Source organism: Rutidosis leptorrhynchoides, chromosome 4, assembly GCF_046630445.1.
Source record: "Rutidosis leptorrhynchoides isolate AG116_Rl617_1_P2 chromosome 4, CSIRO_AGI_Rlap_v1, whole genome shotgun sequence".
Classification (NCBI taxonomy): Eukaryota; Viridiplantae; Streptophyta; class Magnoliopsida; order Asterales; family Asteraceae; genus Rutidosis; species Rutidosis leptorrhynchoides.
The window spans coordinates 241,302,227-241,374,315 of NC_092336.1; the positions used below are offsets into that span (position 1 = coordinate 241,302,227).

General features: G+C 35.2%; 2 protein-coding genes across 3 annotated transcripts; one reads left to right on the forward strand and one right to left on the reverse strand.

Moving 5' to 3' along the window:
- The first annotated feature begins 32,331 nt into the window (after nucleotides 1–32,331).
- Nucleotides 32,332–38,616, forward strand: LOC139843412 (pre-mRNA-processing factor 19-like). The gene is made up of 18 exons (XM_071833480.1): nucleotides 32,332–32,462; nucleotides 32,618–32,703; nucleotides 32,983–33,054; nucleotides 33,152–33,214; nucleotides 33,343–33,429; nucleotides 33,889–34,036; nucleotides 34,132–34,253; nucleotides 34,383–34,499; nucleotides 35,085–35,180; nucleotides 35,270–35,329; nucleotides 35,619–35,693; nucleotides 36,126–36,230; nucleotides 36,320–36,436; nucleotides 36,800–36,877; nucleotides 36,960–37,056; nucleotides 37,477–37,528; nucleotides 38,148–38,218; nucleotides 38,311–38,616. The coding sequence occupies exons 1-18, from the start codon at nucleotides 32,450–32,452 to the stop codon at nucleotides 38,424–38,426; spliced, it is 1,575 nt and encodes a 524-aa protein (XP_071689581.1). The 5' UTR covers nucleotides 32,332–32,449; the 3' UTR covers nucleotides 38,427–38,616.
- Nucleotides 38,617–42,882: 4,266 nt separating this feature from the next.
- Nucleotides 42,883–46,006, reverse strand: LOC139844058 (uncharacterized). 2 transcript variants are annotated; one of them, XM_071834269.1, is made up of 8 exons: nucleotides 45,842–46,006; nucleotides 44,337–44,797; nucleotides 44,162–44,234; nucleotides 43,950–44,030; nucleotides 43,787–43,850; nucleotides 43,607–43,694; nucleotides 43,407–43,491; nucleotides 42,883–43,210 (listed from the first exon to the last, which is right to left on the reverse strand). In XM_071834269.1, the coding sequence occupies exons 1-8, from the start codon at nucleotides 45,938–45,940 to the stop codon at nucleotides 43,175–43,177; spliced, it is 987 nt and encodes a 328-aa protein (XP_071690370.1). In that variant the 5' UTR covers nucleotides 45,941–46,006; the 3' UTR covers nucleotides 42,883–43,174. The 2 variants fall into 2 exon arrangements, with proteins under 2 accessions (XP_071690370.1, XP_071690371.1); XM_071834270.1 differs by having other exon boundaries at nucleotides 44,337–44,792; nucleotides 45,842–45,923.
- Nucleotides 46,007–72,089: the final 26,083 nt, after the last annotated feature.

Below are 72,089 nucleotides of genomic sequence, written 5' to 3' on the forward strand. Positions count from 1 at the left end.
CATTATCACAAATTCAACAACACACTTAGATTGGATCTACAAACCAACCCAATTCGACACTTAGTGCAATTTCGACCCAAATGCACTTCCAATTATAAACCGCGCCCAAACTAACCAATAATCACTAACATAAGTGAAAATGGTCCTAATATGCTAATTAAACCCGAACACAAGTGTTAAACACTTATCGTTCTCAAAATCGCCCATAAACCCTAATTTTGACCCATAAGGTCAAAATCTCACCATTTACAAGTTTTGACACCAAAACATGTTTAACTCGGTTTCATACTTCAACTTAATCCATTTTAAGTTTACAAACCTCATTAAATCAACAATCGGGTCATAATCCTCAACAAACCCTAATTTTGACTCTAGTCAAAATTAGTCAACCACTAAAACCCTAAAAGTCTCCAAAACACCAATAATCACTAATGCTAGTGATTGTACACCATTTACAAGTCTTAAACATGGTTAAATCATTAACCAACCCAAAACCCGCCTTTAACAACAATAAACCCGAATATTGGTGTTAATCTCCAATTAACAACTAAATGGGTTTCACCTATGAATCATACAATCAAAAGCCCCAAATTTGAATGATGAACACGAAAATGAAATTCGGAGTTAGAGCTTACCACTAGTATCACCTTGTAGCCAAGAACGAGGAGAATAAACTAGTCAACTATGCCAAAGATCAAAACCCGCTTCTTCCTTTCCAAAATCCCACTTGAATCACTTGGGGTATTTGAGTTTCTTGGGAGAAAATGAAAGAAAAAGGAAAAGAAAATAAGAAATGAAATGAATGGATGAGGTTAAATCCTCAAATCTGGCTCAAACGCGAAAAGACTAAATTGCCCTTAAACTTCATTTAAAATTACAAGAATCTGGTGCCAGTTCGTGCAGTTTGCCGCGTCGCGACATTTGACTTAGTCTAGTGCCTTCTTTACCACACTTTCTGATCTGAATTCTAGTTGATTGCCGCGCCGCGGCCTCATTTGTCGCGCCACGACACACGGCGTGATCTGAGTCATTTTCTTGCATACAAGACCTCAACACCCGAACATGTCCCGAACCCTTCATACGCCTATCGTACATACACAATACACCTATAAATAATATACGGGGAAAACAGGGTGTTACAACTCTCCCCCACTTAGATTCGATCACGTCCTCGTGATCCTCGTCACTTAACCAAACGGACCACACTTCACGGTCCTCAAACATAAGTCCCAACCGACTTTCCTAAGCAATTCTTCCCACTGAAATGCCTTTAACAACTAAATCGTCACCCGCGATTTATCAAATCCACAATCCGAGCACTAAAACCATGCTCATTCCCTAACATCGGGAAAACTCAACCAATCTCGTACCGAGATATCAACCCCTTAGCGTACCCTTACCGAGTACAACGCTAAAAGCAACCAAGTCTCAACCTAAGGTCAACAATCCGAAAAGATGAAGACCGAACCAAACGAATCCTGACGGATAACACCAATCACTAAACATCCCTTGTAGTGCGCAATACGACCAATACGCAACTACCGTAACATCATAATCCAACGGCTAAAACCGATAGCGCCCAAAACAACTATGGAAACGCAAATCTCAAGGTATACAAAATCAACTATTGTCACACCTGTAACAACACGTGAGCGAAGCACGGCTATCGCATCACTAATCATACAACATGGTCCTCACGACCCCACCATCGGCGTATAAAACAACCGATAGTTCCCACAACATGGTCCTTACGACCCCACCATTGGTGTATCAAACAACCAATAGATCACACGACATGATCCTTACGACCCCACCATCGGTGTATAAAACAACCGACAGATCACACAACCCGAAGGCTGGCCGAAAACACACGCGCCTTAGTGAATCCGAACTACACGCGACTCACTACCTTCACCACAATAACAATCGGGATTGGCCGAACTACACGCGCCTTAGTGAATCCGAACTACACGAGAGTCACTATCCCGGAGGAATGACCGAACTACACGAGTCATTTGTGAATCTGAACTACACGAGACTCACTCCTCAATACAATGACTGAAACCACACGATTCATTTGTGAATCCGAACTACACGAGACTCACTCCTCAATAAGATGACCGAAACCACACGCGTCATCGTGAATCCGAAACCACACGCGATCCACTACCATGATGAAGTCAGCGGACCCGAAGATCATGCTTCACCAATCTCAAAACTGGATGAAGTCAGCGGACCCCGTCAATGGTCATGCTTCACCGATATAACACCTCGCTCATGTTGAAGTCAGCGGACCCCGAAGGTCATGCTCCACCAATCTCATACTCCCATGATGAAGTCAGCGGACTCCGAAAGTCATGCTTCATCTATCAACGCCCTTTTGGCCTCGAACGACGAGTAGCGTAACATCGCGCTCTGCTACGCCATAGTGAATCCTAACGGATACCACTAACCATTCACACACTCGAGCAAGAACCACCTATATCAAACATAGGCACAAAACAATAATTCTCTAGAGGAGAATCTGACACACACCTCCCTTAACCGAAGGATTTCACCTTGCTCACCAAACACGTCCATTATCTCTCAACGAGATTTACCGCATTACCACCTCGGTGATAATTCAAATCCAAACCATAAGTACAATTTATCCGAAATTGTAATCTACCACAAATCGACCAAAACCAGGTCTCGACAACATTTTCCTGATCTACCAAAAGCATCATCCGAAATCTCACACTAAAACTTCCTCGTGCGGGAGTGTAACTCCCCCACTTGGAACTACGTCCCATATCCACAACTCGTATAACCGTACAATGCTACCAAAGGTAGACTTTACAAACGATTAGGCTCACACGACCCATCACCATATCTTGCTCCAGCCTTAAGCACACGAAGGATTTCAATCAATCCTTAAACACTTCGAACAAAAGTGTACCACGATTACAAAACCACACCCTTGCAATCATCCAATTGCTTTAGTTTGTCAACTTCCACCTAGTCACTCATGTACCTAAGGGTTTCACTTCGGTACCCTAAGTACAATGTAACCATAACACAATCGGAGTCGAACACTAAGCTAGTAGGTATAAAAGAGGCACCTAATGTCGCGTCTTATATACTCCATTACCAACATACATCGAGATCCAAAACACTCGATCTCAAGGTTTTCAGCCCACCCGTCGAACCTCACGGTTCATCGACCTCCACACAAAAGTGAACACGCGCTTAACAACCGAACACCAAAATCCATTTCCATGGTTTGGTAGAAACATTTCCCAATACTAAGGAATGCTTGGTGGCACCAAGTCTTACGCCCTTCGCCCGACAATCAACGTCACCATTGGGTACTTCCATTAGGAAGGTCACCCATAACAACATGCACAACACAATGCATTTAATAAACTCAAACTCAACGGCGCATAATAAATAATCAAAGGGCATATTTATTAAAACGAAACGTACCTTAACGTCTCCTTGCCGCACCCGTCCCCGCTAACTTGGGACATTCCGACTTACGATGTCCTTCTTCTTGGCAATTGAAACACACCATACCATCACCCTTTGGTACCGAACATTCCCAAGACTTGTGACCCCTCATGCCACAATTGTAACATCTAGATGCACTAGAATCCGGTATACCCGTCCACGTACCACCCGTGCTCACACTCGGACCCTTAGTCCTCTTACTCGGAGCACCATACTAAACAACCCTTCTCTCACTTGAAGGTTCACCAATCTTTGATCGCGTATACGACTCGAAACCTCTAGCCAATGCGAATAATTCCGCAAACAATTTCGCGTGACCCCGGCTAATCTTATTCTTCAAGTCATCATTCAAGGTTCGATAGAAATCTTGCATCAACAAATTATCATTCCCCAAATACTCCGGGCAAAAACGAGCCTTCGCCATAAAGGTCGTCTTGAGAGTATTCAAATCCATAGAACCCTGTTGCAAATTTCGCAACTCATTACGCATTTTCGACAAATCGGCTGAAGTCCGGAACTCCTCGAAGAATTCCTTCTTAAACCCGTCCCACGATAACGCCATAAACGGTTCACCACCGACAAGATCAATCTTACCATCCAACCAATCCTTTGCCCTACCCCGCAACAAACTAGTAGCGAGTCTCGTCTTCTTCTCAGGAGGGCATTCAATAGTACGAAAACACCCTTCGACATCCGAGATCCAAGTTGTGCTTACCAAAGGATCCGGTTTCCCGTCATACATCGGGGGTTTAGTCCTCATGAAGCTCTTAAGACAACGCTCCATTTCACTACTACCCCCAAATTCAGAATACTTCCTATCCATTTCTTCTCGAAACGCACTCATTTGCTCCGCAACGGCGGCCGTAACTCTATAGTTAAACTCAGCATTGTTCGTCTCGATCCCACTTCCCGTCGCCATTCTAAGGAATGCAAAGCGATTAGATCACGAACGTATAAAGCACACACACAACACCGCCCCATCTTGCTAAACACTCGTCGTGCATCACTTGATAGACACGATTTGCACCCGTAATAAGGTTTGCAAGTCCTTATTACGCACACACGTCGTCTCAACTCGTTAGTACAATGACCGCCTCGCTCGATGATATAACCAACACAACGACGATTCCACGCGATATAAACACACGCAAGGGAATAGCATCACAACACAAGCCAAACATCCTAGTTAGTCCACCTACAAACAAGGCACTAACTATAACCCGTTCCGACCCGTTCACCTACAAGTCCCGCAATAAATAAGCACACACAAAAGTCTAAGTCTAGGCACATATCTCAAGTCACCTAAATCCCTTAGACCATGCTCTGATACCACTTGTAACAACCCAACCCGTATTAAAGCCGGCCCATAAAAAATTTTCCTTTTAATGCGCGTTAAATAATACTTTAGCTCCCAATTATGTTTCCATAAACATCTTTAATACAATAATAAGTTTAATAACTTTAAAACATTTAATACATTGATTAATTGTCCAAACGGACATACACGACCCGACTAGTTTAGTTTCCAACCAAAACCGAGCATGGTGATTTGGGACTACGCTACCCAAATCCTAATCGAATACAAAAGCAAGATCTTCTTAGCAACCTAGCCAAGATCTCTAATCCCCATGTTTACCCGAGCCGCCAAGCATGCGATCCTATAAAAATAGCAACAACGAGAGGGTAAGCTAACGCTTAGTGAATGATAATATACTACATACATATATATATATAAAATGGACACGCCACACAAATATCAAATACCGCATACCGAAGCATCTATTTATAAGGCAACTACACTAAGCATATCGTACGATCTCTAAGCAACAAGCTAAAGATATCAACAAAGTGTATGTTCACCACGACGATGTGAACAACGCCAATAAGCTACACCCGGAGGGTTAGCTACAACACAACATTACATTAATATACATATATAACAATATATAAAATGAATAAGGTTAACCCCTTAACCCATTACCGAATACCAAACGCCACAATGAAGATTGGCCGAACTACACGAGCCTTAGTAATCCGAACCCACACGAGATTACTATCTTCACAATATCGAGGTTGGCCGAACTACACGAGCCTTAGTAATCCGAAACCACACGAGATTACTACCTCAATAAGATGTCCCAACTACACGAGTCACCATGAATCCGAACTACACGAGATTCATTTCCAATAAGATGACCGAACTACACACGTCATCGTGAATCTGAACTACACGAGATCCACTTTTCCAATTCAAAACCCACGGTCACGGGATTATAAAATCCACCACATCGGGGTTATCCACATCCCGACAAATCAACCCTTCGCCATTGGGGTTATAACATCCAAATCACAACCACGTGTGATAACGTACACACAAACGTGTACCTCGCCAAAGGTGGTCAACCAAAACGCACAACCGTGCCAATTGGACTCATACCAAAGTCCATCAAATCCACCTATATGTGAAGTGAGCTCTAATAGTCGAGAATCACTTCACCCGACCCACACCCATCCTACACATACATATGCATATAGGATATTAACACTCACATTGTCGCCTTGAAGAACGCTTCCGAATAATCCGCAACTCGCAGAAGGAATGTACCTATTCCATTATCACAAATTCAACAACACACTTAGATTGGATCTACAAACCAACCCAATTCGACACTTAGTGCAATTTCGACCCAAATGCACTTCCAAGTACAAACCGCGCCCAAACTAACCAATAATCACTAACACAAGTGAAAATGGTCCTAATATGCCAATTAAACCCGAACACAAGTGTTAAACACTTATCGTTCTCAAAATCTCCCATAAACCCTAATTTTGACCCATAAGGTCAAAATCTCACCATTTACAAGTTTTGACACCAAAACATGTTTAACTAGGTTTCATACTTCAACTTAATCCATTTTAAGTTTACAAACCTCATTAAATCAACAATCGGGTCATAATCCTCAACAAACCCTAATTTTGACTCTAGTCAAAATTAGTCAACCACGAAAACCCTAAAAGTTTCCAAAACACCAATAATCACTAATGCTAGTGATTCTACACCATTTACAAGTCTTAAACATGGTTAAATCATTAACCAACCCAAAACCCGCCTTTAACAACAATAAACCCGAATATTGGTGTTAATCTCCAATTAACAACTAAATGGGTTTCACCTATGAATCATATAATCAAAAGCCCCAAATTTGAATGATGAACACGAAAATGAAATTCGGAGTTAGAGCTTACCACTAGTATCACCGTGTAGCCAAGAACGAGGAGAACAAACTAGTCAACTACGCCAAAGATCAAAACCCGCTTCTTCCTTTCCAAAATCCCACTTGAATCACTTGGGGTATTTGAGTTTCTTGGGAGAAAATGAAAGAGAAAGGAAAAGAAAATAAGAAATGAAATGAATGGATGAGGTTAAATCCTCAAATCTGGCTCAAACGCGAAAAGACTAAATTACCCTTGAACTTCATTTAAAATTACAAGAATCTGGTGCCAGTTCGTGCAGTTTGCCGCGCCGCGGCCTTAAATGTCGCGCCGCGACATTTGACTAAGTCTGGTGCCTTCTTTACCACACTTTCTGATCTGAATTCTAGTTGATTGCTGCGCCGCGGCCTCATTTTTCGCGCCGCGGCACACGGCGTGATCTGAGTCATTTTCTTGCATACAAGACCTCAACACCCGAACATGTCCCGAACCCTTCATACGCCTATCGTACATACACAATACACCTATAAATCATATACGGGGAAAACGGGGTGTTACAAAATAGGATGGTGTCGGCTTGATGGTGCTGGTTGTTTAATGAAGATGATTTACGATTAACCGTAGTAAAAAATAAAATTAATAATCGAATATAGTTATGGTGTTTGGGTCGATCAAAACTAGAAGTACATGTTCTATGTTACTAACTTGGTGGTGGTTCTTGGCTGCCATACAATTCGGACAGCAGTAGTTAGTAATCATAGCATCAGGAGCAAAGTTTGAAGGTTTCGGTTATGGTTCGATCACAATTGAAAACAGAAATATATTATAGCGGCTGCAGCACTTTAGTTCATAACTAGCAATAGCAGGTGTTCACAATGATGATGTCAGGTAGATGAACGAGATAATATCCATATCAGATGTATAGTATAAGCATTAATAGTAGCGAAATATAATTGGTTTTTGGTTGTTGTTAAAACAGGAGAGTAATCGAATACATGGTTGATGTGGTGGTGGTAGTGAAGTGATGAAGGATGGTGGTCTCAGCTTCAATTAAGAGAGAGAACGAGAGATATGATGAGATGAAGGTGTCGGTTTACATGAGTTCAAGGTAATGGTGACTTTGGTGGTGTAGTCGTGGTGAGGGTGATGATGAAGAGGTGGCGTAGGATGGTTCTCAAAGTTTGGATGAAAGTGGTGTTGGATGTTAAGTATCATGTAGTACATGTATATATAAATATCTATATAATCTGTATGAGTGTGATTGAGATGAAGGAAAAGCAAAACAGTGACACTTGTTGTTTAATCAATTCATGCTTTTGGTAAATAAAAGATACTTTATAAATAGTATAACAGTCATTAAATTAGAATTATGTGCCGACACTTTCAAAATACTGTATTAATTCGAACACAGTTGATAATTAGTGGCGGATAAAAGTCTTCGGAAAAATCCTAACTTTTTAGATTAACTATAATTATTTATTTTGGTCATTATGTTATAAAATTCAATCACAAATTATTAAATAAAAATTACATTAATTATTCACTCCCATCCCCCAAGTAAAATATAAAAAGTTTTAAAATTTGACAAACAACTTCTAAATATATTATTAATAAGTCTAAAATTTATAAAACTCATTTTCGGATCACCGTTTATTTTAAATTATATAAGTTTGAATCTAACTTACTTAATATTAATCGACTGACGAACGAGTGCTTTTATCGTTTACTACATAAATTCGAAACCATATAAATATACATTCAACATACCTTACATATATATCTAGATTTATTTTAATATCATATATTATTTTATTTGCATACTTAATTAACTCATATAATATTTTAATTTATAATAATTAATGTATATATATATATATATATATATATATATTTATTTATATATTTATTTACACATAATGGTTCGTGAATCATCGGGAATAGTCGAAGGTCAAATGGATATATGAAATAGTTCAGAATTTTTGAGACTCAACAGTACAGACTTTGCTTATCGTGTCGGGAACATATAAAGATTAAGTTTAAATTTGGTCGAAAATTTTCGGGTCGTCACAGTACCTACCCGTTAAAGAAATTTCGTCCCGAAATTTGATCGAGGTTGTCATGGCTAACAATAAAAAATATTTTCATATGAGTTGTAAAATAGAGTTTTATCATCATTGATTAAGACAATTCGATTACTCGAAAAGTACGAATGAAGCTATCACTAAATAGTGAAATGAGAAAGACAAGTTTCATCATAACTTTTGACTAGTCATGGTTGAATTCCGGAATTCAAGGGATTTAAAGAAAATTTTTGAATCTATAAAAGATCTGATTCTTTGGTAATTCAGGAAATTAGGATTCTCTTTAATTTAATGTGATCATCTGCCTCGATCGCTACGTTTGATATTTCACTATAAATCCACCCTCTTTGTTTCCTTTATATTTTGGAGTTCCATCCCTTTTAGTTTTCTCTTCCTGACTTTAAATCAAGCGAAAAATGGTCCAGAATTCATAGGTATGAAGTTTGAAATGAACATAACTAATGTTCTGAGAAAGAGATTGCAATAGCACGATCTTGATTGGTCAAATTACCAGAATTCAAGAGAAAAGATTATACTATCAAGAAAATCTGTTCTTGATATGTTTGGAGATTAGATAGAATATAAGAGTCGTGTAACATGGTACATGATGATGTTATGATTCTGTGAATCATCACATCCATTAAAAACTCAGCATGACTTACTGTAATATAATCACGTTGATCAAGTGTCATTATATTATACTAACTCATGCTTCAGTTCCCAGCACTACTCCAGAATTCATTCATAGTTTATACTTAGATTTTACATAAACTTCCAATATAATGTATTACAGATAGCACGGAGAGGTATATAATTTTGGATGAGAATATTTATGAAAATATCTTCAAAAGTATCAAAGATATTTATGATGATATTTTGGAATTTCTAAGTTCGAAAGTTGATAAGGAAAATTTTTCCACAAGATTTTAACATGACTTCGGAGCAAGATATTCTCTAAAGATTTCAACGGATCCAGAATTTCCTGGATTCTTTGAATATAGGGTATGGTCCTTGTATTTGTCCTTGGTCTCCTTCGTGGTTAGCTCAATCCGTTTTCCAGTTCCAATTTTTCTGAGCTTTTCCAACATACTATTCTTTATCATCAAACTTCCGACGATTAAGGTCGTTTATGGTTGTCTACGGTTTTTGCTGCTTCATTCAGCTTTTTCAACATTCAGAGTATTGATTTGTAGACTAAGTGCTTTTCAGAATTTCAGAATGGAAGATCATAATTCTAAGAGATAAATGTTATATGTATACATATAACTGTTGATGTAGACATACTGTGAGTTTTCAAAGTACTGATTGTTGATTCCCGGTATTTGGTATGGTAATTCTCGTTACAAGATGCGGATGAGTATATGATAGGGTTTCAATAGATAAATATAGTGATTTATCAGAGAGATTTAAGCCACAGAGCGACGAGGTTACTGATACGTCTGTGGTTATAAAGGTGGAATATAAAAGGTTCCCCGGTAACAATAAAAGAGTACGCATATATATCAAGGTTATGATATGGTTGTTTCGAACGAAAAGTAGAAGTTGACTTGCTGGAGCTGTGACAAAATTGGCTACCTTGAAAAGGGATTGTAAAGTTATTTTGGGTAATAATGCTAAAGGATCTAGCACAGATACATGTTAAAAGTTTACTCAGGTTCTGAGAGTTTTCCAGATGCATGCCTATATGCATCAATCTTTTCTTCCGTAGGTGCGGTTGGTTGATCCTCTCGTTTGAAGTGTTTTCAAGAATCATGAAAGGTTTGAACGCAGATTGTAATCGTCAAGATACAAATGAGGTTTAAGATGAAATCAAGTGGCAAACTTGAAGAATTGTTTAGTTTCATATGTTATAATCAATATTTTAATTCATTTTAATTGTCCAATCTTGGTAGTCCACAGTTAACAGTCCACAGTTACTAATTCAAAAATTCATATATAGTTCATAATATTCGAATTAATTAATACGTATCGTGACCCGTGTACATGTCTCAGACTCGATCACAACTTAAAGTATATATATTATTATAGAATCAACCTCATCCCTGTATAGTTAACTCGATCATTACTGCATATAGAGTGTCAATGGTTATTCCAAATAATATATATAGATGCGTCGATATGATATGTCAAAACCTTGTATACGTGTCCCGATATTTAAAGTGCGTAAAATAAATAACAGAAATTAAATGACGATAATTAAAATTGCGAGAATATAAATTGCGATAAATAAATTGCGATAAATAAAATGTAATCAGTTAGCTAAGAACAGTTAGCTGGGAACAGTTAGCATGAATTCTTAACAAAAATTTTCTCATAGTTAATTTGTTTGTTTCTAACAAATTTTATTTTGTCCAATGTTTTCTTCATTATGCCACTTGTTAGATTTTGATATGTAAAAATCCAAATATGAAATTGAATGAAAATGGTTATTCTGCGGTGAACGGATTCGTATCTCTGTAGATGTAAGTAGGATAGTAAATGAATGTTGAATCAGATTTGAATAATGTATAGTGTAACTTATTAATGTGAAATTTAAATATTTCTCGGGTATTACCTACCCGTTAAAATATTCTCATCATTAACAGTTTATACGATAGAGTTTTTAATTACAATCTTTATGAAAATAAACTTTCATATATATTTTCTTCAGATGTAATCATGGATTTAATGAGTTAATATAATATTAATCTCATTTAATTTACCGTTAGAACTGAAATACATAATCTCTAAAACCTTAGAGATTACATAATTGCCATATAGAACGAAGAGAAATGATGTAGAACGATAATTATACTCGACGTACAGAATGAGATGTTGAGGTATGTGGTGTTGAAACTTGGTTTGTTGGTGGTACTAGTGTTGATGTTGCTGGTACTGTTGGTGCCGGCGATGTTGCTGAAGCTGGTACGTTTTACACCATATTTTCCAAGGCTACAACTCGGGCGCGAAGCTCGTTGACTTATTACTCCGGGATGATTGTCGGTAGGAACGAGTGAATGAATAAGGTTTAGAATCTGAGTTGTGATATAGTCGTGGCGAGACACTCTGGAGATGAGAGAGAAAATGGTGTTTCGAATAGGTTCGCTGGTAAGTGTCTTAGGTTTTTCGCCAAGAGTGCAGGTTGGTGGGTGGAAGGGATCGCCTTTTTCTCGTCTCCATCGGTTAAGTCGACTACAGACCCATCCTCAATTCATCCAGAATTAAAGATGACTAGTTGGTTGATCCATTTCATTTATACTGCTTTCGGAGCTCAGGTGAATATCCATATCGGAATATTTGTCAGAATAGCTATCGGAGTAGATATCGGAATCTGAGGAACTGGAACTGGTTGAGGGATCCATCTCGTACTATCAGGGAATTGATTTTCGATAAGAAATAGATTATAGGATGTAGATTAGTACCCTGTAATACATAATTTACATATGCATATATAATACTAAAATCCCATAAGTTACGGAGGAATTTACAGATGTTGTCAGGCAAAGGTAACAATAACAGATACGCTAAGATATGAATTTATCTATACACTGTCTATGCAATAGAGGTAGTAAGACGTGTCTAGACTTTTAGGATGATAAGCAAATAATTTTCAACACTAAATGATAAGCAAAACTTTTGACATGCAGACACGGTCAAAGTTCAGACCCACTAATGTATCTAAACAACTATCAGTTAGACACACTAATGCAAGACCTGGTTAGCTAAGACCACTGCTCTGATACCACCTATAACGACCCGTCCTAATCCATCTGGACGAATACATTACATTTGGTTACATCGCGAGGTACTTGACCTCTATATGATACATTTTACAAACATTGCATTCGTTTTTAAAAGACAAACTTTCATTTCAACGAAAGTTGACGGCATGCATACCATTTCATAATATATCCAACTATAATTGTCTTAATAATAATCTTGATGAACTCAATGACTCGAATGCAACGTCTTTTGAAATATGTCATGAATGACTCCAAGTAATATCTCTAAAATGAGCAAATGCACAGCGGAAGATTTCTTTCACACCTGAGAATAAACATGCTTTCAAGTGTCAACCAAGAGGTTGGCGAGTTCATTAGTTTATCGTAAACATTCATTTCCATCATTTTAATAGACCACAAGATTTTCATTTCCATTTCTCATAAATATACGTCCCATGCATAGAGACAAAAATCATTCATATTGATTGAACACCTGGTAACAGACCTTAACAAGATGCATATAGAGTATCCCCTATCATTCCGGGACTCCCTTCGAACATGATAAATTCGAAGTACTAAAGCATCCGGTATTTTGAATGGGGCTTGTTAGGCCCAATAGATCTATCTTTAGGATTCGCGTCAATTAGGGTGTCTGTTCCCTAATTCTTAGATTACCAGACTAAAAAGGGGCATATTCAGTTTAATAATCCAGCCATAGAATGTAATTTTAAGTACTTGTGTCTATTTCGTCAAACATTTATAAAGCAGCGCATGTATTCTCAATCCCAAAAATATATATTTCAAAAGCATTTAAAAAGGGAGCAAATAAAACTCACAATACTGTATTTTGTAGTTAGAATACATATGATGATACTGAACAATGCAAGGTTGGCCTCGGATTCACGAACCTATATCATTTGTATATCTTATTAAAACATATAATGGAAATCACATAATTTCATCTATTAATTATATAATATTTATATATATATTTGTTGTTGTAGTTGATATAGAATTTGTACCCGATTTTGTCTATATATTATATTATATACTACATATATGTTAATATGTTTAATATATAATTATAGGTAATATAAATATATTTAATGTACAAAATCTTTATTTGTTATAATATAATGATAATAATGAATATGATAATTTTAAATAAAAAAATGGTATTTTTTAATAGTTATGAGAATTTTAATAATAATAATAATAATGACACTATACCTAAATATGATAAAAATGATATTACTAATAAGAATGATATTAATAATAATAATAATAATAATAATAATAATAATAATAATAATAATAATAATACTAGTAATAATAATAATAACTATAATAATAAAAATAATACTTCCTAATGATAATATTAGTATACCAATAATGATATTACTATTAATTAGATTAATGATATTAATAATTATATTTTTAAATGTTAGGAGATAATAACAATTATCATAATAATAACAATAATAATAATAATAATAATAATAATAATAATAATAATAATAATAATAATAATAATAATAATAATAATAATAATAATAATAATAATAATAATAATAATAATAATAATAATAATAATAAATAAATAAATAAATAAAACTACCTTAAAAGCTTTCCTAAAAAGGAATGGCAGAGACCGGACTCGAACCCGCGACCTCTTGCTAAACACAAATACTCCTAACCAACTACTCTATCTATGCTTTTCTGAAATTATTCGTATCTTAATTATTTTAAATCCGTATTAATCGTTTCATTTTCTATATCAAAACTCCATCATCCTTTCTCACCATCATCATTATTCTTGCTGTAATACCATATCAACCATCAACGTCTAGTTCATCTTCATTTTATCGTGTTTTATTTCGTCATCTATACCTCGTCTCCTTCATCATAATCATTATTATTTATCAATTTATCATTATTTTGTTATCATTTTATGTATTTCCACCATCATCGTTTAACAGAAACGCGTATCATTAACATTTATTCGCCTAAAATCATAGCATCTTTACTAGAATATCATTATCGTCTATCATATTGATATTCATTATTCTTAGCTTGATATTACTATACATCATCATCCAACTTCTTCCCCCATCATACTCGCTGTACAACCATGGTATCATCATTACACGGATAATCATAACAAACCCGAATAGTAGGTGGTCAGGAAGGGGAGTTTTCTGGGTTTTGAATGATAAAGCAAATCAAAAAGAAGTCCAATAGGTGTAAAGGAGCCCATCATAATAGTCCATTAGATGGATCCATCAAGCTAACCTGTTTTCATAAGTCTAAAAGGGTTTTCGGTTTTTCTTTTTTTTTCTTAAAGAAATAAAAGGGACCATTGATTAGCAGCAGTCTTCGTTGTCCTTTTTCTTTATAATAATCGAACTTTAAAGATAATCAATTGTTAAACAGCACCCAACAACTTTATCATTACCTTTATATCATTATTGTCACCATTATCTCATCAATAATAACATTATCTCCAATCGTTACAGTGTCAAAAGGAAACAGAAAAGAAACAGGAAAAAAAAATGAGGGTGGTGAATTGATGGTGTTATAGGGTTTCGGTTAGCGAGCACCAGGAGTAATAACTGCAGTTGCAGCTCGAAAACTAGGCAGAGATGACAACAATATTTGATCACGGTGGAGGTGATATGGTGCTCATGGGTTTGATAGTTCATGAAGAAGAAAGAAAAAGGAGAGAGAGGGGGAGAGACAATGAGAGGAAAAGAGATGGAAGTGGGTTTCGGTTATTATGGTGGTGCTCTATAATGGATTATGGTGGTGATGTGATCGAAGGATAACCGAAAGAAAGTAGTAAATAGGATGGTGTCAGCTTGATGGTGCTGGTTGTTTGATGAAGATGATTTACGATTAACCGTAGTAAAAAATAAAATTAATAATCGAATATGGTTATGGTGTTTGGGTCGATCAAAACTAGAAGTACCTGTTCGATGTTACTAACTTGGTGGTGGTTCCTGGCTGCCATACAGTTCAGACAGCAGTAGTTAGTAACCATAGCATACGGAGCAAAGTTTGAAGGTTTCGGTTATGGTTCAATCACAATTGAAAACAGAAATATATTGTAGCTGCTGCAGCACTTTAGTTCATAACTAGCAATAGCATGTGTTCACAATGAAGATGTCGGGTTGATGAACGAGATAATATCCATATCAGATGTATAGTATAAGCAGTAATAGTAGCGAAATATAATTGGTTTTTGGTTGTTGTTAAAACAGGAGAGTAATCGAATACATGGTTGATGTGGTGGTGGTAGTGAAGTGATGAAGGATGGTAGTCTTGGCTTCAATTAAGAGAGAGAACGAGAGATATGATGAGATGAAGGTGTCGGTTTACATGAGTTCAAGGTAATGGTGACTTTGGTGGTGTAGTCGTGGTGAGGGTGATGATGGAGAGGTGGCGTAGGGTGGTTCTCAAAGTTTGGATGAAAGTGGTGTTGGATGTTAAGTATCATGTAGTACATGTATAGATAAATATCTATATAATCTGTATGAGTGTGATTGAGATGAAGGAAAAGCAAAACAGTGACACTTGTTGTTTAATCAATTCATGCGTTTGGTAATTAAAAGATACTTTATAAATAGTATAACAGTCATTAAATTAGAATTATGTGCCGACACTTTCAAAATACTGTATTAATTCGAACACGGTTGATAATTAGTAGCGGATAAAAGTCTTCGGAAAAATCCAAACTTTTTAGATTAACTATAATTATTTATTATGGTCATTATGGTATAAAATTCAATCACAAATTATTAAATAAAAATTACATTAATTATTCACACCCATCCCCCAAGTAAAATATAAAAAGTTTTAAAATTTGACAAACAACTTCTAAATATATTATTAATAAGTCTAAAATTTATAAAAACTCATTTTCGGATCACTGTTTATTTTAAATTATATAAGTTTGAATTTAACTTACTTAATATTAATCGACTGACGAATGAGTGCTTTTATCGTTTACTAAATAAATTCGAAACCATATAAATATACATTCAATATACCTTACATATATATCTAGATTTATTTTAATATCATATATTATTTTATTTGCATAGTTATTTAACTCATATAATATTTTAATTTATAATAATTAATGTATATATATATATATATATATATATATATATATATATATATATTTATTTATTTATTTATTTCTTTATTTATTTACACATAATGGTTCGTGAATCATCGGGAATAGTCGAAGGTCAAATGGATATATGAAATAGTTCAAAGTTTTTGAGACTCAACAGTACAGACTTTGCTTATCGTGTCGGGAACATATAAAGATAAAGTTTAAATTTGGTCGAAAATTTTCGGGTGGTCACAATCTTCTCGAACCAACGAACTAGTTCGATAGCTTCTTCATTTCCCTTGAATGCGGGAGGGTGACAGTTTGTAAAGTCCTTGTATGAACAAGATTTCGGTTGAGAATTAACATTATTAGCTTGAGCATTGCCTTGTGCGGCAGTGAGTAACTGTTGGAATTGCTCAGTGGTCAACACTATGTTGTTAACGGTAGGTGCAGCTGGACGACCCATGATGTCACTACATAGAAGTGAACGTAAGTTTAATAATTTGACAAGTTATAGGTTTGAGCAATTTCAAGAAGTATTGATATCACATGATATAAATGAAGCACTCGATATTATTAGAAACGAGGCATTAAATAAGCCTTTATTACACGAGAATGAAAAAAGGAAATAGTTTAAGGCATAGCCTTTACATCGATGGAAAATGGAAAAATAACTAAGAAATATTAAGATTAAAGTAGTCTTCATATTTCTTCTTCTCGTCCTCAAACTGCTTCATCACTTTTTCCATGTTATCCTTCACAAGTTTCTCTAGCCTTTCGGTTTGAGAGTTGAGAGACTCTTTCATAAACTTCTCATATCACTCGTTCTTTTCTTTTTGCTTTTCGTAGAGGTACTCGAGATTGTCGTAAAGGTTGGTAACACGACTATTAACGGTATTGGTGTCGTACTCTCTTAAAGCAAGTTGTTTGTCGACTCGACTTCTCTCCATTTTCATTTGGACGTCAATATCCTCCTTGAGGTAAGCAAGGGATTGCTTCCCCCAACGGGTGTTGCGTTCTTCTTCACACCTTAGCATCATTAACTCTTTTCTTAGTTTGACGTTTTCTTCCATAAGTTTCTCCATTTTAACCTGCACTCTCGCCACGTGGCGAAGCAAACCTCCAATGTTCCTCTCGGTATCATTTTGTAGACTCATGATTTCATACTTAGCACCATCATAAAAAGGAGATCGGGCTCTCTTTCTTGACGGACCAAACTCTTCATGACGTTTTCCTTTATCTTCGATTCTCGGAGTTGGGTAGTATTGAGGAGACCCATTAGGAATAATATTTGGGCTATAGTTTGGTGACGGTGAGGCAGGACTGTAGAAAGGACTTCGAACAGGTCTCGAAGTTGAAGAGTGTCCAACACCTACTTCGATGGTAGGGTTGTGAGTTGCCTTGTTGGGCTTGTTAACACTTGAGCTTGACATCCTATCATTAGGAAAGAGACTTTGATTAGAATCTTTAAGTCAAGTTTAGTAAAGCATAAGTGTTAAGATTATAGGGCAATCCTAAGTGCTTTAAGTCTAAGGCAGGAAAGGTTATAGTTTCCTAGATTGCTAAGGCACCCTAGCTAACAAGTAAGGCACACATAAAAATGCAATCCTGGTTCTCTATAATAGCCTGTTATGCTCTGATACCAATCTATCACACCCCCAGTTAGGGCCTGGGCGAAATGTGACTTAATATCAAATAAACCAACATATTATAATATACGGGAACAATACTAAATGATAAAATAAACTTTATTGAGAGTACGCAGCGGAAAATGAAATGTCGTTACAATGATGGAAGTAACAATAATGTAAATGTTTAAATGCAAAAGTAAATAATGCGATATCTCTTGATTCTATGTCCAAGTAGCATCACATAAGTAGTAAGTAAGAAAGCTTGAATCAATCAGCACCTGAGACAAAACATGCTAAAGTGTCAACCAAAAAGGTTGAGTGAAGTTCATAGGTTTAACAAATAAGTTTGACCGTTGTTTTAGACCACAAGATTTAGTTTGTAAAGTTGATCTCCCGCAGGATCAAAAAGTTATGCCAATGCGTGATATTTAGACTAAACGTTCAAGTTTGCCCCAAAGACAAGTTGTATTTTATACTTGTCGGTTTAATTTCATTATTAAGTAATACAAAGACTTAGTCAAATGTATCGAGGACGTTACTCCTGATAGGCCTACCCCCAATAATTAAGCATGCATTCAACGAGCAATTAAAAATATCACTGTAGGGACTTAGTCGGACATAGCCGGGTATAGCATAGTTTAGTAGTTTGGTACTTGTGTCTAAGTTGTAAAATGTAAAAACAGCATGTGTCTCACCCTAATAAAAGTAAATAAGTTGCGCAATAGTAAGTGGGCCTATGAATTCACCTTAGTAAGTAGAGAGAGAGTTATTCCTCGGAATAGAAAGTTGGATGAGTGAGCAGAAAAGTCAACCTATTGACATTTAAGAGTAGTAAGTGTTTTTGCCCAAGTTTAAGTAGATGTTTAAGTATGATAGTGTTGTAAGTATAGTTCATTTTACTAAGTTTCCTTTCCTAGTAAGTTTCTATTTTTAGAAAGTTTTCACTTTTAGTAGATTTCTTATCTTAGTAAGTTTCTATAACTAGAAAGTTTATACTTTAAGAGTGTTTTCCATTTTAGGATACTTGTCGTATTAGATAAGCTTCCAATCACCCCTTTCCCTTCGAATGGCCATTTCAGGTCTAGGGGCTTGAGCTATACGATCCTTTAAATTGGAAATCCAAACCCTTCCGCCTAGAGTTTCGTAGAAACCATTCGTCAAGAAAGTTTGAAGATCTATACATCTCTAATACATATCCCAAAATGTTTTTATGTGTTATAATATAAGTAGTAGGTTATAGGTGTTAGTAATAGTAATAGTGTATACATGTTAATTAATAGTATAAGTAGTATTAGGGTTTCATTAATTAGGGTTAGTTAATTAAAGTAGTATTTTAATGATTAGGGTTTAGGGTTTTGAGGATCTAAATAATATGAATGTTAAGATCATGCACGAATATGATTATGAACATGAATTGAAAGAAAGATTTAAAAGTTTTAAGATTTTGGATCATACCTTGTTAATGATGATGAAGAATAACAAGAAACAAGAAGAAAACTTGGTGATGAAGATCAAATAACCCAAATAATGAAGGACACGCTTGAAAATCTTGATGAACACGGAGAACAAGCTTGAAGATCCGAATACCACAAGAGATGGAGAGGGAGAGATTGTTTTTGAGAGAGGATTTTGGTGTGATTTGTGAATGAGAAACTAGGAGTCTAGGGGTGTTTATATAGTGCAAGTATTAGAGTGTTAGTCAACATAAGGATGTTCTAATTAATGATTTTATTTTATTTTATAATTTTTAGTCAACAATAGGTGGTACTAGTTTATATATATATATATATATATATATATATATATATATATATATATATATATTTTATTTTATTTTTTTAGTCAACATAAGGATGTAATTGTTTAAGATTCTTTAGTCTCATTATTATTATTATTATTATTATTATTTTTATTTTTATTTTTTTTACATTTACTACATGATAAGTATTATTTTCTTTTTACTAATTCATGACTTGTATATATATTTTTTTATTTAGTTCCCAATTGTTTTATTATTTATATAAATGTCACTTTTTATTTATTACTTATAGGTTATTAGTTATAATATTACATAAATGCATAAATTTTAATTAGCAGTGAGTGTCGACTAACAGTTTATTATTTTCATCTTTTATTAACTTGTCAATTATTGCACAAAGTTAATTAATATGTTTTATAACTCTTAACACTTAACAATTGTTGATTAAAGTTTAATCATTAAGCTTTAATTATATTGTTTGGGAATTTAATATTGGAAAAAAATATAGAATGGAAAAATGAGGGTCGTTATAGAAGGCCTCTGATGTTCGGCCTTAACTTTCGAGCAAGTCAAACACTTCCCAACATAAGTTGCAACATCCTTCTTAAGATTAGGCCACCAATACTGTTCCTTAAGATCGTGATACATTTTACCGGCTCCTGGGTGAATCGAATATCTCGACCTGTGGGCTTCATCTAGTATAAGGATCCGTAGATCCCCATAACGAGGTACCCAAATCCTTCCGGCATAGCATCGGAGTCCAGTTTCCTTAACTTCAAATCGAGAAATGAGAATGTTCAAGTATTCATGAGATATATTATCCTCCTTGAGAGCCTCATCTTGGGCTGCTCGGATCTGGCTATTGAGGTTCGAATGAATGGTGATGTTCAAGGCTCGGACACGAAGAGGTGTCATCCTCTCCTTTCGGCTCAAAGTGTCAGCTACAACATTGGCCTTGCCAGGATGGTAACGAAGTTCACAATCATAGTCGTTTAGCGTCTCGATCCATCTACACTGTCTTATATTCAGTTGCTTCTGATCGAAGATGTGTTGAAGGCTTTTATGATCGGTGAAAATAGTGCTCTTAGTTCCATAAAGATAGTGTCTCCACAGCTTTAATGCAAAGACAATGGCTCCAAGTTCGAGATAGTGAGTAGTGTAATTTCGCTCGTGAATCTTTAGTTGACGAGAGGCGTAAGCGATAACCTTTGTTCATTGCATCAGTACACAACCAAAACCACTTTTCGAAGCATCGCAATAAACGATGAAATCGTCACTGCCTTCAGGAAGTGATAAGATAGGTGATGTGGTTAACTTCTTTTTCAAGGATTGAAATGCAGATTCTTGTTCGGGTTTCCAAATGAACTTCTTCCCTTTGTGAGTCAGCGCGGTCAAAGGACGTGCAATCATAGAGAAACCTTCAATAAATCTTCGGTAGTAACCAGCGAGGCCTAAAAATTGGCGGATATGATTTGGAGTAGTGGAGGTTTCTCACTTGCTGATAGCTTCAATCTTTGTGGGATCAACTTTGATACCTTGATCACTCACAATGTGACCCATAAATTGAACTTCCTTCAACCAAAACTCACACTTGGAGAATTTTGCATAAAGTTGCTCTTGTCTCAAGAGTTCCAACACTAGACGAAGATGTTGTTCATGTTCTTCTTCGCTTTTGGAGTAGATGAGGATATCATCTATGAAGACGATAACGAACTTATCCAGGTATGGCTTGCATACACGATTCATGAGGTCCATGAATACGGCAGGTGCGTTGGTTAAACCGAATGGCATCACGAGAAACTCATAATGACCATAACGAGTTCTGAATGCAGTCTTCATCACGTCGCTCTCTTTCACCCTCAACTGGTGATAACCGGATCGCAAATCGATCTTAGAGTAAACGCTCGATCCTTGTAGTTGATCAAAAAGATCGTCAATTCGGGGAAGAGGATACCGATTCTTGATCGTCAATTTGTTGAGTTCACGGTAGTCGATACACATGCAGAATGATCCATCATTCTTCTTCACAAATAAAACAGGTGCGCCCCAAGGCGAGAAACTTGGTTGGATAAATCCACGGTCTAGCAGTTCTTGTAATTGGCTCTGCAACTATTGCATTTCAGAAGGTGCAAGTTGATAAGGTGCGCGAGCTACAGGTGCAGCCCCTGGCACTAAATCGATCTGAAACTCCACTGCTCTCGGTGGCGGTAATCCAGGCAATTCTTCCAGAAAGACATCGGAAAATTCGTTCACAATTTGTACATCGCCCACGCTCTTCACTTCGGTTTCTAACGTTTTCACATGTGCTAAAACAGCAAGACATCCTTTCTTCATGATCTTTTGTGCTTTCATGCAACTAATGAGATTCAGTTTCGAGCTACATCTCTCTCCGTAAATAATCAGTGGCTCACAATCTCCGTGCGGTATACGAAGAGCTTTATCTCCACAGATAATGTCGGCCCTTATCTTGGTCAACAAGTCCATACCGACAATAACATCAAAACTTCCCAACTTAATGGGTATCAAGTCAATCTCAAAATCCACACCAGCTATATTGATAATAGCTCCTCGGCTAATTTGGTCAACTTTTTCAAGTTTTCCATTGGCTACCTCAACAAGCATACTCTCCTTTAAAGGAACTAACGACCAATTTATCTTAGAGCAAAAGTGTCTACATACATAACTTCTATCGGCACCAGTATCATAAGGACAGAAGCTAATAGATTGTTGATAGTGAATATACCTGTAACCAAGTCGGGGTTCTCACGGGCATCCCTTGCGTTTACATTGAAGGCTCTTCCACGCGGTGGTCCGCCGTCCTTTCGCTTGTTGGGACACTCATTTTTGAAGTGGCCCGGTTGTCCACACTCATAGCACTTTCTCGGTCCAGTAGGGTTTGTCTTCACATTCATGGTGGTGATCTTGCAGTCTTTGCCAATATGCCCAGTCCTTTTACATTTTTTGCAGACCACGTTGCAATACCCAGTGTGATGCTTGTATCATCTCTTGCACTGCGGCAGACTACCCTTGTAGTTAGAGTTCGAGCTAGGGTTCAGATTGGGGTTTCTCCCATCGTTGTTTCCCTTGAAACCCTCATGTCGCTTAGCCGGGTTTTGATCATAGACTCTCCCCTTGTTGTTGTCCCACTTACGCTTCTCACTACTAGCCCCCAATTCGGATTTAGCCTTTTCTGGTTCTTTGCTGGTGATTTGGTTCATCGGGGTATGCGCCATGCGCATAGCTTCTGGGACATCAGCTGATTTTGAAGAGGTGACATTTTCTTGGATGGACTTGGGAAGTCCCCATAAATACCGTTCCATGCGCTTAAATTCCGGGGTAACCATCGTGGGACACATCAGAGCTAATTCCAGGTACCTACGGTTATAACCATCGAGATCGGTTCCCACAACCTTCAAATCCCAGAACTCAGCCTCCATTTTCTGTATCTCTGTCCTGGGGCAATACTCTTCAATCATGGCCCCCTTAAATTCCTCCCACGGGGTAGCATACGCCTCATCAATACCCTTAGCTTGAGCAAGTGTGTTCCACCAGGTTAAGGCGCCGTCCGACAGTGTACAGGAGGCATACTTGGTTTTGTTCATTTCTGAACAGTTGCTTACACGAAACACAGCTTCTAATTTCTCAAACCACCTTGTAAGTCCAACTGGCCCCTCAGTACCACTAAAATTGTGGGGCTTGCAGCTTTAGAATTCCTTATATGTGCACCCGTTATGATTGTGCTGGATAACCGGTGGAGCTTGGAGGTTCATTTCCGTTATAGCTGCAGCTACCCGTTCGGCTATCATTTCTTCAATCTGTGCTACTGTGGGTGTTGATCTTCTATTGGCCATTGATCTTCTAAACAAAAGTTTTAACTCAAGTCAAAATCCAGCATTTAAATAATAATAATAATACATTATATGGTAACCAACATGGAATCAACACAACATATGCTAATTAAGTAATGCAACTAGATACAGATACCACAAAATCATCATACAGTAACGTAAATAGAACACCGTACAAATATTAAATAACACAAAGTCCCATTCATTAATTAAAAGTTGCATACATCCGCATAAGGTTCGTACAATACATTAGAAAAACATGAAACTACAAACGGGATTACATAAAGAAGCCTAATACAAAAGCCCTATGGTGACGGTGGGTAAAGGATGTCCATTATGTGGGACATCTGGTCCTCGAGCTCAGTTACCCGAGAACGGAGGGTATCCACCTCCCTCGTCAGTTCCTCAACAGACGGAGAGGCTGGTGGAGCAGGCGGTGCTGATGGTGCAGGTGGTGCCGGTGGTGCAGATGATGCTCGTGGAGCTGGTAGTGCAGACGGTCCAGCACCAGAAGTAGATGCTGCGTAACGGGGATCCTTACGTATGAATGGATCAGCAGGATACGGCACAAGCCGCTTACGGGCGGTAACTCTAACCTTCAGTCCATGTGCGTTAACGAACGACCTACCTCCGTTAACCCTAGGAATAACAATACCATCAAAACGATACCGCTTCTTCGGCGGGGTAGAGGGCGGCTGCACGGGCGTCTCCTCCGGGTCCTCGTCGGAATCCTCGTCAGAATCATCCTCGCTGGAATCGTCGGATGATGAGTCATCGGATGATGAGTCGTCGGAATCATCGGAAGGTGGATGTGCTCGGCCAGTAGTCATCAGTCGGTATCTGCCGGGTGGAATCGGCACGACACATCCATCAAGAAGGCGTCTAGCCCAATGACCATGCTCATTCCGGAAAGGAATGTCCCCATATTCCCCAGGAATCACAGCACCACCGGAATGGTGCTGTGGCTCAGGGAGTCCTGAGATGAGTGGAGCTGGAATCTCCGGTGGATCCTCGTGTCCATCTGAGATGATCACTGGGTCGGGTGTGTGGCTACTGGCTCCAGAGGACGAAGCGCCAGAGTCGCTAGAGGGTGTCAATGACGGGATCTGTGTGTCGGCAGTAGTAGCAGGCGAGGTGGTGGATGAGTCTGAGTCGCTCTCCAAAATGATAACGGGCGGGATATCCGACATCTGAACAAGGAAAAATAACTTTTTCCATGTCATTAAGTCATAAAGCAAGTACGTATTAGGCAAAGTAACTACGACAGTCTAGATCATCTATAGCAGTAAGTAGCATGGCAATAACGACAAGTATCATGCAATCGAAAGCAGATAGTAGCATGCAGTAGTGAAAACAAGTAGCAGTATACGACATATAGCAGTAAAAGTAAGTAGCAGCATGCAGCAAGTTCCGCAGAAACAAGTAAACTAGCAAGTTGTAGATTAGTCCTATTAGTGAATCCTACTCGGTCCGGTCTAGACTTACTAATGCAACCTAATTCCCTACAACCAATGCTCTGATACCAAATGTGACACCCCGTACAAAATTAACGTGTACGGATCATCAACAACAGGATCATTACAAGGTCAAACACTATATGCTGTTTTAAAATAAGTTTGCATTCATAAAACGGAGTGACGTCTTAACCAACATTAAAAGTTTTACAACCGATAAGGTGCTTCTACGAATAGAAGGCAATAATAATAGTACTTGACCCATAGGTCGTTACAAATACATTGTTCAAAAGTAATAAGGTTTGTGAATGCAAGATAAACGTTTCATGCGAAGACATCTCTAATAAGCGCAGCGGGAGTCTACAAAGCATAGCAAATACAGCGGAAGCAATCAAACCTTAAGCACCTGCGAAAACATGTTTAAAAATTTCAACACAAAGGTTGGTGAGCTATAGTTTAACGTAACAGTAATGTAAGGTAGGCCACGAGATTTCAGTGTTTCAAAATAGTATGAAAAGTATATGTATAACCGTGGGCACTTGGTAACTAACTTAACGTAAATAACACCCCCTAAAAGTACACTTGGCGAGTGCGTAAGTTTACGAAGTATTAAAACCCCGTTAAATGCTAGCGCTACTAGCCTAATTGGGGATGTCAAACCCTATGGATCCATATCTAAGATTCGCGTTCACCGGTTCAAAGACCAATGACTAAACGTTACCGAGCTAAGGGGAAAGTTTATTCCATTGTATAACCCACACATATATAAAGTTTAAGTACTCGTGCCTAGTATGTAAAACATAAAATGCGCATGTATTCTCAATTCCCAAAATAGTTAAAGTAAAAAGGGATGCTATAACTCACAGTGAAAAGTAGTAAAGTTGATTCGGGAAAGTAAGCAAGTAGTTGGTCCGGAAGGTCCTCAACCTAAGTCAAAAGTTACTAAGTCAGTAAATCGATCCCAAAGGATTAAAAGTATGTAAATTAGGTCTTAAGTATCATCATCATTCATCATTAATCAAAAAGTGTAAAGTAAGTTTCAATCAAAAAATAGAGTTTGAAATAAATTCTGACGTCGTTCAGTCTCCACGACCTCTATACAAACTGAAATGAGGTGAGACCAGTGGCCATGGCTCTGTATATGAGTCCCCTAGAGGTTGACCAATTTCTAGAACCAAACTCATCTTTGTTTGACCGTGGCGACGGTTTAAGTGCGAGTAGGTCAGAAATTTCAGCACAACGTTAAAAGGGTGTAGTGACTTTCGGATGGCCATAAATCCTAAACCGTAACTCGGATTAAGACGAGGTCTAAACGGAAAATCATCTACTCGAACCGAAATAGATGGAAATTAACTTTTACAGTAGCCTAGGTTACTGATCAGACCCAGAAAATAGTAGGTAAGGTGCTCCAGTGGGTTCTTGGTGCTTGATGCTCATCACGGTTCTCATCCTTGATGCTTATAGCTTCAAGTGTACAACTCGTTGATGTGTTTGCATCATCTTAACCAAGTTTTGACCATCATAACACTATTGTAAGTCTAAAATATGTAGCACAACTCAATTAAGGGCTGTAAGTAGTTTGATGAACCAAAGTTACATCAAGATCTTAGATCCGACACATACATGAGTTCTAATAGTAATATTAAGCTACAAACTTGAAAGTAAACTAAATAAACAAGATCTTAAGTTGTAGAACTTAGATCTTAGTTAGATCTTAAAGATCCTAGACTAGAAAGTCTAGATCTAGTGTTCTTAAGTTAGATCCTAAGTTATAGAACTTGGATCTTCACTTTAATGAAACCATAAGTTATGAAACTTAGATTTTCATCTTGTAAAATGTATATAAGTGTATAAGCTCTTGTTTACAATAAAATTAGAAGACCATAAGCTATAAAAACTTAGATCCAACATAAGTGTGTGAAGTTATAACTAGAAAGTTATACTTCTATGTTCTTGAACTTATAAAGTTAACTTTAGTTTCAAGAAATATGAGATTAAGTTTAACTAGTAATACTTGACCAAATTAACAATATTACAACTTTAAAGTACTTACAAAAGAAAGAAATAAACTAAAGTTATAAGTATTATGTTCATGTTTGTTTCATACTTGAGAAGATTCAAATCAAAGTTTGGATCTTAAGGAAATAAACTTCAAGTCTACGAAACATGAACACAAGTATGATTATAAAGCTTATAAACTTTAAATCTTATAACATTTTAAGTGTAGAACCATAAATTATAGAACTTAGATCCTTGTTCTTGGTTCTTCATCAAACAAAGATGAAAGTAACCAAGATTACATGAAGATACAAGTTAGAAAACTTGATCTTTAACATAAACAAGTAACAAGTAACAAAACAAGTAAAATGATGATGATATGTGTCGATTTTAAAGGAAGAAAAAGAAAGAAAATAAAGCTTTGTTACTTACAATATTGAGAGAAAAAGATGAGAGAAAGAGAAGTGTAAAATGAAGTGTGTGTAAAATGAAGGAATACTAGTGAATAAGTAACAAAAAAATTTGAAAATGAACTCCATCCCCACCTCACAAAGGCCGACGGTATAGGGCTCAAAGGGGAAAGGTCAAGCTTCAACTTTCATGCATGGGGAGAAGGTGAAAGCTCAAAATGGATTAAAGTTAAATGTATGGGAAAGAGTTTCTAGCATGCTTGTAGTATTTGTCTCCTCATTAACTTAATTAATCTAAGTTTATCATTAATAAGTTACTAGCACAAAAGTGGGCTCCTAATAGTCCATTAAGAAAAGTAGGGTGGACTTCCAAGTCCATTAACATAAAGCCCAAGTCCAAGTAAGTAACAAATTAATAAACAAAGCCCAAGTAATTAACTACTTGCATTAGTTAATTAAAAATAATTAATAATAATTAATTATGAATGTAAATAATATTCGAAATATTATTCGTAAAAAGTACGTGTGTCACAAAGATAAGTCGGGACATGTAAAGTCAAATACGGTAACAAGTAAATGTATAAAAATACATTTATTAAAACACAAGTATTAATAATAAATATTAATAAATATAAGTTGGAAAATCCAGGGTCGTTACAGATACCCTTATCTCCACTGAACTTTTGTCATTTACTTGCGTTAATTAGTTTATTTAATTTTAAAATAAAACTTCCCCGTCTACTAAGGATAATTAATAGTTTGATATTCTTAATCACATGTAGAATGAACCAGGACTTGCTATTAGCTTTTACTGCACGATTATGATACTTTCCTACTTGTGTGTTAATCTTATTATTAACTTAACATGTTAATTGTGACAACCCAGAAATTTTTGACCAAATTTAAACTTCATCTTTAAATGATTTAATGTTTTCGACATGATAAGCAAAGTCTGTAATGTTGAGTCACGAAAGTTTTGGAACTATATTCATGTAATCAATTATTCTTTGACTGTTCTCGAAGATTCACGAACAATATATATAACTTTATATATATATATATATATATATATATATATATATATATATATATATATATATATATATAATATATATATATATATGATTTCAAGTTATTTAGTAAACGATAGTAACATTCGATTATTGATTCGATTGATATTTAGATAAGTTAACTAAAACGTTTAAGATGAACCAGTAAAACACTAATTTGCTACAGTATTTTTGAATTGCTACAGTACCCGAAAAGCTACAGTGTTTTCGAAAATCACTATTTGCTACAGTAAAAAAAGTTTGCTACAGTAACTTTCCTACAGTAAAACACTATTTTAAAATGAAAATGTATATATGTATATGTATATACTACGAGACGATGATTTATAGAAGCAAATAACCAAAATACTTAATTGATTAAAGTTACACTTCGAGTGACATAGTTTATCAATGATTAAGTTTAATTTTTGATAAAGGTACACGTCGCGTAACGAAAAGTACTAGTTTTCTAAGTGTACAAAAATGCATTCGAGAAACCGGAACCGGGACATAAGTCGAGTAACAACGTACGAGTCAACGGACCAAAAATTACAAGTCAACTATGCACGTGAATATAATATAATATATAATTAATTATATAAATTAAATATATTATATTTATATTATAATAATATGTCGACAAGCTAGTGTACAAAACGATTGTGAGCTGGATCCCATAGCCATGCGATCGCATGGCCAAGGAGGCTAAACCCCATGCGATCGCATGGGGTACCGTTTCAAGTCAGGTACTATAAAAGCTCGATCTGGTTCCAGCTGAATCTATCTATCCCTCTTTCTCTAATATTACTCTGTATATTTATTTAATTTTTTTTATATTATTATTATTATTATTATTATTATTATTATTATTATTATTATTATTATTATTAGTAGTAGTAGTAGTAGTAGTAGTAGTAGTAGTAGTAGTATTATAATAATTATTAGTATTATACATAAAATACTACGACGAGGTTATGTCCAAATGATTTCAAAATGGTTTTCGAGCAAGATAGAGCTAAGGAAACTATGGGTTATAACTATGGTCGTAGGCATTGTTCGCAAGTCAAACCTAGTGTTTATCATCTTCGTTGCGTCTACGTACTTTCCTGTAATATTGAATCACAATATTGATACGTGAGCATTCATATCTTATCTTTTATATATTAAAAGTGTATCCATGTCTAGTGCTCGAGTATATATGTTTATGCATGCTTGTATGCTAAATTTTGTCGTTAAACAGTTTATGATGAATCAGGAATTAAATACATAAATTACTGATAAAAGGTATATGATATGTATGTTTTTGGAAAGCTGGCGAAAAATCAATAACTTTTCATTTAGAAATCGCGTAATTTCGATGAACGAATTTAAAGATATGGTCAACTGAATTATGATTGACATTAATTGAATTGCTTTTGAATCTACAATTGATATTTAAGAAATTTGTTTATAAGATTGATAAATTGGATTTTCAAATATTACTAATCGATTAAATGAATTTCTATATAAGGCACGTCTCGTCTTGTTGAGCAATTGTCAAAATTGATTGTTTTATCATATTTTAAAGCCTTATAAAAACTATAGTTTAATTTTACAAGAATTAGGAAACTATGTGAAATGTTAGAATGTTTCGATTGCCATGATCATTCAACTATAGTATTGAGTCAGATTGACTTTTTAAAACGACTTTTGATAACTTTTGTATGTTGGTCTCGAGCATTAGGATTGTGATACACTATGACCTGACCTAGCTTGATAGACATTTATTGACCAACATATGTTCTCTAGGTTGAGATCTACGGTTATTTGGTATTTCGAGTTTCGGTCACATTTCGGTGAACGACTTTATGTGCTGCTAAGGTGAGTTTATAGATCCCCTTTTTAATTGCTTTTGCAATATATATATTTTTGGGCTGAGAATACATGCACTTTATTTTAAACACAATGGACACAAGTACATATTAAATTATATACTGAGTTTGAACCGAAAATCCCTTAGCTTTGGTAACTAGTAACTGACGGTTATAAGAACTGGTGGGCGCGAGTAGTAGTATATGGATCCATAGGGCTTGACATCCCCGTCTGTTCCAGGTATAGAAACCCTAGCCTGAACTATAAAACAGACGTATGCTATTTGAGTTTAGTACACGTTGGTTTGCGTGTATTGTACATGTTGGTTGCATGTATGTTAAAACATGGGTACTTATTATATAGACGTTAAAGTTTAGTTACCAGGGTGCTCAATCTTGTAGAATATTTTGATAAACGTTTCTGGATGAAACAACTGAAATCTTGTGATCCACATTTATATACAGATTATACGAAACATTAAAACTATGAACTCACCAACCTTTGTGTTGACACTTGTTAGCATGTTTATTCTCAGGTTCCCTAGAAGTCTTCCGCTGTTTGCTTATATGTTATACAAGATATGTGCATGGAGTCATACATGCTTTATTCGAGAAAACGTTGCATTCACAAATTATCATCATCTATCTTATTTTGACTGCATTGTCAACAGAAGTATTATTGTAAACTATTATATTACGGTGATTGTCTATATGTAGAAATCATCAGATGTCGAAAACCTTTGATTTAAATATTCATTTATGGTGTGCCTTTTCAAAAGAATGCAATGTTTACAAAACGTATCATATAGAGGTCAAATAACTCGCAATGAAATCGATGAATGACGTGTTCGTCCAAGTGAATTTGGAGCGATCGTCACATTAATAAAGTAATTTTCAATTCATATCGTTTATTCAAAAAGATTATCAAAAATTTTATTTTCATTCACAACCAAATCTATAATAACATATATAAAGCTCTAAAATGATGATGTCATCATTAAGCTAATTATCCTTTAATTTTCATAATGATGATGTCATAATTATATATTAATTTAATTAAAAAAATAATACGAAATCTTTTATAAAAGAAAATATTAATCTCTCATAAATTGTAATTTTTTTTTCTAAAAAAATTTAAAAGACGTTAATTATTATTAATAATATTTATTATTATTATTAAAAATGTAAATATAAATATTCAACTTTGAGCGAACTTTATGTTTCTAAAATCAACGACAAGTTTCTTAGTCGGAAGCCGTGGTTCCACGGGGCAATAAACTAAATGACTTTAACATTTACATTCACTTAATACCTAAAACATATCATTAAACTGTTTCGTTTAAACAAACCCGGCGTGTTTTTACGGGTCATTTCACTAGTTTATCTTAACTTTGAATTATTTATTTTCATTCACCACTAAATTTATTTACACTTTGAATTATTTAAATTATGAACTATAGTTTTATTAAACATAATTTTTTAGACCATATATTTGGTTAAAAACTACGAGTAGTATAGACTTTTAACAAGGGAAGGTGATACTTATATACCAGTTTTTAATTCATACACATTTTTTACTATAAAACTTACAATTATAATCTTAAATTTATCTTGAGACTTGAACTTCTATTATTGTAAGTAAGGACATAATAATCAATTCTATATGAGTGTACGAGTATAATCATCATCCAATTAGCGATATCTCCTCATTTTACAAAATTCATCAAGTGCGATATTTAATCCTAAACGAAGCATCCATTTAACCCGATCCATTTAGCTCACAATCATCCTCTCTTTTCCACTGCGGCGACTGTCGACTGTAAAACCCTAGTTCTCATACACCATGATTTGCTCAAGTAAGCATCTCTTTCTATATGTATACTCTTATGTATGTAAATATACTCCTACATATGCTTACATAACTTATAACTTATTCTCGCCTGATTAAATTATAATAATTGATGTTTATCTGATATTTTTCTCCTATTTCCGTTCGTTGTTTTTCTCTCAGTTTCCGGCGAGGTACCGGAAGTACCTGTTGTTTCTAAATCATCCGGTCTACTTTTCGAGAAGCGATTGATTGAACGACACATTCTGGTAAGTATTTTTTTCTTAGCTAGGGTTTATGTTATTAAACAAAATACAGGAGTTTGAGATTTGTTAATCTGCCAATTTGACCTAAATATGACTATCAAGGGGCTTCTTTGGATGTAGATTTTGGAAGTAGATATATACGATTGAGTTTATGACAGACACTTGAATTAGAATAACGCGGTGTTGATATTGGAATGAAAGTTAAATCGAATTGTGAATGTGTGATTACTGTTGTTATTATTGATTGTGATGTATTTTGATGCTTTTTTTTTATGTGACCAGGATTATGGAAAGTGTCCTGTTACTGGCGAAGCTTTAACAATGGAGGACCTTGTTCCAATTAAAACTGGCAAGGTTTGGTTCCGATGGACTTTAACTACGTTTTTAAGATTTATATCATAATCTGTTACTTATAGTTGGAAACTTATGGTTTAAATGGATGCACATGCAGGTGGTGAAGCCTAGACCAGTGCAGGCTGCAAGTATTCCCGGGATGCTTGGAATGTTTCAGAATGTATGCGTATATTTGTTGGTGTATTATATAGTTTGGTTCTGGTATTCTAATTTGTGAATAAATTAAAAATGTTGTTCTTAATAGCTGATTTTGGTCGTAATCTAGTTCTTTTGTATACGTGATGCCAGGAATGGGATGCCTTGGTGCTATCAGCTTTTGCATCAGAGCAACAACTGCATACAACAAGGCAAGAGCTTAGTCATTGTTTATACCAGGTAATGCTAATAACTAGTTCACCTTATTTATATGTCGTTTGTGTTCTCTAGCTAATTATGCTCAGCAGGCCTTGTCTTTTTAATGTTCCTTCGATCTTCTGAAACTAGGATGTATTATATATTTGACAACACATCATGTTTTTTAAAGTAAGTCCAGTTTAAGATACCAGACATAGCATTCATGCACTGTGGCCTACCTTGTACAAAAAGATAGTTTAACATTCAGAATTTTTCAGAATTTGAAAATATGTAGGCCGCTGCATCTTTGTAGATGATCTTTGCAAGTTGGGTTATGTTTGTCTTCGTGGTTTTCATGTTAATTCTTTTGTGTATAGATTATGACATACACGCATGTAACTGAGCTGCTAACAAATTCAAGCCTACGGTTTTATTTCAGTTCTTAATGTTTTAGCTTTTGGTTTGTGTGTTCTTCTTTAAGTTATTTTTCTTTGTTGGCAGCATGATTCGGCGTGCCGTGTAATTGCAAGATTAAAGAAAGAACTTGACGAAGCCAGGACATTGCTGGCACATTTAGAAAGGCAGGCACCAATGCCAGCATCAACAGCTATGACAGTAGATGCTTCTACTTTAAGCAACGGGAAGAGAGGTTTTTGTTTGCTTAGCTTTTGAGCTATATTACGTACTTGTTTGTGCTCTTTGATTACGCATCAGCAATATTCATATTATTATCTAATGTGACAGCTGCCGATGATAATGAGTTGGGTCCAGATGGTAAGAAAATCCGCCCAGGAATATCAGCAAGTATAATTACCGAATTAACGGACTGCAATGCTGCACTTTCACAACAAAGGAAGAAAAGACAGGTCTCGGCTCCATTTGTGCTGAATTTTTTTTATCTGTTTTCCAGAGTTGTTGGGGGTGGTACCACTATGCAATTTTGAAACCTGTTTTATATTTGATGTTAATGTTAATTTCTTTTCTTTTCTTTTCAGGTTCCTCCCACATTGGCCCCCTTGGATGCTATTGTAAGGTATACTCAGCTCAACAGTTATCCTCTGCACAAAACCAATAAAGCCGGGATTTTGTCAATTGATATACATCAATCTAAGGTATACATTTTATTTAGTACTGCATTTTTGCATACGCTCTTTATCTTTTCTTTTCTTTCTTTGCTCGATTAAACGCATTCGAGTACTCTATACTCTTGATGGTTTATTAGTTTTATGTTCATGAACCTGATATCATGCTAGGGATTTGGTCCTTTATCGTGTATGATATTCACTGAATGTTTTCCGAGTCAAATAGATTACATTTTGGAAATCATGTTCATAAAGTTATCTAGCTATACTGTGTTGGAGATGCTGAGCAGATTTAGTTATGATATTTGAATACCAAATTTACAGCTTCGTTCTAGACAATTTTATTTTTTCCCTGCAGTCTTGGAATGACTGACTGAATTTTACAGTTAAGGGCCATGCGTTCCTAGATCAATGGACTACCTTCTAGAACTAAGTTTGGATTTGTCAAATCGGTTTTTTTCTTCTAATGACATTAAATTTGAAATCTAAATCTTTCCGGGAGTTTTAGGCTAACAATAACATAATAACATTTACTTTTGTTACTAGAGTTGATTTATTTTTCTAGTGTCAAACTTTATACTCGTTGCTTGAGGAGTTCTCTGTTTTGCACTTCAGGATATTATTGCCACTGGTGGAGTAGATACAAATGCTGTAGTATTTAATCGATCATCAGGAGAGATCTTATCTACACTCAGTGGTCACTCCAAGAAGGTGTTCACTTTTGACATTTACATTTAATATTTAATATCATGTTTAGATGTTGTTAACAGTTGTTGAACTTCTGTTTATCTCGTTGTTAGGTAACCAGTGTCAAATTTGTTGCCGATGGAGAGTTGGTTGTTACTGGTTCAGCTGATAAGGCAAGCTTTTTCTTTATTGTCTATTTTTGCGTATGATTGTTCTAATAATTCTTCAACTTTCACTGAACTAACTTTTTTGATAATGCGACAGCAAACTATATGATCGTTTTGATAAATTGTTCAACCTTAACTGAAAGTTAACTGTTAATTTTCTTTCACTAGCTTTTTTGATAATGTAACAGCAAAATATCAAGGGTCTCTGAGCTCGTTTGATTAGACAAAAACTAAGATGCTCAGTGTGTATATGGTTCTGTTTTTTGTAATTAAATTACTATTTTTGTATGTGCAGACAGTTCGTGTGTGGCAAGCGTCTGAAAATGGAAATTATGATTGCAGGAACGTCCTAAAAGATCATACAGCCGAGGTAATTAAGTCATATTAGTGCTTGGAGTACGGAAATACACTCTGATTGCATTGCTGTGTTTTTCTTTCCTTTTTTCTTTAATTTAGCACTCTTTCTGTGTGTGTTTCTATCCGTTGGGTTGTATTTATTTTGGAGGTGTTCTAATGTAATATCAGATAGTTAATCTACATATATTTATTTTTATTACAAGCATAAATGATACATGGCCTTGTTAAATACAATCACCAAGCTTGGCGTTATTATCATGCCTTGGATTCATGTTGTTTACCCATGCATCTTGTGCATGACCTGAAAACATTTTTTGAGTAGTACTAGTAGGTGCATCTAGTAATGCTATTATGTTTTCAAAACGGGTGTGGATATACTGATTATATTTGAACTTCATATGTGTATACCTTGATATATAATGGTAATGTATGGTTTGATTGCTAGGTGCAAGCTGTTACGGTCCATGCTACAAATAACTACTTTGTGACAGCTTCTCTTGACAACTCATGGTGCTTCTATGAGCTTTCATCCGGCTTATGCCTGGCACAGGTTTCTTCACTACATGGGATAATATATATCAGTCTTAGATGGTAATGACTTATTGACCAGTATTATATTATGTTGGGGTTTAATCGTAGGTTGAAGATTCATCTTCATCCAATGGATATACATCTGCAGCGTTCCATCCTGATGGGCTCATTCTCGGAACAGGCACCTCTGGATCCATTGTTAAAATCTGGGATGTAAAAAGTCAGGTATTTCCGAATTCTCGTTGGATTCACCGAGTAAAGGTGTCAAAATGGGCTGGGTTTGAGCTGGATATTGGGTTAAATAGGTTGTGGGCCAAGCCAGTTAACTTTTTGTAGCTTGAAACATCAATACTTTGTGTATATCAAGATATAAACATAAAACCTATAATAAATAGATACATATTGTTATTGAACTACGGGTTAGGTCATTGTAAGCATGTAAATTCTCCATGTTTGATTCGTTTGATCCCTGATCTCTAAAATACAACATTTTGACAAGCTTTTCATATCAATGGTTAAAATTTACTGCATTTACCTTTGAATTGTTTTTTTCTCATATTCCTGTCTGTTTTTTGTGTTTGTTTGTAGGCAAATGTTGCAACATTTGATGGACATGTTGGGGCGGTGACTGCAATATCCTTTTCGGAGAATGGTTACTTCCTTGCTGTAAGTGTATTTTTTGTGAATGTCTCGTGAAACTTATGCTTACCTCCAGATAAACTAATAACAGCTCGTCTCAAATTGTCAGACTGCTGCTCAAGATGGTGTTAAGCTGTGGGATCTACGTAAATTGAGAAACTTTAGGACTTTCTCAGCGTATGATGAGAACACCCCGACACAATCTGGTAATTTTCAGCCTATAAAAGTTTACGTTCAGTAGGTATGCGTTGAAAGAGAGTTTTGTTGAGATGGGTTAGTGTTTCATGTTTGGCTTCTGCTAGAGTCTAGAGATGCATTCAGGAAACATCTACACGCTGTTTAGAACATCGATTTTATACTTATATTGTTAGAAAGGTTTTTTGCAATATGATGTCAATATAGTCAGTAGCTCTGCTTGGTGGACGTATCCACTTACGTGATTAAGTATTAAGTATTAAATGCAAACCTGTGTCATTCTACTAGCTTTTGTCAAATCAATTTTTCCAAAAAGTCTTTAGCTTTTGCTGGTTTTGTTTTTATTTAATCAGATGCACCTACTTGCCTAGATTGTAAGTTTTAAATTCTGGAACATTGTAATTTATCTGCTGTTCTTGGTTTATTTGCAGTGGAATTCGATCATAGTGGAAGTTACCTTGCAGTAGGAGGTTCAGACATAAGGTATGTCTCTGTTATCTCTTCATCCTTGTTAGTGTTGGAGGTGGCACTTTTGACTCATTTACTTATAATTTGTCAACATGGGGTTTGGTTTTTAGTTCCATCGGGTCAAAGAAAATAAGGGAACATGTCAAGCGGGTTAAAAAGTTGTCCACAAGTTTGTTCTAATGAGCACTAATCTAGAAAACCCGATTATTCCCCGATTAGTTATTTTTAAGTGCAGTCCCTTCCGATTTTCCAAAATCCGTTTAATTAATTGGTCAACACCGAATGATGGGCCAAAATTGAATTTTGGTAATCCTAGTCGGTCAAAGTCAAAATTGGTCAACATTTTAACATGAACTCAAACTAGAACTTTAGAGTTTTTGAACAAATTGAACAAATTTAGACAATCATATTTAAGTTTTTTGTTTATTTCTATCGTTCTCTTCTATATTTACACATATGGAATTTAATATTTAAATCTATAAAGTACAATTCGATTAATCCCCGATTAATCCTCGGATTACCGATTACTCCTTTCCAAAGTTTCAACCGATTAGCCCCCGAATAGCGAATTTTGGTAAAAAGTCCACCTATCTTTGGTTGTTATCAATGATTTATTTATTCCTTCCGTATATAGAGTTTATCAAGTTGCTAGCGTGAAGTCTGAATGGAACTGCATTAAAACGATTCCCGATTTATCTGGCACAGGTTTCTTTCACTCTTGAACGCCTCTGCTGACAATGTTTCTTATCGTTATCGTTATCATATTTAGTGACTTTGTATGTAAAATTTGAATGCAGGTAAGGTAAACTCTGTACGATTTGGTCCTGATGCAAAATACCTAGCAGTTGGATCAATGGATCGAAACCTACGCTTGTTTGGCTTGCCTGAAGAGGATGGTGCAATGGAATCTTGAAAACATCTCCTCTTGTAATCGGAGAGTTTTAGGAAATTTCAGAGTTGGTCATTTGTATTATTCAGGTGTCGCATTCTAAAATGTCCCTGCATCATATGTTCATGAGATTTGTTACTAGAATTTTACAGTTGTGCAAGAACTGAGTTGACGTAAAGACGATGCTTTTATCTATCAACTTCACATTACTATATCCATCTATTATCTATTTCATTGAAAACAAATATAAGCAAAAATACATGCTAGCTATATCTATCTACAATTGTAGCCTTGTAGGCTCCAGGCTTCTATGCCAAATATAATTGAAGTAAACATCTTACCATGGCAAATAGAAGATATTTTAAATAATAGACTACTTGGAAATGGATTTTCCGAACCAACTGAAGCTGACGAATGGGATGACTTGGAATCATTAACAAGTTTTTTAGGAGTTTTTAAAGAGCCAACGACAAAATTATCGGGTGTTTATTACCCAACTAGGATACTAGTTTTACAACAATTTTATATAATGACGGAATAACAATTTTATATAATGACGGAATAAATATGTGAATTTGCAAACTCAAATAATATTATGTTTAGACAAGCCCACTTTTCATATTAGGAAAAAACTAAAAAAATATTTTGGAGCGATACCGAAGACATTTTTATCTGCAGCAACACTTGACCCACTATTAAATTTTAATGGGGTCGAACGATTGATGACAACGAGATATAGCAACTTTGATTGTATCTATGGTTTCGAAGATAACCAAGCCAATTATTTATATACCCAAGTACACGAATTTAACGAAGTTTTTGAGAAAATATCTGGTATTTATGCTACAAAATATGGTCAACAAACAAACCCAATCCAATTGTTGACCAAACCCCGGCCGGATCATCTTCTCGAAGGGTCCGAAACATTAATATAAGTCTTTTTAACCTAGTACATGAAGACCCTTCCAAGCGTGCACAAACATAGACACCCACAAGCGAGTTGGGAAAATGAAGAGAATACCGACAATGATTTGGATGAAGATGATTATGAACCCGTTATTGGAGAAGATAATGTATCAAATTACCAACTGAGTTTTTTTTGCGGGTGTAGTTAATGCTCTAGAATTTGAAGAATCCGAACTGTGATGACCCGGAAATTTCTGACCAAATTTAAACTTAATCTTTGTATGATTAACATTTCCGATACGATAAGCAAAGTCTGTAAAACTGAATCTCAAAATTTTTGAACTACTTTTATATATTTAAATACCCTTCGGTTGTTTTCGACGATTCGCGAACAATTATATGTAAATAGATACATATATACAATAACTTGAAAAGGTAACAATGTATTAATTATTTGATACCGTACATTAAACTTATTGGTTTAAATATCTATTTGAATATATATGATAAGTTGAAATATTTATTATTAAAATTTATTTATAAATAACTTCCAATGTGTATTTAAAAACTAATTTATGTATATTAAAAAGATATATACATATATATAATTTCAAGTTATTTAGTAAACGATAGTAACATTCATTTATTGATTCGATTGATATTTAGATAAGTTAACTAAAGCGTTTAAGATGAACCAGTAAAACACTAATTTGCTGCAGTATTTTCAAATTGCTACAGTACCCAAAATGCGACAGTGTTTTCAAAAATCACTATTTGCTACAGTGAATTGCTACAGTAAAAATTGACTTTGCTACAGTAACTTTGCTACAGTAAAACACTATTTAAAATGAAAATGTATACATGTATATGTATATATAACGAGGCAATAATTTATAGAAGTAAATGACCAAAACACTCGAAAGTTTAAGATATACTTTGAGTGATATAATTTAGGGATAATTTAAGGCTATATTTTGACAAAGGTACGTGTCCCAAAATGTAAATTACAAGTTTTCTCAGCGTATGAAGGGACACTCGAAAAATCGGAACCGGGACATAAGTCGCGTGATGACGTACGACTTATCGGAACAAAATTTACAAATCAACTGTGCACGTGAATTTAATATAATATATAATTAATTATATAAATTAAATATATTATATTAATATAATAATATGTCGACGAACTAGTGTACAAAACATATGTGAGCTGGAAATTGGTCCCATGCGATCGCATGGGAATAACCCATCAAAGTCATGCGATCGCATGGCTAAGGGGGACAGGCCACATCTATAAATTCGAGCGTTTCTCTGATTTTTTTGATTCATTCTTCATTCTTCCTCCGTATTATTAGTTATATTTATTATTATTATTATTATTATTATTATTATTATTATTATTATTATTATTATTATTAAGATTAATAGTATTATTAATCTTATTATTATTAGTAGTATTATACATAAAATACTACGACGAGGTTATGAGCGTGTCACTTTCAAAATGAGTTTTCGAGCGGGATAAAACTAAGGAAATTATGGGTTATTGCCAAGGAGGTTATGGGTAATGTTCGGGGGTATATTTGTGAATCAAACCTAGTGTTTATCATCTCCGTTACGTCTACGTACTTTCCTACAATATTGAATCTCAATACTGATACGTTGAGATCTACGGTTATTTGGTAATCCGAGTTTCGGTCACATTTTGGTGAACGACTATATATGCTGCTAAGGTGAGTTTCATTTGCTCCCTTTTTAATTGCTTTTGCAATATATATTTTGGGGCTGAGAATACATGCAATTTATTTTAAACGCAATGGATACAAGTACATACTTAATTCTACACTGAGTTTGAACCGAAAATCCCTTAGCTTTGGTAACTAGTAGCTGCCAGTACATAGGATATGGACTGGTGGGCGCGAATAACAGTATATGGATCCATAGGGCTTGACATCCCCGTCCGAGCTAGAGCGCTAGCCTTTTAACGGATGTGTGTTATTTGAGTTTAGGACACGTTGGTTTGCGTGTATTAAAACGAATGGGGTATTTATCATTATAACGTTAAAGCTTAGTTACCAGGGTGCTCTGTTATGTAGAATCTATTGACAAACTTTTGATAAACGTTTCTGGATGAAACAACTGAAATCTTGTGATCCACTTTTATATACAGATTATGCGAAACACTAAAACTATGAACTCACCAACCTTTGTGTTGACACTTGTTAGCATGTTTATTCTCAGGTTTCCTAGAAGTCTTCCGCTGTTTGCTTATATGTTAGACAAGCTATGTGCATGGAGTCGTACATGGCATATTTTTCAAGGAAACGTTGCATTCACCAAATCATCACCATGTATCTTATTTTGACTGCATTGTCAACGGAAGTACTATTGTAAACTATTATTTACAGTGATTGTCTATATGTAGAAATCATCAGATGTCGAAAACCTTTGATTCAAATATTCATTTATGGTATGCATTTTCAAAAGAATGCAATGTTTACAAAACGTATCATATAGAGGTCAAATACCTCGCAATGAAATCGATGAATGACGTGTTCGTCCATATGGATTTGGAGCGATCGTCACACGAACGAAGGCAAAACGCTTCTCGACAACAAAGCTCTTTAACGACATTATAACTTTTGTTTATATTCATTATATTATTGTTGTTTAAATGTTAATAAAATCGAATCGGTAAAAATATAACCGGCAAAATCGAATCCTAGTCCGGAAAAAATTCGGTCGAGAACCAAAAAAATCTGATTCCGGAAAAAATATCCGAAAAAACATACGCCGAGAACCGAATCCGGAACCGGTTCCGGAAAATCCGGAAAAAATCCGGTTTTTATTTGTCGGAACCCGGTTTTTCATCTAGTTTGTGCACTTCATTAAGGGTAAGTATGTTGTGTAACTGAGTTGTTATGTAACTTTGCGCCTTTTGGACACCTCTAAGTATTTTACATCTCAATAAGTTACAAAAGAGGGTATCTTTTGATTTAGTATCGGTTTGTGTCAAAACCACAAAATGAAGGGAACTATGTTTTTCTTTCTGCAAAATACAAAAACTTTATCACACGTGGATTTTTCATCATAAATGAAAGAACCAACCGTATCATATCATGACAGCTAAGACCAGCGAGCCTTGGTCCTCGGAAACAGTAAACAATCAAACCCAACAATGCTAACTAGGTCCAAGCCTCGCCTAATCCAAAACCAACCAAACAGAGAGAAAGCTAGAAACAAACAACGAAGAAAGCACACCAAATAAAAACGCACACCCCGACCCGACACTAACCGCCCCGAAATACACCGCCTAACAGGTATAATTGAATGTGTTTGATATCTTCTGGTGTTGGCACAAAAACTACGGAGTTACTGAATGTGTTTGAAACAGTAAACAATCAAACCCAACAATTTACAAATATTTTTTGGGGCAAGTAGGAACACTAATACATTTTTCTTAAACTTTAAACCACAGATCATGTGTAACTGGGCTACCCCTTGGGGTTCACATAGTACAGTCTTTACATGCTTCGTCTATAAAAGGTATAACAAAACAAACACCAACTAGTAATAAATCTCATAAAATATGTAGTAAAACGAACTGAACACATAACTTAGTGTTTAATACCGTTACAACTGTAGATGATCAAACAATCAAATAAATGGGAATAAACACATCCCGCCTATGATTCGATGCAAGGATGGTACATTGTACAAATTAATAATGAAATATGACCACCCTACTACACAACTTCATAACCTACGAGAGGAATTCCTTCTCGGGAAGCTTGATCTTTGAACTTTAAACGTCACAATTGAAGAATGAATCATGTTCCTCTATGAACAATCACTTGCTTATAAATTTAAGGATATCTAGAAGAATGTGCAAAACCCCACAACTACAAGAAGAAAAAAAAAACTATTACAATTGTATATAGTAGATGTACTTTAAACCGGAGCAAAACACAATATCATTGGCAACAATACAATACGAGAAAAAATGACATTATGAGGGGACTATTGGTTTAAAAACACGAAATGGTTCCAATAACATCAATGAAAAGATCATTAATCAATAAATACATTGAATAGTACCTCAACATTCTTCACTGCAAACGATTCGTCATGAGCCAAACATTGATTCCCAAACGTATCACAAGATCCACTTGTTCCTGTTAGCCTTTTTTCATGAAAGACATAATCAGGATCAAAAACGTAATTGATGGTATCTTCATCATTCGGAAGAGTACCAACACGAAAATAAATACGGATATATACTAAAAAAAAAAACTTACAAATCTTCATCTAAGGATAAAGCAAATTTTCCGCCTCCTCCAAGTGCCAGCATATCATTTAAACACATGTAATAGTACCTGTTTGCACCTACTCAAGATAAATCAAGAAAATAATTAGCTTTTAGACATGATAATTCCAATAAACAGATGGTCCAACTCATGTGTGCATTAAATGCTTACCGGTTGGTCTAAACAGCCTTGGTGCACCATACAACGTTGTGAAAACGAAGGTTTCGTATGTCCCCTAACACAATAACGATTCGGTGTTTTCAACATTAATTCATCGTGAATTAAAGCCTTTTTACACATAACCCTATCAATTTCAAGGAACATGCTAACTTACTTGATATTTCCTTTTGGGAGTAGGTATCAGTGGGCCATTTAGCAACCCACCAAATACAGCACCTTTTGTATCTCCAGTTACCTAGTACCAGTGTATGACTTTCATCAGTTACATGAACATTTGTTAATTTCAAGTAGTTACAAACACATTCAAAAAGGAAAAGAAAAGAAAAAAAAGCAAAAAACTTGTTGAAATGGTAAGCATGACATTACCAGCAAACAAGGACCGGAAAGATCAGAACTTTTTCGAATAAGCGTCCGTAATGATATGCCATGTCTCAACGTACTGCCCTTAATTTGATAGAGAAAAAGTAAATACATGTATACATGTCAACACTCGAATTTAAAAAGAAATTTCAACTAGTAACCATAACCCGTTAGATATTACCTATACAACAAGACCCATCGGCAGCCTTTAACGATATTAGGAATTGAAGACTGGAGACATTGATATAGTTCCGGAAATATGAAAGACGAATCAATAGTGTGGTCGATTGTAGCATTCATTGAAGTATTTGGTTCGCTGACATCATCAGATACTTCCGAGCTGCTACTGCTCCTCCCTACAGAAACCTGGTCTTTATTATCTCCTCGAGTATTTGAAACTTCCCGGTTCTTTACAGATTCTTGTTCGAAACGTTGCTCAAGAGGATCAGAATCATCGTTGGCGTCATCGTAGGTATCTACGGGTATTTGTTGCCATGAATAATCTTTACTTTTCCATCGTTTAGGAAGAGATTGAATTGGCTTAAACTGATTATCATGCTTGTCTGAATCAGACTCATCTGGGGAACGCATGAAAGTGAGTACTGAAGAAAAGTAACTGCCATTCTTCGTGTTAGACCTGGCCTACATGTTAATAAACCCATGTTACAAATCAACCTTTTGGTTAAATGAACAGTACCGACTATGGCAGCCAAAAACTGGTTCAACCTTCAAAAAATTTAAATCTGATAAAACAAGGAGTCGAGATAAACTTAATTGTCTAAGCAGGAATCAAACCAGAAGCATTAATGACACAAGATGAAGCTTATAAGCTCAACGGTTGGATTAATAAGCTTATTGGCTTAACACATATGCAAAGAAGCTCCAATATCTTGCCCAGAAACACATCAAGCTTTTTGGTCATGTTTGGCAACAAGCTTTTTGGAGCTTTTAGCTTTTATGAAAAAGCCCCTATAAAATGAAAAGCTTCGTTTGGTTGCAAGAGCATAAAGCTTTTTGAGGGAGGGAAAAATCTAAAAGCTAAAAGTACTCCGTACTAGAACTAGCGTTTAGATTTTAGCTTCTAGCTTTTTGTTATTTTACTCTTTATTTTAAGAGTTTCAGCTATTATGCCAAATAACAAAATACATATATAAAGCTAATAGCTACAAGCTACAAGCTAAAACTACCGGGTAACAGCTAAAACTACCCGCTATCAACTAAAAGCTACCAGCTAGTTTTTGCCAAACATAAAAGTAAGCTTAACCAAACACTTCAACTGACCTTATTAGCTTATAAACAATGAGCATAAGCTCATTAAATAAGCCGATCCTATCACCCTCCTAAACAAATATTTTAGGTTTTTCCAAATTTCAATAAGCCCATAAGCCAAGAAAATAAGCTTTACCCAAAACCACACCCTCTTAAACTTTTTGCACCACAATTCTAACTTATTTAAAAACTTGATCAATACCTACACTACAAGGATTACAGATCTAGTCAGTTTCTTCAATCACATAACAATTACAACAAACCAAAACATCATACGCAAATTAAATTAATCAAATAAACAATGCGTATGCGTATATGCAGATCACATCTTTCTAAAGGTACCAACATATCTAAAATCAATTCATACATATGTACATGGAACATAAATAAATTATTGGAAATGAAAAAGTTTTTTACCTTTTGATGATGAGGAGAGGCAGATGAAGGTGTAGAAGAAGGTGAATCAGAGAAAAGATTTGTTAGCTTGTCTGTAACTTTGTTTTTCCACGAATGCATTTTTAGATTTAAATAAAAATATTAAATATATAAGGTTTTGATATTTATTGATTTTAGAATTGGGGATTTAGAAACCCTAGAAAGGGAGAGGATGTAGGAGGTGAAGATGATAACTAGGATTTAAGATTCAGGGGGAAAAGGGAATGAAAAAATGCGTTTCGTCGGTGAGCAGCAAAAGGAGAACACCGTGCCAGCTGTCAATTAACTAAATAAATCTAAGTTGTGATGTGGCCGATGGTTGGTTGGTGGTTTGTCTTCTTTAAGCGAGTTCAGGAGTTTGACCACCGTTAACTACATATTAAACACACAATTTCATTTATGTCATGAAGTATCCGATCATGGCACCTTTCTCATAAGGGAGTTATATGTACACCACCTTTTTTTTATTATGTACACAACCAACATGTTTTACATCACCCTTTCGCATATGAAGAGGGGGGGTACTTGTTCGTGCCCTTGGATCGGTTTCAAGGTTTCCTCTCAGGCAGCAATAGGGGCGGGGTTATTATCGCTGCATCGGCAAATTCGAAACGGGAGATGATCGCAACGGGTGGTTTAGTCCCCTTCAGGTGATCTCAATCATTGTTCAAAAAAAAAAAGATTAACTATATAAATCCTATAATATCTTTAAATAATTTTAGGTTGTATTTGGGTGAAACTAGCTGGAGCGGAGTTTTTGTGTGTGTGTTGGCATTGAATACTTTCATTTGCCACGCGCGCACGTGCTTTTAAACAGGAAATCCGAATCGCATTACAGGGATCTGAACCTTATACCATCCCGAGGGGCAGGTGGTCGGACTTGGGTCCTGAATACGGGTCGGTAAAACCTTCCCCGAGGCAATTCGACTTTCAGGAAATAAATCCTACGAATATTTTTAAGAAAAGAGACTCGAACTTGAGACCTTCTCACCCTGATTTCAATGCACAAGTGCAAAGGGGTGAACCACTGGACCACAAGGGTGAGTTCAAGCTGGAGTGGAGTTAGAGTTAGTAGTTGGAGCTGAGCTGGTATGTAGCGACCCGACAAATCGACGTTTGATGGCGCCGTCTACTTAGGTCCCATTATGAAATGTCCCGTTCTTATTGATTAAAAACGTTCCATATTAATTGATTTCGTTACGAGGTTTTGACCTCTATATGAGACGTTTTTCAAAGACTGCATTCATTTTAAAACAAACCATAACCTTTATTTCATCAATAAAGGTTTAAAAAGCTTTACGTAGATTATCAAATAATGATAATCTAAAATATCCTGTTTACACACGACCATTACATAATGGTTTACAATACAAATATGTTACAACAAAATAAGTTTCTTGAATGCAGTTTTTACACAATATCATACAAGCATGGACTCCAAATCTCGTCCTTATTTAAGTATGCGACAGCGGAAGCTCTTAATAATCACCTGAGAATAAACATGCTTAAAACGTCAACAAAAATGTTGGTGAGTTATAGGTTTAACCTATATATATCAAATCATAATAATAGACCACAAGATTTCATATTTCAATACACATCCCATACATAAAGATAAAAATCATTCATATGGTGAACACCTGGTAACCGACATTAACAAGATGCATATATAAGAATATCCCCATCATTCCGGGACACCCTTCGGATATGATATAAATTTCGAAGTACTAAAGCATCCGGTACTTTGGATGGGGTTTGTTAGGCCCAATAGATCTATCTTTAGGATTCGCGTCAATTAGGGTGTCTGTTCCCTAATTCTTAGATTACCAGACTTAATAAAAAGGGGCATATTTGATTTCGATAATTCAACCATAGAATGTAGTTTCACGTACTTGTGTCTATTTTGTAAATCATTTATAAAACCTGCATGTATTCTCATCCCAAAAATATTAGATTTTAAAAGTGGGACTATAACTCACTTTCACAGATTTTTACTTCGTCGGGAAGTAAGACTTGGCCACTGGTTGATTCACGAACCTATAACAATATATACATATATATCAAAGTATGTTCAAAATATATTTACAACACTTTTAATATATTTTGATGTTTTAAGTTTATTAAGTCAGCTGTCCTCGTTAGTAACCTACAACTAGTTGTCCACAGTTAGATGTACAGAAATAAATCGATAAATATTATCTTGAATCAATCCACGACCCAGTGTATACGTATCTCAGTATTGATCACAACTCAAACTATATATATTTTAGAATCAACCTCAACCCTGTATAGCTAACTCCAACATTCACATATAGAGTGTCTATGGTTGTTCCGAAATATATATAGATGTGTCGACATGATAGGTCGAAACATTGTATACGTGTCTATGGTATCTCAAGATTACATAATATACAATACAAGTTGATTAAGTTATGGTTGGAATAGATTTGTTACCAATTTTCACGTAGCTAAAATGAGAAAAATTATCCAATCTTGTTTTACCCATAACTTCTTCATTTTAAATCCGTTTTGAGTGAATAAAATTGCTATGGTTTCATATTGAACTCTATTTTATGAATCTAAACTGAAAAAGTATAGGTTTATAGTCGGAAAAATAGGTTACAAGTCGTTTTTGTATAGGTAGTCATTTCAGTCGAAAGAACGACGTCTAGATGACCATTTTAGAAAACATACTTCCACTTTGAGTTTAACCATAATTTTTGGATATAGTTTCATGTTCATAATAAAAATCATTTTCTCAGAATAACAACTTTTAAATCAAAGTTTATCATAGTTTTTAATTAACTAACCCAAAACAGCCCGCGGGGTTACTACGACGGCGTAAATCCGGTTTTACGGTGTTTTTCGTGTTTCCAGGTTTTAAATCATTAAGTTAGCATATCATATAGATATAGAACATGTGTTTAGTTAATTTTAAAAGTCAAGTTAGAAGGATTAACTTTTGTTTGCGAACAAGTTTAGAATTAACTAAACTATGTTCTAGTGATTACGAGTTTAAACCTTCGAATAAGATAGTTTTATATATATGAATCGAATGATGTTATGAACATCATTACTACCTCAAGTTTAGTAGGTAAACCTACTGGAAGTGACAAGAAATGATATAGCTTCAAAGGATCTTGGATGGCTTGAAAGTTCTTGAAGCAGAATCATGACACGAAAACAAGTTCAAGTAAGATCATCACTTGAAATAAGATTGTTATAGTTATAGAAATTGAACCAAAGTTTGAATATGTTTATTACCTTGTATTAGAATGATAACCTACTGTAAGAAACAAATATTTCTTGAGGTTAGATGATCACCTTACAAGATTGGAAGTGAGCTAGCAAACTTGAAAGTATTCTTGATTTTATGAAACTAGAACTTTTGGAATTTATGAAGAACACTTAGAACTTGAAGATAGAACTTGAGAGAGATCAATTAGATGAAGAAAATTGAAAAATAAAAGTGTTTGTAGGTGTTTTTGGTCGTTGGTGTATGGATTAGATATAAAGGATATGTAATTTTGTTTTCATGTAAATAAGTCATGAATGATTACTCATATTTTTGTAATTTTATGAGATATTTCATGCTAGTTTCCAAATGATGGTTCCCACATGTGTTAGGTGACTCACATGGGCTGCTAAGAGCTGATCATTGGAGTGTATATACCAATAGTACATACATCTAAAAGCTGTGTATTGTATGAGTACGAATACGGATGCATACGAGTAGAATTGTTGATAAAACTGATCGAGGATGTAATTGTAAGCATTTTTGTTAAGTAGAAGTATTTTGATAAATGTCTTGAAGTCTTTCAAAAGTGTATTAATACATATTAAAACACTACATGTATATACATTTTAACTGAGTCGTTAAGTCATCGTTAGCCGTTACATGTAAGTGTTGTTTTGAAACCTTTAGGTTAACGATCTTGTTAAATGTTGTTAACCCAATGTTTATAATATCAAATGAGATTTTAAATTATTATATTATCATGATATTATGATGTATGAATATCTCTTAATATGATATATATACATTAAATGTCGTTACAACGATAATCGTTACATATATGTCTCGTTTCAAAATCATTAAGTTAGTAGTCTTGTTTTTACATATGTAGTTCATTATTAATATACTTAATGATATGTTTACTTATCATAATATCATGTTAACTATATATCTAACCATATATATGTCATCATATAGTTTTTACAAGTTTTAACGTTCGTGAATCACCGGTCAACTTGGGTGGTCAATTGTCTATATGAAACATATTTCAATTAATCAAGTCTTAACAAGTTTGATTGCTTAACATGTTGGAAACATTTAATCATGTAAATATCAATCTCAATTAATATATATAAACATGGAAAAGTTCGGGTCACTACAATACCTACCCGTTAAATAAATTTCGTCCCGAAATTTTAAACAGTTGAAGGTGTTGACGAATCTTCTAGAAATAGATGCGGGTATTTCTTCTTCATCTGATCTTCACGCTCCCAGGTGAACTCGGGTCCTCTACGAGCATTCCATCGAACCTTAACAATTGGTATCTTGTTTTGCTTAAGTCTTTTAACCTCACGATCCATTATTTCGACGGGTTCTTCGATGAACTGGAGTTTTTCGTTGATTTGGATTTCATCTAACGGAATAGTGAGATCTTCTTTAGCAAAACATTTCTTCAAATTCGAGACGTGGAAAGTGTTATGTACAGCCACGAGTTGTTGAGGTAACTCAAGTCGGTAAGCTACTGGTTCGACACGATCAATAATCTTGAATGGTCCAATATACCTTGGATTTAATTTCCCTCGTTTACCAAATCGAACAACGCCTTTCCAAGGTGCAACTTTAAGCATGACCATCTCTCCAATTTCAAATTCTATATCTTTTCTTTTAATGTCAGCGTAGCTCTTTTGTCGACTTTGGGCGGTTTTCAACCGTTGTTGAATTTGGATGATCTTCTCGGTAGTTTCTTGTATAATCTCCGGACCCGTAATCTGTCTATCCCCCACTTCACTCCAACAAATCGGAGACCTGCACTTTCTACCATAAAGTGCTTCAAACGGCGCCATCTCAATGCTTGAATGGTAGCTGTTGTTGTAGGAAAATTCTGCTAACGGTAGATGTCGATCCCAACTGTTTCCAAAATCAATAACACATGCTCGTAGCATGTCTTCAAGCGTTTGTATCGTCCTTTCGCTCTGCCCATCAGTTTGTGGATGATAGACAGTACTCATGTCTAGACGAGTTCCTAATGCTTGCTGTAATGTCTGCCAGAATCTTGAAATAAATCTACCATCCCTATCAGAGATAATAGAGATTGGTATTCCATGTCTGGAGACGACTTCCTTCAAATACAGTCGTGCTAACTTCTCCATCTTGTCATCTTCTCTTATTGGCAGGAAGTGTGCTGATTTGGTGAGACGATCAACTATTACCCAAATAGTATCAAAACCACTTGCAGTCCTTGGCAATTTAGTGATGAAATCCATGGTAATGTTTTCCCATTTCCATTCCGGGATTTCGGGTTGTTGAAGTAGACCTGATGGTTTTTGATGCTCAGCTTTGACCTTAGAACACGTCAAACATTCTCCTACATATTTAGCAACATCGGCTTTCATACCCGGCCACCAAAAATGTTTCTTGAGATCCTTGTACATCTTCCCCGTTCCAGGATGTATTGAGTATCTGGTTTTATGAGCTTCTCTAAGTACCATTTCTCTCATATCTCCAAATTTTGGTACCCAAATCCTTTCAGCCCTATACCGGGTTTCATCTTCCCGAATATTAAGATGCTTCTCCGATCCCTTGGGTATTTCATCCTTTAAATTTCCCTCTTTTAAAACTCCTTGTTGCGCCTCCTTTATTTGAGTAGTAAGGTTATTATGAATCATTATATTCATAGATTTTACTCGAATGGGTTCTCTATCCTTCCTGCTCAAGGCATCGGCTACCACATTTGCCTTCCCCGGGTGGTAACGAATCTCAAAGTCGTAATCATTCAACAATTCAATCCACCTACGCTGCCTCATATTCAGTTGTTTCTGATTAAATATGTGTTGAAGACTTTTGTGGTCGGTATATATAATACTTTTGACCCCATATAAGTAGTGCCTCCAAGTCTTTAATGCAAAAACAACCGCGCCTAATTCCAAATCATGCGTCGTATAATTTTGTTCGTGAATCTTCAATTGTCTAGACGCATAAGCAATCACCTTCGTTCGTTGCATTAATACACAACCGAGACCTTGCTTTGATGCATCACAATAAATCACAAAATCATCATTCCCTTCAGGCAATGACAATATAGGTGCCGTAGTTAGCTTTTTCTTCAATAACTGAAACGCTTTCTCTTGTTCATCATTCCATTCAAATTTCTTCCCTTTATGCGTTAATGCAGTCAAGGGTTTTGCTATTCTGGAAAAGTCTTGGATGAACCTTCTGTAGTAACCAGCTAGTCCTAAAAACTGGCGTATGTGTTTCGGAGTTTTCGGGGTTTCGCACTTTTTAACAGTTTCTATCTTTGTCGGATCCACCTTAATACCTTCTTTGTTCACTATGTGATCGAGGAATTGAACTTCTTCCAACCAAAATGCACACTTTGAAAACTTAGCGTACAATTCTTCCTTCCTCAATACTTCTAACACCTTTCTCAAATGTTCACCGTGTTCTTGGTCATTCTTTGAGTAAATAAGTATGTCATCAATGAAAACAATGACAAACTTGTCAAGGTATGGTCCACACACTCGGTTCATAAGGTCCATGAACACAGCTGGTGCATTAGTTAAACCAAACGGCATGACCATAAACTCGTAATGACCGTAACGTGTTCTGAAAGCAGTCTTTGGAATATCATCTTCTTTCACCCGCATTTGATGATACCCGGAACTTAAGTCAATCTTTGAATAAACAGACGAGCCTTGTAGTTGATCAAATAAGTCATCGATTCTCGGTAGTGGGTAGCGGTTCTTGATGGTAAGTTTGTTCAACTCTCGGTAGTCGATACACAACCTGAATGTACCATCTTTCTTCTTGACAAACAAAACAGGAGCTCCCCATGGTGATGTGCTTGGTCGAATGAAACCACGCTCTAAAAGTTCTTATAATTGGCTTTGTAGTTCTTTCATCTCGCTGGGTGCGAGTCTGTAAGGAGCACGAGCTATTGGTGCAGCTCCTGGTACAAGATCTATTTGAAATTCAATGGATCGATGTGGGGGTAATCCCGGTAATTCTTTCGGAAATACATCGGGAAATTCTTTTGCAATGGGAACATCATTGATGCTCTTTTCTTCAGTTTGTACTTTCTCGACGTGTGCTATAACAGCATAGCAACCTTTTCTTATTAGTTTTTGTGCGTTCAAATTACTAATAAGATGTAGCTTCGTGTTGCTCTTTTCTCCGTACACCATTAAGGGTTTTCCTTTTTCTCGTATAATGCGAATTGCATTTTTGTAACAAACGATCTCTACTTTCACTTCTTTCAACCAGTCCATACCGATTATCACATCAAAACTCCCTAACTCTACTGGTATCAAATCAATCTTAAATGTTTCGCTAACCAGTTTAATTTCTCGATTCCGACATATATTATCTGCTGAAATTAATTTACCATTTGATAATTCGAGTAAAAATTTACTATCCAAAGGTGTCAATGGACAACTTAATTTAGCACAAAAATATCTACTCATATAGCTTCTATCCGCACCCGAATCAAATAAAACGTAAGCAGATTTATTGTCAATAAGAAACGTACCCGTAACAAGCTCCGGGTCTTTCTGTGCCTCTGCTGCATTAATATTGAAAACTCTTCCGCGGCCTTGTCCATTCGTGTTCTCCTGGTTAGGGCAATTTCTAATAATGTGGCCCGGTTTTCCACATTTATAACAAACTACATTGGCATAACTTGCTCCGACACTACTTCCTCCACCATTACTCGTTCCGACACCATTTGTTCCTTTCGTTCTATTAACCCCTGGTCCGTAGACCTCACACGTCGCCGCGCTATGACCATTTCTTTTACACTTGTTACAAAATTTGGTGCAGAACCCCGAGTGATACTTTTCACACCTTTGGCATAGCTGCTTCTGATTGTTGTTTTTGTTGCGGTTATTATTGTTGTTGGGATGATTGTTGTAGTTGCTGCTGTTGTTGTTGTTGTTATTGTTGTTGTTGTTGTTGTTGTTGTAGGGCCGTTTGTTGTAGTTGCGATTGAAGTTGCGATTGTTGGGATAATTGTTGCGATTATTGTTGTAATTGCTGTTGTTGTTGTATTGGTGATTCTTATCACCGTTTTCCTCCCACTTTCTTTTGACTTGCTTCACATTGGCCTCTTCAGCAGTCTGTTCTTTAATTCTTTCTTCAATCTGGTTCACTAGTTTGTGAGCCATTCTACATGCCTGTTGTATGGAGGCGGGCTCGTGTGAACTTATATCTTCTTGGATTCTTTCCGGTAATCCTTTCACAAACGCGTCGATCTTCTCTTCCTCATCTTCAAATGCTCCCGGACACAATAGGCACAATTCTGTGAATCGTCTTTCATACGTGGTAATATCAAATCCTTGGGTTCGTAACCCTCTAAGTTCTGTCTTGAGCTTATTGACCTCAGTTCTGGGACGGTACTTCTCGTTCATCAAGTGCTTGAATGCTGACCACGGTAGTACGTACGCATCGTCTTGTCCCACTTGCTCTAGATAGGTATTCCACCATGTTAACGCAGAACCTGTGAAGGTATGCGTAGCGTACTTCACTTTGTCCTCTTCAGTACACTTACTTATGGCAAACACCGATTCGACCTTCTCGGTCCACCGTTTCAATCCGATCGGTCCTTCGGTTCCATCAAATTCCAAAGGTTTGCAGGCAGTGAATTCTTTGTAGGTGCATCCTACACGATTTCCTGTACTGCTAGATCCAAGGTTATTGTTGGTATGTAGCGCAGCCTGTACTGCGGCTATGTTTGAAGCTAGAAAAGTACGGAATTCCTCTTCATTCATATTCACGGTGTGTCGAGTAGTCGGTGCCATTTCCTTCAAAATAGTCAAATGGAACAAGTTAATCATACAGAATATTAAGAGTAGTTAATAGTATTTCGTAGCATAATATGAACTCATTTATAAAAGCTTTTTCTTCATATTAGCGTTTTATAAGTTTAAATTCGGGTAGTACCTACCCGTTAAGTTCATACTTAGTAGCTAATATACAATTCAACTACTACAATTCTATATGAAAAACTGATTATAATAATATTTCGCGTTCAAACTTTTACACAATATTTTACAAACTTACAATACCGCATATAGCATGAAATATAGCACACAATAAATTTGATACAAGATGGTTGTGAAGATAATTCTAGCTAGTACACAAGTCGTTCAGCAAAGGCAAAAAAGACACGTAATTCATACGTCCAGAAACAAGTCATGCATTCTGGTTTTACTAGGATTACTTCTCATCCTTGGTCTTGTGGAACATAACCGTTATGGCCGTTGATAAGACAGCGTGTTGTAACGTCGTCAAAGGGACGAGGGTTACGTAATGTCCAACAGTCCCGTAACAATCTAAAAACCTCATTTCTTACCCCAATTACCGACTCCGTCACTTGTGGGAACGTTTTGTTTAATAGTTGTAGCCCGATGTTCTTGTTCTCACTTTGGTGAGAAGCGAACATTACTAATCCGTAAGCATAACATGCTTCTTTATGTTGCATGTTAGCCGCTTTTTCTAAATCACGAAGTCCAATATTCGGATATATTGAGTCAAAATAATTTCTTAACCCATTGCGTAAAATAGCATTTGGGTTCCCCGCAATATATGCGTCAAAGTAAACACATCGTAACTTATGGATTTCCCAATGTGATATCCCCCATCTTTCAAACGAAAGCCTTTTATAAACCAAGGCATTCTTGGAACGTTCTTCGAATGTCTTACAAACTGATCTCGCCTTAAATAGTTGTGCCGAAGAATTCTGACCGACTCTAGACAAGATTTCATCAATCATGTCTCCGGGTAGGTCTCTTAAAATATTGGGTTGTCTATCCATTTTGTGTTTTTATACTGTAAAATAGACAAGAGTTAGATTCATAAAAAAAAATAATTATTAATACAAGCAATTTTTACATATATCATAAAGCATAAGCACACTATATTACATATATTACACCACACGAATACAACTATCTTATTCCGACTCGCTTGTTTCTTCTTCTTCGGTTTTGGTTCGTTTTGCCAAGTTTCTAGGGATATATGATGTTCCCCTAATACGAGCCGTCGTTATCCACATTGGTTTAGAAAAACCTAGTGGTTTAGAGGTTCCCGGGTCATTGTTACAACTTAAGGACTTCGGGGGTTGACGATACATATAAAGTTCATCGGGGTTGGAATTAGATTTCTCTATTTTTATGCCCTTTCCCTTATTATTTTCTTTTGCCTTTTTAAATTCAGTTGGGGTAATTTCTATAACATCATCGGAATTCTCGTCGGAATCCGATTCATCGGAGAATTGGTAATCCTCCCAATATTTTGCTTCCTTGGCGAAAACACCATTGACCATAATTAACCTTGGTCGGTTGGTTGAGGATTTTCTTTTACTTAACCGTTTTATTATTTCCCCCACCGGTTCTATTTATCATCCGGTTCCGATTCTTCTTCCGGTTCCGACTCTTCTTCCGGTTCCTCTTCGAGAACTTGTGAATCAGTCCACGAATCATTCCAATTTACATTTGACTCATCATTATTATTAGGTGAGTCAATGGGACTTGTTCTAGAGGTAGACATCTATCACATAATATCAAACGCGTTAAGAGATTAATATATCACATAATATTCACATGTTAAAAATATATAGTTTCCAACAAAATTTGTTAAGCAATCATTTTTCAAGTAAACACGGTCGAAGTCCAGACTCACTAATGCATCCTAACAAACTAGATAAGACACACTAATGCAAAATTCTGGTTCTCTAAGACCAACGCTCGGATACCAACTGAAATGTCCCGTTCTTATTGATTAAAAACGTTCCATATTAATTGATTTCGTTACGAGGTTTTGACCTCTATATGAGACGTTTTTCAAAGACTGCATTCATTTTAAAACAAACCATAACCTTTATTTCATCAATAAAGGTTTAAAAAGCTTTACGTAGATTATCAAATAATGATAATCTAAAATATCCTGTTTACACACGACCATTACATAATGGTTTACAATACAAATATGTTACAACAAAATAAGTTTCTTGAATGCAGTTTTTACACAATATCATACAAGCATGGACTCCAAATCTCGTCCTTATTTAAGTATGCGACAGCGGAAGCTCTTAATAATCACCTGAGAATAAACATGCTTAAAACGTTAACAAAAATGTTGGTGAGTTATAGGTTTAACCTATATATATCAAATCATAATAATAGACCACAAGATTTCATATTTCAATACACATCCCATACATAAAGATAAAAATCATTCATATGGTGAACACCTGGTAACCGACATTAACAAGATGCATATATAAGAATATCCCCATCATTCCGGGACACCCTTCGGATATGATATAAATTTCGAAGTACTAAAGCATCCGGTACTTTGGATGGGGTTTGTTAGGCCCAATAGATCTATCTTTAGGATTCGCGTCAATTAGGGTGTCTGTTCCCTAATTCTTAGATTACCAGACTTAATAAAAAGGGGCATATTTGATTTCGATAATTCAACCATAGAATGTAGTTTCACGTACTTGTGTCTATTTTGTAAATCATTTATAAAACCTGCATGTATTCTCATCCCAAAAATATTAGATTTTAAAAGTGGGACTATAACTCACTTTCACAGATTTTTACTTCGTCGGGAAGTAAGACTTGGCCACTGGTTGATTCACGAACCTATAACAATATATACATATATATCAAAGTATGTTCAAAATATATTTACAACACTTTTAATATATTTTGATGTTTTAAGTTTATTAAGTCAGCTGTCCTCGTTAGTAACCTACAACTAGTTGTCCACAGTTAGATGTACAGAAATAAATCGATAAATATTATCTTGAATCAATCCACGACCCAGTGTATACGTATCTCAGTATTGATCACAACTCAAACTATATATATTTTAGAATCAACCTCAACCCTGTATAGCTAACTCCAACATTCACATATAGAGTGTCTATGGTTGTTCCGAAATATATATAGATGTGTCGACATGATAGGTCGAAACATTGTATACGTGTCTATGGTATCTCAAGATTACATAATATACAATACAAGTTGATTAAGTTATGGTTGGAATAGATTTGTTACCAATTTTCACGTAGCTAAAATGAGAAAAATTATCCAATCTTGTTTTACCCATAACTTCTTCATTTTAAATCCGTTTTGAGTGAATAAAATTGCTATGGTTTCATATTGAACTCTATTTTATGAATCTAAACTGAAAAAGTATAGGTTTATAGTCGGAAAAATAAGTTACAAGTCGTTTTTGTATAGGTAGTCATTTCAGTCGAAAGAACGACGTCTAGATGACCATTTTAGAAAACATACTTCCACTTTGAGTTTAACCATAATTTTTGGATATAGTTTCATGTTCATAATAAAAATCATTTTCTCAGAATAACAACTTTTAAATCAAAGTTTATCATAGTTTTTAATTAACTAACCCAAAACAGCCCGCGGGGTTACTACGACGGCGTAAATCCGGTTTTACGGTGTTTTTCGTGTTTCCAGGTTTTAAATCATTAAGTTAGCATATCATATAGATATAGAACATGTGTTTAGTTAATTTTAAAAGTCAAGTTAGAAGGATTAACTTTTGTTTGCGAACAAGTTTAGAATTAACTAAACTATGTTCTAGTGATTACGAGTTTAAACCTTCGAATAAGATAGTTTTATATATATGAATCGAATGATGTTATGAACATCATTACTACCTCAAGTTTAGTAGGTAAACCTACTGGAAGTGACAAGAAATGATATAGCTTCAAAGGATCTTGGATGGCTTGAAAGTTCTTGAAGCAGAATCATGACACGAAAACAAGTTCAAGTAAGATCATCACTTGAAATAAGATTGTTATAGTTATAGAAATTGAACCAAAGTTTGAATATGTTTATTACCTTGTATTAGAATGATAACCTACTGTAAGAAACAAAGATTTCTTGAGGTTAGATGATCACCTTACAAGATTGGAAGTGAGCTAGCAAACTTGAAAGTATTCTTGATTTTATGAAACTAGAACTTTTGGAATTTATGAAGAACACTTAGAACTTGAAGATAGAACTTGAGAGAGATCAATTAGATGAAGAAAATTGAAAAATAAAAGTGTTTGTAGGTGTTTTTGGTCGTTGGTGTATGGATTAGATATAAAGGATATGTAATTTTGTTTTCATGTAAATAAGTCATGAATGATTACTCATATTTTTGTAATTTTATGAGATATTTCATGCTAGTTTCCAAATGATGGTTCCCACATGTGTTAGGTGACTCACATGGGCTGCTAAGAGCTGATCATTGGAGTGTATATACCAATAGTACATACATCTAAAAGCTGTGTATTGTACGAGTACGAATACGGATGCATACGAGTAGAATTGTTGATAAAACTGATCGAGGATGTAATTGTAAGCATTTTTGTTAAGTAGAAGTATTTTGATAAATGTCTTGAAGTCTTTCAAAAGTGTATTAATACATATTAAAACACTACATGTATATACATTTTAACTGAGTCGTTAAGTCATCGTTAGCCGTTACATGTAAGTGTTGTTTTGAAACCTTTAGGTTAACGATCTTGTTAAATGTTGTTAACCCAATGTTTATAATATCAAATGAGATTTTAAATTATTATATTATCATGATATTATGATGTATGAATATCTCTTAATATGATATATATACATTAAATGTTGTTACAACGATAATCGTTACATATATGTCTCGTTTCAAAATCATTAAGTTAGTAGTCTTGTTTTTACATATGTAGTTCATTATTAATATACTTAATGATATGTTTACTTATCATAATATCATGTTAACTATATATCTAACCATATATATGTCATCATATAGTTTTTACAAGTTTTAACGTTCGTGAATCACCGGTCAACTTGGGTGGTCAATTGTCTATATGAAACATATTTCAATTAATCAAGTCTTAACAAGTTTGATTGCTTAACATGTTGGAAACATTTAATCATGTAAATATCAATCTCAATTAATATATATAAACATGGAAAAGTTCGGGTCACTACACATTACATGGTCATAAGTCTTTAAAACAGACGTTTGACCAAAAATATGTCGCATTCATTTCAAAAGTTAAGATTTGTTCCCAAGTTTACAAGAATTGTTCATCCAAAAGTTACGTTACAAAGTTATAAGTACAATTGAAACCTATGCGACACGGTTTTAAGTAAAGTCAAAAGACGCTCCATGTATGCACATATACTCGACATCCAATGCAAATATAAATAATGAGCGGAAGCATGTTTCACATATCGTTCAAAGACCTGAGAAAAACATAGAAATCTGTCAACGAAAACGTTGGTGAAATCATAGGTTTAAGTAAGTAAGTGAGTAAAAGTAAGTCGAACCACAAGATTTGCAACATTGATAAAATAGTAATACATTCTAAAAGTTAATATTCACGAGCACCAATTATCAAGGCTTAACATTCCGTCCGTTGAACCCCATTAATAGTGCTAGAACAACACTGTTTCTCGAAAATATATTTCATCCGTAGACGGTAGCGAACCGTCCGAGTTGAGGGTTTGTCAAACCCATATGGCCATACAACATAAGTTCACGCCTACACTTACACACTGCAAGAGTAACTAATGATAATCGAATTGAGGATTTTGTTCTAAACTCGTATGTAGAATGTTTGTTTTCCTCTACTTGTGTTCACTTAGTTAAAAAGAAATGTTTATGTTTTCTCATCCCAAATGTAAGTTCAAAAGAGTAAAAGTGGGACTATGATCTCACCTTGAGTGCACGAGTAAAAATACTTCGACAAGTAAACGTGTGCAAAGAACAAATGATAGTCTTGACCTAAACAAGTAAGTTGTATCAATAACGGTAAACACGATTGGTCAAAGATGTTCAATTAGTCCTATGGCTCGTTACGACTCGATTATGTAGCATGTGAATCAAATTGTCAAGTTTCATGCAAGATACAAGTATAGGATCATGTTAGAAAGATTGCATAATCATTTGGTTAAGTTTGACAAAAAGTCAAACTTTGGTCGGTCAAAGTCAACGAAAAAGTCAACGCGTTCGGGTCAGGTCCCGAACTATTTTTCTGTGCTAATTATTCATATATAAGTATGTTAGAACAAGTCTCATGTGAATCGGAGGTCCATAGCGTGCCAAACATTTTCCGTATAATTGACAAGTAGGTCAGAAGCTGGACACGGCTTAGGTCGCGCCGCGACCCAGGATTGCCGCGCCGCGGCATTGGTCGTGTGCTGGTACCTGGTCAGTCTCAATTGTTCAAGTCTCAAATCAAATTTCATTTTCACATAAATCACAAACCGTAAACTCTTACGACACGCATTTTATATCGTTGGAAAGCTAATTTGACAAAGAATACAATTAAGAATATATCATCAATCAAAACATGCATTAACAATAACCGAAATCTAGGCAAGTGATCATTAAAGGTTTATTTTCAAAGTTTCAAGTTCACAAAAATGCGTTTTAAGATTCGGGAATCCAATCCACACATATGATATGCCGTTTCGAAGATAATTAAACATACAATGCGACTAAATACTTACTAACAACATTTCATAGCATTCGAATCATCAAAAGTTCATTTCAAGTCCATCAAACCCTAATCCAAATTCACCAAAATCAATAATCAAGTTTATGAAGTTTTCTTAATTAACCTACGCATCAAAACGAAGCTAGTGATACTAGTAACACAATTAAAACATGAACTTTAACAATTTAACAACATTAACTCATCCACAATCAAAGATTAAGCACACCCATTTTCAAGTTCTTGTTAGTTACTCCAAAACAACAAATCGAGCAAACAAATCATATATTCATGTTAGACTTGAGCCATAGACACTAATTAACACTTTATAACTCAAAAACATCAAGAACACAAAATCTAGTGATTTTAGAAAGTTACCCAAATGAGATGAAATTGGTATCAAATTGTAGAGGATGAAGAGAGGATTCTAAATATGTAATTTGTTTTGTTGCTAGCTTCCTAATCCGAATTTAGATGATGAATTCTTGTTTTGGTGTTTGAGAGAGTTTAGTGAAAGTATTTATAAAATGGAAAAAGAAAAAGGAAATAATGAATGGATGAGGAAGAGTGTTGACTAGTTGACCTAGTCACCTCTTTGCCCTTTTGGCAACTATGGTCCCTCTAGTTTCATTTGGGTGCGTGAATTACCTAAACGAGATATTTTAGATACGTGCATTAACGGAAGATGTTATAATCCAATAATGAAATTATTAAGAATCTTAGCTAGCGGAGGATACGAATCTAGTTACGAAGGATACTATTAAAATGAAAAGACGGGCGTTAAAATAATTTAACGGAAAAATACGGGATGTTACATTACCCACACCTTAAAAGAAATTTCATCCCGAATTTTAGTTGGAAGCAATAGTCGATGTCTTTTCCTCGAGACCTTGCGTTGTCAATGCTATGAATAAGTGAAGATATATCCTTGGGCATTCTCATGAACTTTGACATTAGGGATCTCACGTTGTATTAAGGCGTGGTTTCACGATCCACATTTTCAACCGGTTTTTCTACAAAGAGGAGTTTGTCATCGATAGTAAGTTTATATAGAAGAGTAGCACGTTCCTGTTCCGCAGGACACGTCTCTAAGTTTGTTACACTGAACGTAGGGTAAACGAAAACTTAATTGAGTCGGAAGTTCTAAACGGTAGGAAGCGGTTCCAATACGCCCCAAGATTTTCAAAAGGATCGATATTGCGAATATAACTTTCCTCGATTTCCCGAAACGGATTACACCTTTCCAAGGTGCGGTTTTTCAATGTTACGTGGTTACTGACTTTGAACTTGAGAGATTTTCATCTAATATCGGTATGACTCCTTGGTGACTACGGGTCGTCTTGAGCCCTTCCCGGACTTGAACTATCTCAACGGTTATTTCTTAAATGATTTCGGATCTGATGTTTTACTTGTCACCTACTTCGGTCCAACGAATAGGAGAACAACATTTGTGGTGAGGTAAGGTTTCGAAGTGTGCGGCGTTAGTACACGAGTGGTAACTACTGTTGTGAGAGTAGACAACTAAAGGCAACAATACAAGTTTGTAACGTGTCCTTCCAAGATGTAAATCGTTCATTTGCTTGACTCGTCTGTTTGTGGAAGATACGCGGTACTCGTGTCTAAACGTGTTCCCAAGGCTTCTTGCAAAACTAGAAGTGAAACGAGTATTTTGATCCAAGATGATTGACAATGGTACACCGTGTTGGAACAGAATTTCTTAAGATATGTTTGAACAAGTTAGTTAGGGCTTAAAAGCGTTAGTTAGAACAAGTTTCTGTTTCTCAAGAATTTCGCACCGCGGAAGATTTATCGGTTTCTAAAAACGTTCGTTAAGACTATTCTCCCTCGTGGTGAATACTAATATAATGTGAAGAGCTTCTCTCTCCATTGAGAAATTTTATAAAAAGTTTCCTTATAAGGAAGTGCGAGCGAAAAGACATGAGTGAAATGAGAACTTAGAATAGGATTAGCTCACACCTTGAGGTAATCATGTCGCACATCTAGTGGTCAAATGTTGAGACTTGATGGGAAAACGAGATAGTACACGTAGTTGTATAGTTCGGAGTTGAGTAGTAGTTGGCCCTATCAGGAGCCTGAGGACGATAAGTCAAAGAAGAAGGAAGTATCCTGGGATTGTGTTATCTTAAGTTTCAGTAATATCAGACGGTAACGGTGAAATAACAGAGTTATGTAACGTGGTACGTGATGACTAGAAGATTGATCGGCTCCATAATTAAGCATTCAATTTTTTCGTGCAAAAATAACAAATTCCAGTTTCGTTGATTTCGAATCGAGAGAGTATGCCCTTCAGGCGTTCAAGTAGAAATATTTTTATATTTGGATTCCATCGTACTACATGAAGTTAGCTAGTAAAGTTGGTGTGAGTAATCACATTCAGAGTTCGGACACGGAGAGGTGTGATTCTTTCCTCAGTGAGTTATCAGGGTTAAAGGACGAGCAACACGAGAAAAGTCGGAAATGAATCTTCGGTAATAACCGGCGAGATCTAAGATTTTATGAATACAAGTCAGAGTCGTGAGGGTTTCCCGATTACGTGTGGTTCCGATTGCGAGATGTGTTGTAATGCCTTGACCACTAACAACATGGTCTAGAAATTTGACTTCGTTTAACCAAAATCCACACTTGGAGATTTTGGCATGGTGTTGCTCTTTTCTCAAGAGTTCAAACGTATGACGGAGATGTTGTTTGTTTCCTTCTTTCCGATTGAATAGATTAAAACATCAAATATAAGTACGGTAACGGATTTGTCTAGATTAGTTTGCATACGCGGTGCCGGAGGTCTATGAATACAGACGGAGCCTTAGATAAACTGAACGGCACTAAAAGAAATTTATAACTATCATAGCGAGTTCGAAAAGCGGTTCATGAGACATCGTCTCCCTTAACCCTCAATTGATGATAACCAGACTGAAGGTCGATTTTGGAATACACGCGAGATCCTTGTAATGGTTCAAGAGGTTGTTGATACGGGGAAAGGATATCGGTTCTTAACCGGAAATTATTTAGTTCACTATAATCGATACATATGTGGGGAAACATTTCCTTCCTAACGAATAGGTTCTGGGCTCCCTAGTTCTATAGGTGTCAAATTGAAGTTCAAATTACCTACCCAATAAGTTTTACGTACTCCTCTGATAAAATTTGTCGGCACTTAATAGTTTTCCGTTGGTCACTTGAATGGCCTAAGTAATATCTAGGGGGGGGGGGGGTGGAGTGCAAATAGTAGGCTCTAAAGCCTTGGATACAAAACATTTATCGACATCCAAATCGGATAAACATGAATCATAAGAGTTGTTGAGAGAAAACGTACCCGTGACTAGTCCTTCGTCGTCCCGGGCATCCTAGGTGTTAATGTTGAAAGTTCAACGGCGTGCGTTGGGGTTGGTTTCTTCTTTGGGTAAACATTCCTAAAATGACCCAGTTGGCCACATTCGAAACAAGCACCCGTCCTGTGTGCATTGGGCACCTTTCGAGCGACGGTAACGGTACTCTTACAAACATGGGCCACATGGACACTTCTTTGACACTTGATGCAAAATGGTTTGCCACATTCACCCAAATGATGTTTGTGACACTTGTTACAATAGGGTAGGTTTCCGGCATACCCCTTCTTGCCACCGGGGGTGAAAGGCTTCTTGGTGACGTCGTTGTGGTTGTGGTTGCTTGATTGTGAGGCTTCCCATTTTCTTTTGTTGTTACCCGGGTGGTCCTCGGTCGTTGGTGCAAGCGCTTCAATTTCATTTACCGTTTTTATAGATTGGCGGGCCATCGTTAAAGCCTCTTGTAGGTTGGCGGGTTTGGATGACATTACCCCGTGTTGAACGCTCTTCGGAAGGCCATCCATTTAAAGTTCGACTCTTAGGGATTCGGGAGTCATGAGGTTTGGACACATTAAGACTAGTTCGGCAAACCGTTGATTATAAGCTTCGAGATCATTCCCGACCGTTTTTAAATTTCTTAGCCCCTGTTCGAGCCTTCGAGTCTCGTTACGCGGGAAGTATTCGGTGATCATTCTTTCTCTTAATTCGGTCCAAGAGAGTGTGTGGGTGATAATGCTAAAAACGAACATATATTTCATAGCATTATTCCTCAAGAAAGACAAGCTTTTAGTTTCAATTGTTCTATTTACAAGTGATATTCGGTTAAATAATAAAAGGTGAAGACAAAAGACATATTTGACGAATTGAAGACGCAAACGACCAAAAAGCTCAAAAGTACAAAATACAATCAAAGAGGTTCCAATTATTGATGAGAAATGTCTCAAAATTACAAGAGTACAAGATTCAAAACGCAAAGTACAAGATATTAAATTGTACGCAAGGACGTTCAAAAATCCGGAACAAGGACCAGAGTCAACTCTCAACGCTCGACGCAACGGACTAAAAATTACAAGTCAACTATGCACATAAATATAATATAATATTTAAATAATTCTTATAATTATTTATATATTATATAATATAATATATTATAAACCGTCGGCAAGCTAGGTTCCCTGGACGAAAATTCATATAAAAGGCAACACATTTTGATCGTAAAAATATCCAATAATCTATCTCTCTCTCAATATATGTAAACGTATATATATATATTTATATTTTAATTTTAATTTTAATTTTAAATCCTAATAATAAGGGTATGTTAGCGAATATTGTAAGGGTGTAAGTCGAAATTCTGTCCGTGTAACGCTACGCTATTTTTAATCATTATAAGTTATGTTTATATTATTTTCATTAATGTCTCGTAGCTAAGTTATTATTATGCTTATTTAATACTGAAGTAATCATGATGTTGAGCTAAAATTATTAAAATTGGGTAATTGGGTTTTGTACCATAATTGGGGTTTGGATAAAAAAACTACACTTGTGGAAATTAGACTATGGGCTATTAATGGGTTTTATATTAACTAAACAATACCTTGTTAATTTAATATACAAACTTATAATTTGACGTATTTATATATAACCACATACGCTTGACTGGGTACGGTGGGCGGGATATCTATAAATACCAATAATTATTCATTTTACCGGACACGGAACTGGATTAATAGTTAATAGACTTGTTGAAACAGGGGTGAATTACATTCAAGGGTAATTGGTGTAATTGTTAACAAAGTAGTAAAACCTTGGTTTACACGCAGTCGATAACCTGGTGTATTCATTAAACAAAGTATTAAAACCTTGTTACAATTCGAATCCCCAATTAGTTGGAATATTTGACTTCGGGAATAAGAATAATTTGACGAAGGCTTTCGCTCTTTATATTTATGACTGATGGACTATTATGGACAAATCCGTATGGACATATTAAATAATCCAGGACAAAGAACAATTAACCCATGGGCATAAAACTAAAATCAACACGCCAAACATCATGATTACGGAAGTTTAAATAAGCATAATTCTTTTATTTCATATTTAATTTCCTTTATTTTATATTTAATTGCACTTTTAATTATCGCACTTTTATTTATTGTTATTGTATTTAATTGCACTTTTAATTATCGCATTTTTTAATTGTCGCAAGTTTATTTTATCGCACTTTTATTTATTGCAATTTCATTATCGTTATTTATTTTACGCTTTAAATTAAGTCTTTTATTTATTTAATATTTTACATTAGGTTTTAACTGAGACTAAAGTTTTTAAAATCGACAAACCGGTCATTAAACGGTAAAAAACCCCCTTTATAATAATAATATTACTTATATATATATTTGTATTTTTATAAATTAAAACTAATATAGCGTTAAGCTTTGTTTAAAGATTTTTTCCCTGTGGAACGAACCGGACTTACTAAAAACTACACTACTGTACGATTAGGTACACTGCCTATAAGTGTTGTAGCAAGGTTTAAGCATATCCATTCTATAAATAAATAAATATCTTGTGTAAAATTGTATCGCATTTAATAGTATTTCCTAGTAAAATTTAATAGTATTTTATACCCCTTAGCTTTAACATCAAGTATTTTTGGCGTCGCTGCCGGGGATCGCCGAAGCGAAACGCCACACATATAAAAAAAAAATTTATTTTAAGTTTACTTTTATTAAAAAATTTACGCTTTCGTAAAAATACGTTCTAAAAAAATCCAAAAATATAAAAAGAAAAACAAAAATATTAATATTTTTAAGAGTTTGTTAAATATTTAAGTTTTATAAAGTTTCTTTATTTTTGTTTTTATAAAAAAATATAAAAAAAAAACTAAAAAAAAATAAATATATATAAATCTATTTTTTTTAAGATTTTTATTTATAAAATTATAAAGTATTTTATTTCTATCTTAGTTTTTAAAGATAAGTTTTATTTAAATTATATAAATATATTAATTAAATTAAAAATAGAAAAATAAAATATATATATATATATAAATAAATAAAAAACCGAAACCTGTCGAAACCAGCCTGTCATCTGAATTTTCATTTCCCGCGACTCGCGGTATTTGCTGGTACGTGTCACCGCAACTCGCAGAGCCGTCTGACATGGGCACACAGGAAGCCCTAATCAGGCATTAATTACGTATAATTATTATTATTCTTATTTATTATTTAATTTAAAACCCTAAATAGGTTTTAATTATTATTATTTACTTTAATTAGTTTAATTAGTTTATAAAATTAATAGTTTTAATAAATAAATAATATAAAAATAATATTTTTATAAAAAATTGTACTTTTTACAACTTTTAGTATATTTTTTTATTTTGTCCCTTTTTATTCGTTTTAGCATAATTTTTTGTATTTTTCGCCCATATTTAGTTTTAAGTCATAGTTTTTGCCATAGTTATTTTTATTTCTAGATTTTTATGCTTTGCCGTAAAATCCCTTAAGTGTTTTTTCTTTAGACTAAGATCTAGGTGCTTTAGAATTTTGCGACGCCTTTTTAAGTTTTAGTACCTTTTTAAGTTATTGCCATTTGGGATATAGTTTTACTTGTAAGCTTTAATATTTTTAGACGCAACTTTTAGTTTTTAGTTTTTAGTTCCTTTTTAAGTTTCAACGTACTACTTTCTTATTTTTATTTTTCGACGCCTTTTACCTATGTATCAATTATCACTCCAATTAGTAATCTCAATTTGATATTTTAATTTTAAGTTAGTGATAGTAATAAGGTTGGGTTAGTCGAGTGTTTTTAAGTTTTATAAGTCACTCTTTTTCTTTCTTATTTTTCGACGCCTTTTATTTTTCAACCTTTTTCGACCTTTTTCGACGCGCTCTTTTTCTTTCTTATTTCTCGCCATTCTAGTTTTAGGACATAGATTTTTATTCTACTTATTATCTAAATTTCTTAAAATTACGAAAATTTATTTTAAGTGGTTAAATTGATAGACATCAAAATTTTCTGGTTCGTAGTAATATTTGGATTTGTACGTGGACCGGGTTATTGGAGCCAAAGAGTACTCAATTATATTGAGACCAAACGAATCATGCCCCTCTGCTGCATCTTTTGGCTATTCGAAACGTGGGCAAAATCAGAAAAGTCTATTAATTGGATAACTTATATAATTTTTCTTTCCTTTTAAAAACTAATAGGATATTCAGTGAATGCACCGAGCAAGACGTTCACCACCTTTTGTACGTTCACCACCTGTAACTAGTTCAAGACATTTAGCAAATATTACCGTCGTTGATTTTTCTTTAGAATCTTCATCCAGTCGACCAAGTACTCCAATTCAAATTTCCGATAATCCATTTTTTGAACCCGACCTCACAATTGAGAATCCGGAAAATATTCAGGGACAATTCATAGATCCTGAACCATTAATTTTTCCTCCGGAACCACCAATCATTCAAACAGAGATTGTTGAGGAACGAACCATTAAATCAGAATCTTCTAGTGATTCCGATTCAACAAATTCAATCATGGAGAATCTGGAACCTTTAAGTATGGAAGACCGAATGAGAGCTAAACGCACTGGCCAAGGTCACGCAATTACTCATCCAGACATTAATGCGCCAGATTATGAAATCAAAGGACAAATTCTACACATGGTGACTAATCAATGCCAATTTAGTGGTGCGCCGAAGGAAGATCCAAATGAACATATTCGTACCTTTAATAGGATCTACACACTATTTAAAATCCGAGAAGTTGAGGATGAACAGATATATCTCATGTTATTTCCCCGGACTTTAAAGGGAGAAGCCAAAGATTGGTTGGAATCGTTACCTGAAGGGGCGATTGATACATGGGATGTTTTAGTTGAAAAATTTCTTAAACAATTCTTTCCGGCATCTAAAGCCGTAAGACTTCAAGGAGAAATTGTTACGTTCACACAGAAACCAAATGAAACTCTATATGAGGCATGGACAAGATTTGGAAAGTTATTAAGAGGATGTCCGCAACATGGTTTAGACACCTGTCAAATAGTACAAATATTCTACCAAGGATGCGACATTACTACAAGAAAAGACATAGATATAGCAGCTGGTGGTTCTATTATGAAGAAAACCGAAACTGATGCTTACAAAATTATTGATAACACTGCTTCCCACTCACATGAGTGGCATCAAGAAAAAGATATCGTTAGATCATCTAAAGCAGCTAGAGCCGATTCTAGCCATGACTTAGATTCCATTTCAGCAAAGATAGATGCTGTCGAGAGACGAATGGAAAAGATGACTAAAGATATTCACTCAATACGAATTAGTTGTGAGCAGTGTGGAGGACCACATTTGACAAAAGATTGTCTCAGTATTGAACTAACAATGGAACAAAGAGAGAATGTTTCATATCTAAACCAAAGGCCTGGAAATAATTATCAGAATAATTATCAACCGCCAAGACCAATTTACAATCAAAACCAGAATTATAACCAAAATATTCCGTACAACAACCAACAAGGTCCTAGCAATCAACAAGTATCCAATAATACTTACAATCAGCAAAGACCTAATTTTCAAAACAAACCACCACAAACCGATGATAAAAAGCCGAATTTAGAAGATATGATGACGAAGCTAGTTGAAACTCAAACGCAGTTTTTCACATCTCAGAAACAAACCAATGAACAAAATGCTCAAGCATTTAGAAATCAACAAGCTTCTATTCAAAATTTGGAACAAGAAGTAAGTAACCTAGCAAGGTTAATAGGTGAAAGAAAACCGGGAAGTTTACCTAGTGATACAAATGCAAACCCCCGGAATGAAACAGCTAAAGCCATTACCACAAGAAGTGGTATGACACTTAAACCACCTGAAATACCTGAAATTTCTGATGAAGCTATTCCTACTCCACAAGAACCACAACCTGAACAAGATAAGGAAAAAGAACCGGTAGTTGAAAAGGTTAATGAAGATAACACAGTTAAGGCTAAACCTTATGTTAAACCATACCAACCACCACTTCCTTACTCGAGTAAAATGAAAAAAGAGAAACTTGAAGCCGAGCAATCCAAATTCTTGGATATGTTTAAATAGATAAATGTAAATCTTCCTTTCATTGATGTGATTTCAGGAATGCCTAGATATGCTAAATTTCTAAAAGATCTAATATCAAATAGAAAGAAAATGGAAGAACACTCGGCCGTTACTATGAATGCTAATTGTTCTGTAGTGCTGTTGAATAAGATACCAGAAAAACTATCTGATCCAGGAAGTTTCACAATTTCATGTTTTCTGGGTAGTCTTAGTTCAATAGAAGCATTGGCAGACTTAGGTGCTAGTATAAATTTAATGTCGTATTCATTATACGCTAAACTAGACCTTAGAGAATTGAAACCAACAAGAATAAGCATACAACTAGCCGATAGATCAATAAAATATTCTAGAGGGATAATGGAGAACGTGCTAGTTAAAGTTGGTACTTTAGTATTTCCAGTAGATTTTGTTGTTCTGGACATGGAAGAAGATTCTCAAGTTCCTCTCATATTAGGAAGACCATTCTTAAACACGGCTAAAGCAATGATAGACGTGTTTGGTAAGAAACTGACCCTAAGTATAGAGGACGAGAGTGTTACCTTTTCAGTTGATAGAGCAATGCAACAACCGCAATCTGCAGATGATACATGTTATTATATTCAAACTATAGATTCACATGCAGAATTGTTAGAAGAATTTCCAGAATTACAAGGAACAGGAGAATGTTCTTTAGGAGAAGGAACTGAACCAATTGATGAAGCTGAAATGTTAGCTACACTAATAGCTAATGGATATGAACCAACAACAGAAGAAATTCAAATGCTAAAAGAAGAAGACAGATATCGATACAAATCATCGATAGAAGAACCACCGATATTAGAGTTAAAGCCACTTCCAAACCATTTGGAATACGCTTATTTACATGGTGAATCTGAATTACCTGTAATAATATCGTCTTCTCTTACTGAAAATGAAAAATCTCAACTCATTTCTGTGTTGAAAGCTCATAAACCAGCCATTACATGGAAGATTCATGATATTAAAGGAATAAGTCCTTCGTATTGCACACATAAAATCCTTATGGAAGAAGATCATAAAACGT

What these genes read in the sequence shown, in the direction of transcription:
- LOC139843412 (XM_071833480.1), top strand. An exon ending in CCGGCTTATGCCTGGCACAG is followed by an intron (nt 36,231 to 36,319) that starts GTTTCTTCACTA and finishes GTTTAATCGTAG; the next exon opens with GTTGAAGATTCATCTTCATC. An exon ending in GAACACCCCGACACAATCTG is followed by an intron (nt 37,057 to 37,476) that starts GTAATTTTCAGC and finishes GTTTATTTGCAG; the next exon opens with TGGAATTCGATCATAGTGGA.
- LOC139844058 (XM_071834269.1), bottom strand. Translation starts at nt 45,940, where the DNA reads ATGCATTCGTGGAAAAACAAAGTTACAGACAAGCTAACAAATCTTTTC. An exon ending in CCTCTCCTCATCATCAAAAG is followed by an intron (nt 44,798 to 45,841) that starts GTAAAAAACTTT and finishes ATTAACATGTAG; the next exon opens with GCCAGGTCTAACACGAAGAA. An exon ending in CGATGGGTCTTGTTGTATAG is followed by an intron (nt 44,235 to 44,336) that starts GTAATATCTAAC and finishes AATTAAGGGCAG; the next exon opens with TACGTTGAGACATGGCATAT.